The sequence below is a fragment of the Beta vulgaris genome, chromosome 9 (genome assembly GCF_026745355.1).
Source record: "Beta vulgaris subsp. vulgaris cultivar EL10 chromosome 9, EL10.2, whole genome shotgun sequence".
NCBI classification, from domain to species: domain Eukaryota; kingdom Viridiplantae; phylum Streptophyta; class Magnoliopsida; order Caryophyllales; family Amaranthaceae; genus Beta; species Beta vulgaris.
In genome coordinates, this window is record NC_079210.1 from 27779952 (window position 1) to 27852040 (window position 72089).

At 40.2% G+C, this 72089-nt stretch overlaps 3 protein-coding genes and 1 long non-coding RNA gene across 4 annotated transcripts; 3 read left to right on the forward strand and 1 right to left on the reverse strand.

The window, feature by feature from the left end:
- Positions 1 to 9620: 9620 nt before the first annotated feature.
- Positions 9621 to 11795, reverse strand: LOC104903419 (transcription factor TCP4). Its single transcript, XM_010691445.4, has 2 exons — positions 10077 to 11795; positions 9621 to 9960 (listed from the first exon to the last, which is right to left on the reverse strand). Exon 1 carries the CDS (start codon positions 11167 to 11169, stop codon positions 10081 to 10083), a length of 1089 nt encoding a protein of 362 aa, XP_010689747.2. The 5' UTR covers positions 11170 to 11795; the 3' UTR covers positions 9621 to 9960; positions 10077 to 10080.
- A 7690-nt stretch (positions 11796 to 19485) lies between these two features.
- On the forward strand, positions 19486 to 19806 carry LOC125493219 (uncharacterized). Its single transcript, XR_008967795.1, has 2 exons — positions 19486 to 19604; positions 19688 to 19806. It is a non-coding gene; the product is annotated as an uncharacterized LOC125493219 (long non-coding RNA).
- Positions 19807 to 20472: 666 nt separating this feature from the next.
- On the forward strand, positions 20473 to 22092 carry LOC125493324 (uncharacterized). The gene is made up of 3 exons (XM_048636556.2): positions 20473 to 20634; positions 20755 to 20954; positions 21051 to 22092. Exons 1-3 carry the CDS (start codon positions 20598 to 20600, stop codon positions 21657 to 21659), a joined length of 846 nt encoding a protein of 281 aa, XP_048492513.2. The 5' UTR covers positions 20473 to 20597; the 3' UTR covers positions 21660 to 22092.
- A 26970-nt stretch (positions 22093 to 49062) lies between these two features.
- LOC125493558 (uncharacterized) lies at positions 49063 to 50743 on the forward strand. Its single transcript, XM_048637021.1, has 2 exons — positions 49063 to 49707; positions 50552 to 50743. The coding sequence occupies exons 1-2, from the start codon at positions 49063 to 49065 to the stop codon at positions 50741 to 50743; spliced, it is 837 nt and encodes a 278-aa protein (XP_048492978.1).
- The last annotated feature ends 21346 nt before the right edge of the window (positions 50744 to 72089 follow it).

Consider the following 72089-nt stretch of genomic DNA (forward strand, 5'->3'; position numbering starts at 1 on the left):
CGTGAGGGGGTTGGGGACCACTCGACTTTGAAGCATTTTAAGTATTAACTATTACAGACGTGGACAGCAGGTAATTAATTACTAAAATTTCCAAGATCTAGCTGTCACAAAACCATCCATATCAATTTTTATCTTTTTATGTATATGCGCCTTCTAATGAACCACTCGAGAAAAGCTGAAAGAAAAAGAAATCACACTATTGTCAATTGTCATGCAGAAGAAGATAATCGGGCTAAATCACCCTCTAAAATTTTCTATTTCCTCCGTTTCTTTTTAGATGTTACACTTTTCAAATCACAGATTCCTAGATAAATTTTAAAGAGGAGAGAAATAGAGAGAATGAAAAACAAAAGGGTCACATGTGAACATATGATAGGAGAGAAATAGAGAGAAGTTATTACTCAAAATAAAAGTGTAACATCTAATTTAAAACTTCCTAAAATAGAAAATGTAACATCTAAAAAAACGGAGGAAGAATTAATGTTCTAAATTTTTCCCTTCCATCTTCACTTTCCCTCCCCGTCTTCTTCCACATCACTACTGAACACCGCCACCCCCGTCGCTGCAGCACCACCATTGACCATTATCATACCCCACCCTTCTTCTCTTGTCTATTTACTTCGTTTTAAAAAAAAAATCAAAGAGGTGTCCACCATGGACACCTCCACCATTGATGGAGCGTCCATGGTGGACGCCTCTTTGATTTTTTTTTTAAAGGATGTGTCCATGACAGGTGCTCCATTGAATTTGTAGGAATCCATGGTCGCAGCTCTTCAATCCATGGAGATGGTAAAAGAAGAAAAAAAAAAAAAAAGAACACACATGGAAGGTACTACTTATTTCAACTCCATTATGACAGACATTTGTTGTCGGTGACGAATTGAAGGGAAGGAAGGTAAAAGGCTCTACAAAATAAAATTCCTCGTAATTGATTTCGTTGTTGTTTTTCCTGTTAAAATTGCAAATTTGAGGTGCGGTTGACTGGTGGCGGTGTCGCCGGCAGTTGCAGAGGCGCTAGTGGCGGCAAATTTGGTGGTGGAAGAAGGGGAAGGAAGGTGGAGGGAGAAGAAAGAGAAGGTATAAAATACTGCATAATTAAATGTATTTAGAACGTTAGTAGGAAATTTAAGAACGTTGAATAGCAAATCCCAAAAACTAAAACAAACTAAATATCCATATAAGAAAAACACAATGAGGAAAGTTTAGAAATGAAGGAAATTCCAAGCTCCAACAATGAAGCTAAGCCTGCTATGGTCTTAATCAAAGTTCCAAAAATAACAAATACAAACATGAAGACATGATAATGAAATGGAAATATGGTATCTTAAACATTTGCATATTGATGGCTATCTCGTGTATTTTTTTATACTATACCACATTGTAATAAATTTGATAAAAGAAAAATAGGTACGTGCAACCAATAAAGAGGATGAGAGTTCGGTCCATATACAATCTCAAATGATATTCCGTACTAAAACCAACTGGCAATAATAGGGGTAGCTCCTCCAACTTATATTATGTACTTTCTTTCATATTTCTCCAATGTCGAAATTCCAAGCCCCAACAATGAAGCTAAGCCTGCTATATGGTCTTAATCAAAGTTCCAAAAATAACAAATACAAACATGAAGACATGATAATGAAATGGAAATATGGTATCTTAAACATTTGCATACTGATGGCTATCTCGTGTATTTTTTTTAGGGTTATTCCCGGTGGTATACTTGGGAGTTTGCATATTCCAAGTAGTATACCCCAATTTTTAAAAATCCATTAAACATGTTTAGGTTGGTGATGTAATCTAGTTGCTAAGTTAAGTGGGGTTTTCCGGCTAACAAGCACCACTAATCTAACCATAGTTAGCTTTTTGTAAGGTTTTAATTTTAAAACAGAAAAGGAAAAAAACAAAGACATTTAATTGACCACACCAAACCATCAGTTACACCTACGTATTTCCATCTCTCTCAACACTGTTCATCTTCTCAACTTCCTCTGCTACATCGATCATCAGTCCTTCAATGCGCGTCATTTTTCAGGCGTTTTTCTGGAAATTCTTGGCGAAAGTTTCTTCCTTTGCTTGAATTGTAAGTGTTTTCTTACTAATTTTTTGTTATTTTGGGTTTTTGATGCTGCGTAGAGGGATTGTGTTTGCTGTTGCGAAGTAGAATTGTTGTTGTGATCATATATTCTAGGTGTTTTGGTTGATGGTTTTTAAAGTTTCAATGTCGAATTTAGGGGTTAATGATGTGTTTTGCGGTTTATGCATGATGTGGGGTTCACTTGATGCGTAAAAATGTTCAGATTGAAAGTGTCATTTGTGGAAGTTTGTTTGATTTGCGAATTATGTAGTAAGTTGTGTTCTTCAAATTTTGCCAAGTTGTTTTGTGAATTAGGGTTAGAGAATGGGATTTTTTTTCAAGAATTGGTTGTTAAGTGTTCATGTTATACGTGCTTATTATGTCCTTTTTACATGTTTGAATTTAGGATAAAGCTGAAATGGGTGACAACATTGTTCTGAGGTTTCAGTTTAAGGGGAAGGATACAGATGTTGTTGTGAATGATGTGGACACGGTCAATTTGCTTGACTTGGTTGGTGAGTATTGGGAAGTAGCTGACAAGGAGGAAACCCCTGTTCCCAAGTACCCAAAGTTCATGTATTTACACAAAATGAAACACCAACCACTAAGCACTGATTTGGAGTTGATGAAGATGTTTAATGACTTGAATAGGAGGGAGTTGATTCACATTTGGGTAAATGAGGGCACAAAACCAACATCAGTTGTGAGGGCAGCCATAGAGTTGAGGAAAAGTAAATGTACAACCGCTTTGCCACACACAGAGCCACTGCATGAGCCCCCTACTGAACCTTCCTTTGAACCAATTCCTGAACCAGTTAGTAAAGAAACCATTGAAATGAGAACACCAAGAAGTCAAAGAAAACAGTCAACACCATTGAACATTGCTAGCCCAAGGAGGAGTCCTAGGTTGATCCCTGATGTTGTTCTAGTTGATGCTAATGGTACTCCCATCTCTGTTCACTCTTCTGCTCCCAAATTTTTGTCATGTGATGTTGGTGGTAGTACCCTCCTTTGTCACCTAATGCAATAATGAATGACATGGTTGTTCAAAACATGGAGTATTGGAAGGATATTGAGATTGACCCCTTTGAACCTTACATTGAAAAAGAACATGTGAGTGGTGTTGGTAGAGGTAAAAGGAAGTCAAGGAGAGGGAGGGGTTCAGGGAGAAGCAAGGGGTCAGGGAGAGGTAGGGGGTCAGGGAGAGGCAAAGTAACACATGCGCCAACTGATCCAACAAGGATTTCTGAGAATTTTAGTGGTCCTACAGATCAAAGTGACTTTGGTCTTGAAGCTACTCAGTCCTCAAACCTCCAGCCTTATTCACCACTGTTTAAAAAGAGAGTTCCTAGGAGCACAGCAAAGAGGAAGGGTACTTGGTGTCCAACTGGTTTGAGGGGTGGTAAGAAGAGAAAGACTGTTGTCACAGACCTAGTTGATGAGTTGAACAGCTGTGTTGACTTGAGTGATGACGATGTTATATATGAACCTAGCCAAGAAGAAGAGACTGAAGATGATACCAACTGCACACTTGAAGAAGAGTGCATGACTGACATGATGGGGGGGATGGGTGACATCCATGATCATGAAGATGGTTCCAATGATATAGTGTCAGTTATACATGACGACTTTGATGCATTTGAAGGCCCTGTTTGGGATGATGAGTGTGACGACTTTGACAACTACCTTGACAGGTTGTATAATAATGGAGAGTTTTACAAAGACCAAGGGTTTGGGAACATTGTGTTGAAGCCTTGGCTGCTGTTTAGTGAGAAGCAAGAATTGAGAGATGTAATAAGAGATTACTGCATTCAAAACGGCTTTGCAGTGGTGGTTGAGAGAGCAGGCAACATGCAATACACAGTGAGGTGTAGTGATGAGAACTGTGAGTGGAGGTTGCATGCCTCAAGGTTAGTGGATGGTGTCACCTGGGCTATTAAGTCCATTTACCCAATGGAACACACTTGCATGGGCATTGCAAGTGAGAACTCAATGGTCAATGCTAATTGGGCTTCTAAGGCTTTGTTAGAGGACATAAGGGCAAACAATGAGATTCCTGGTGGTGCACTTAATGACTTGTTGTGGGAGAGGTACAAAATCCAAATGAAAAAAAGCACTTTATACAGAGCAAAACAACTAGCTCTCTATGCTATTCATGGAGGGTATGATGTTTCATACTCATACTTGCCTGCCTACTGTGACATCATCAAAGAAACAAACCCAAACTCAACTACTCAATGTCTTTGGTTGCCTGAAACTCATCCTGAGAAACCACTTGCCTTCACTTCCATTTTCATATGCTTCAAAGCTTGTTTGGATGGGGTGGTTGCTGGCTGCAGGGGTGTTATTGGTGTTGATGGGACTTTCCTAAAGGGAAATTTTGGGGGCGTTTTGCTCAGTGCTATTGCCTTGGATGGGAACAATGAAATGTTCCCACTGGCGTGGGCAGTAGTATCTTGTGAAGATGAGCAAACTTGGGGTTTCTTTGTACATCATCTGAAAAATGTTCTACAACAAACTGAGAGAGGAAATAACTGGTGCATAATCTCTGACAGGCATAGGGTAAGTGCATACTTGTATTTGTAATTGTTTTGTATATGTTCACATGCGAAAATGCAATCTAACTTTGTGTATTTCTGTGGAAATGCAAGGCAATTGACAAGGCATGCAATAACATATGGCCTGAGGTTGGGAGGAGGTTTTGTGCTAAACACTTGAGTGTCAATTGGAAGAAGGTTTTCAGTGGCCCAAGAATGTGGCAGTTATTTTGGCTGGCAGCTGGTGCATACTCTGAGTTCACATTTAGGAAAGCCATAGAGCAAATTCAGAAGCACAAAGAGGCTGCAAGAGTATGGCTGGCCAATTTGGGTGACCAAGAAAGGTGGACTAAGCATAAATTCGACCCATCTCTGAAGTGTGATGTGAACAAGACAAACTTCGTGGAGAGTTTCAATGCAAGTCTTGGAACAGATAGAAGCAGGCCCATATTGACATTCCTTGAAAGTAAGTGAGGACTGTGCACATCTTTAACATGTCAAGAACTAACCTGACTTCTAAACTACTTGCACTTCCTTACTTGTGTTGCAGGTTTGAGAAGGGTAACCATGGTAAGGCTGGCCACAAGGAGGGAGTTATGCGAGGGTTGGGATAGGTCTGACATTTGTCCCAACATCATAAAAAGAGTGCAAGTACTATGCAATGAGGCAAGGTTTTGTAGAGCCTATCCATCTGGCAAGGGGGAATATGAGATTGGAGATGGGAAGTCACACTTGGCTGTGAGCCTCAACACACATACATGTCAATGCAATCAATGGCAACTGACAGGAATCCCTTGTAGGCATGGGATGAGAGCCATTTTGCATGCTTGTATGGACCCTATGAGATTTGTCCATGAGTGGTACTCAGTTAGGAGGTACAAAATGGCCTATGGTTCAGGCATTAAAGCCATACCTGACAAGGAACAATGGCCATCAACTGAGTACCCAAAGATTGAACCCCCCGTGCTCAAAAGGAGGGTGGGCAGACCAGTGAAAAATAGAAAAAGAGGGGAGGAGGAACAGAAAAAGGGAAAGAGGAGCAAGACATATAAGTGTGGGAAGTGTGGTGCATTTGGCCACAACCAGACCAAGTGTCAACCTCCATCAACCACAAACAACAAAGGCAGCACTACCAACAAACACGGATCCACAAAGACAGCAGCATCCAGAAAGGGGAAAAAGAGAGCCTTTTGAAAACTTCAGTGATGGTTTTTTTTGGGGTTATTATTGTTAAGCATTTTGCTAATATTGTAAAGGTCTATTAAAGATGTTGGCTAACTGTAGAAGTAAAAGTCCTCTTTTTTGCTACCTAAGGATGTAAACATTGTTGGCCAAGTATGGTTTATGAAATCTGGACTTCAATATTACCCATGTTGTTTTATTCTTGTATGATGCTTCCAACAATTACAGCTTAGAAATCACTCCAACAAACAATCCAAAATTCAATCCAAAAATGCAACAAAATATAAAGGAAATTAAACAAGTTCTTCTATTAATTGTTAAGCAAAATACGACCATCACTCCTCCATCAAACCATTCAAAACCATCCAATTACATAAACTAATCTAAAATCATGCTACCTGACACCCCAAAAGTAGAAAAACAGAACACTGACTCTACTTAAACATTACACATATCACTAAAACTAAGTACATTAAACCAGCAATTTTCACCAAAAAAGCAGCAGATCTTGCCATTGATTCGACCCGCTCCTTCACGCAATTAAGCTCAGCATCAACTTTAGTATATGTTGCTTCCTCTTCATCGACACCATCAACCTTCATCATATCTTGTTCATAAACCCAATCAAATTCACCACAACTGAAGCACTTGTAGAATGGTCTTCCAGGATTGTTCCTCGAACCCGAAACTTTAATGTCGAAGTACTTCGTTGGTTCACAATTGCATTTCTTAAATTTGACCCAATAACCATTGAGTTGAGGCCTGTGCATTACCCCGGCTGAAGATGAAGACCCACGACTAACACGAGACATGGATGTGAAATTGAAGATGAAGAGAAGAAGGATAGAGAGAGAGAGATAACGTTTGAGAGTGAAGAGAATAAGGGAGAAACGTTACAGAGTAAATGAGAGAGATAGGGTTTTAAAAGGTTTAACCTTGATTTTAACCTTGGTTAAGAAATCAAACTTCAACTGTTAGATTAGTGGTGGTTGTTAGTCGGAAAACCCCACTTAACTTAGCAACTAGATTACATCACCAACCTAAACATGTTTAATGGATTTTTAAAAATTGGGGTATACTACTTGGAATATGCAAACTCCCAAGTATACCACCGGGAATAACCCTTTTTTTTATACTATACCACATTGTAATAAATTTGATAAAAGAAAAATAGGTATGTGCAACCAATAAAGAGGATGAGAGTTCGGTCCATATACAATCTCAAATGATATTCCGTACTAAAACCAACTGGCAATAATAGGGGTAGCTCCTCCAACTTATATTATGTACTTTCTTTCATATTTCTCCAATGTGGGACAACTCACATGTGCACAACATATATGGGGTTCAACACTCCCCTCACATGTGAGTGTTCTTAGAATTAGAGCATACTACTAAGGTATACATTATTAATCCTCATTGGGAATGAACGTCCAATAGAAGGTTCTTATCCAGTTGCTTGACAAATGCCTAGTATGAATGACACAACAACATGGGCTCGAACTTATATTATGGTATTTTCTTTCCTCATTCTCCAATGTGCGACAACTCACATGTGCATAGCATATATGAGGTTTAACACTCCCCTCACATGTAAGTTTTCTTAGAATTAGAGCACAGTGGTAAGGTATGCATTAATAATCCTCATTGGGAATGAACTTCTAATAGATGGTTCTTATCTAGTGGCTCGACAAATGCCTAGTATGAACGACACAACAACCTGGCATCTGATACCATGATAAATTTGATAGGCTAAAAATGGGCTTGGGCACCAATAAGGAGGATAAGAGTTTGGTCCACATACAAGCCCAAAGAAGGTTCTATACTAAAACCAATTGACAATAGAACGAGTAGTCAATTAAGCTTATATGTTAGTCATTCTCTTTCTTTTTCTTCAATATTGGACAAGTTCACATGTGGGTTAACGCCTTAACACTCCCCCTCACATGTGAGCTTATCTGAAATAACACCCTTACATGGATAAAGACTACTATTGGGCCAAGATAGTCTTGCTCCAATACCATGATAAATTTGATTGAAGTGAAAATGGGTTTGGGCAACCTAATAAGAGGAGGAGAGTTCAGTTTACATACAAGCCCAAATGAGGCTCCATACTAAAACCAATTGGCAATAGTAGGAGTAGCTTCTCTAGCTTATACTATTGTAATTTCTTTCCTATTTCTCTAGTATTGCACAACTCTTATGCGCACAACATATATGGGGATCAACATATTGAAGCAAAATAAAGAAAGAATGACTAACATATAGTTTGGTGGATTACTTCATTTATGATCAATTAGGTTTAGAATGGAATCCTACTAACTTTATATGTGATGAAATTCTCCTCAAGTGTTGGCTTAGTAAAGGCTGCCTTTTTCTGGCAATTTGTTTTGCATATGGACTTTCTAAGTCATTTAGATTTTGCTTCCATATCAATTCTTATGAGCAAAAGAAATTATTTGCGATTTTATTTTCTCTTTTATTTCATTTGAGCTTTTCCATGAGCCTTTTGATACACAAAATCTAACAATAAGATTAATTGTATTCGATGTGCCCCACGAGAATCCATTAAAAGAAAAAAAAAATAAGACATGTGATTTTGAGTTTCCAATACATCATTTAAGTGTATTAGATGTGTTTTGGACATGTTGGCAGTATAATACAAGCCGAGTATAGGATAACTAGCGTCTACCCATAAAAAGTTGTTCATGTATTATGCATATCCTATATTCCTATAAATCATACCAAGCAAAGCTTGGCCTAATAGTAAGACAAGAATCTTCAGTCTCAAGGTTGGGAGTTTGATCCGCACTAGGAATACTTTGGAAGAGGGTTTCACCTTACGATTTCACCCAATTTCAATGTATAGTGAAAGGTGCCGGTCTGACAGGGTCATTCATCTTATTATTGGGTCTACAGCAAAAAAAAAAAAAAAAAAAAAAAAAAAAAAAAAAACTATAAATTATAATTCTACATAAAGCACATTAAAATATGTCCTTGCCATAATAATACGAACTATTGCCGCCCACAGCATATTGGACATTACTTTTGATGTCGGCAGCAAATCTCGCTTAAGCTATCTATATGGATTTTAGCAAATTGCCTACAAGAAACAGCCAACAACAGCGATACTAGCTTATTCTAAACTAAAGGGTAGTTCCATGATATAACTCAATTGGGCTTTATTTTTATACCAATATGCAGAAAAAATTGCGGCTGCAGTGAATATTTAAACTTGTTACTTTCATTCGGTCTGCTGCCTTCTTTCATGGGGTTAGATTAAAAATTAAATAAAAGATAAAATTGGAGAAGAGGGTAAGAGAGAGAAAATTAAATATGAAAAAAAGGGTAATTGAAAACACTAAAGAAAGCCACCAATAGCTTTTGGTTATGGTATCTTGAGACACGCCCAATATAATGGAGACAATAGGTTAACGATTAAAATATCTTATCCAACTCAAATTCACAATTCATTAAAAAAGGAGTTAGCTTAAATATTTAATAAACTTACCAAAATTTAAAACCCTTCTGTTACCTTTTTTAGCACATGACAGCAGACTACTTTGTGCAGCCTGTTGCTCATACCACATGAACTCATCAAACTGTTTCTGAATCAAAGTTTGCATCAAAGTAAAGAATGAGAAAGTATTTTGCTAAATTTTAGTTAGCTAGGTAAGACATATTTTAAGATTGTGGGTCCATACAAAATGAATTTATGGAAATTCCTCTTTAAACTCAAGTTTTTTTAAAAAATTTAGCTAGCCAATTTAGCGAAATAGCTTTACTCATAGAATAATACCGCTGGGTCGAATAGGGACTGAGGAAGTACTAACTTATAAATAACATTGGAAATGAGACGGTTAATTTTGATTTTGATTCTAATCAGAATCAAACCGATTGTTAAACAATAAAGCACTGAAACTAGTTGAAATTGCAAAGAAAAACATAGTAACATATTGAAAAATAGAAAAGACGGAAAGCTGAGCTAGTAGATATACCCACGCACTCATAAAAGAGCACCAAATTGCACAAATATTAGGAGAATCGAATCTGATTTAAAGTGGGTATTTCTTGCATGATTGCATCAGAAATGGATATTCTCTTCCCATGCCAAGGCATTTGACCTGTTTGGAATCTTTTTTTTTTGGCATCCAATGTCGACATCTGTTAAAACAAAGAGACATTTGAGAAAGTCTTGAAATTATATTACCAAAGTGTTTATGTTAGCACAATAATGTTCATTAGGTGATAATATATCATTATTGATTTTATGGTCTTACCTAATCAATGTTGGCTTGAATCAGGAGACATGGATGAAGAAGATGCCCTATTAGTAGACATAGAATTAGCTCCACCATGCAATTCACCATGGATTTGTGATGGGATACAAAAACCCATGAAGCCATCGGATCCATGTCCGATACCTGAAATCTCTTGATGGTGATTGTGATGGTGGTGGTGATCCTCCACTACGCGTGCGAGTGGAGAGAAATTGGACTGAAGGGGACCCCTCTGAGAAAAAGTTGATGTTGTTATTGGGCCTTGTTGATGGCCCAATAACAACCCTTGTGGTTGGAAAAGGGAGGAGTTGAATAAAATTCCACCCCTCCCTTCTGCTGTACCACTACCACCACTACTACCACCACTGCCAGCTCCACCACCGCTAGGCCAACTCAACATTCGAGTGAACCGACCTAAGTCGTGTGGCTGTTGTGATTCGGTCCACCCACCGTTCCCACCATCGAACCCCAACGATGACCCGGACCCTTGAAAGAGGGCCGAGTGATGATGACTTGAAGTCGTGTGATGATGACCACTACTACTACCACCGGGATCTTGAAGAGTATGAAGAGACAAACAAAGATCTTGATTTTGAGAAGCACCTCTTGAAATCAAGTCATGTGGGTAGTTCTGAAAACTGATGGAATTTTCTTCAGAAGCATTATTAGTAGGGAAAAAGGACTTCATACTATCACCTAAAGACTGTGAATCCACACATTGTGGAACATAAAATGATGATGATCCAGAGTGATCACCCACACCAAATTCAGTAGTAGGCCCTGCATTTACATCAACAGCATTGGAAGCACTAGCAGTTGGATCCCAAGGTGGTAATTCAGCCAACTTATCAATAGATGCTTTCGCCTTCTTGATCAGCCAATCAACCGCCTTGCTTGGACGGTCATACCCTAGCCTATCTTGGACATCATAGAATTGGATGGCCGTGTGAGCCGAGAGACGGACTCTACGGTCCCTCGGACCCTTGGCGGTGAACACCTTGCTGTGCCTATCCTTACGCCCCGTGGCCCGGATGATATGCCCTCCTTGAACTTGTACTATCTCACCTCCTGCTGCTGTACTCTTTAACCCCATTTTCCCCCTTTGCTTTGTAGTGTAGGGTATGTTTGCCAAGATATTTTGTTGTTCAATTACATGATTTATTTCGTCTTCTTTTTCTTGCTGCCTTTTCTGCTCTCTAAAGCCTTGGAAATCCAGATTAGAGGATTTTCAAGATTTCCCTCTAAATCCCTTAATTTTTTATGCCCTCTAAGTAATCAGTTGATCTTGAGTTTTGACACACAAGTTCAAACATTGGCACTTTTACAACCCAAGAAATTAAAATATTAAAAATCAATTTTATTTTTTTGTAGCTTAGAAGAGCCAAAACTGTGAAAAAAAACCTGGTTTCTGCTACTGCTGCTGTTGTTGATGCTGATCCCAATGAAGAAAAGACATTAAACTCTTTCAGGATTACACTGCCCAAATCAAGAGAATTTCAAAAAATCCAACCCATAATTGTACAAATCAGAATAAACAAACAAATTCAATGTAAAAATTAAATTTGTGTATCTGAGCTTGTTTGGACAGTAGGGTGATTTGGTTCTTTTAGATGGGGTTTCAGCTAAGGCACAAGGAAAGATAGAGTAGGGGCAGCAAAAAGAGGGTGGTAGTGGAAGGGTTTTTGGAAAGAGGGGTCTGAGGAAATATTGTTAAAAGGGTTTTAAAGGAGGGAGGGGGGGGGGAAGGTAGTAGAAAGTGGGGATTGGGGGTTAAGGAAAATTAATTAGTGGATACTAATTTTGATTATCTCTATTATATAAGGGAAGGGGGGAGTTATGGTGTCCTCTTTTGAACTGACTATTTTGCCCCCCTTCCCTTACTAAATTACAAAAGGAGTCTCAAAATTAAAATATGGACTCAAAAAAACTACCGAAAATTAATTTACAACACTCACTCACAAATCACTTAAAAGAAGAAACTTTACAAATCACTCATACAATTAAGAAAATCATATTATAAAAATCACACAAGTCACTCAAATAATCAGAAAACTTTATTAAAACTTAAAATTAACATACAAAGTAAAACTAATAACCTAGAACGTCAATACATACAAAAATATTTACTACAAAAATTTACTTACTAATCACTATTCTCAAGAACCATTCACAATTACATACTCACAAAAGTTACCTACAAACACAAATTTGAGACATAAGATTTTGACGGCGATATCACACATTCATCCATCGGCAATTTGCGAACTTTGAAAAAGGTACATAATTCTTTTAACCTTCAAAATTATTTCACATTAGTTGAAATAAATAATAGCAAATTAGACAGTTATGTAGTTAAAAAAAATGGAGATGACAACAATGAGTTCAAAAGGGCTTTTATACAATCAGACTTAAATTTAATTCATTTTCATATAAAACAAAATTAGTTTTTTTTAAAAAAATGCCAATATTTAAATTTTTGCCCATAACTTTTGCAAAAAGTCCATGTTCAGAAATAAATTTTGAAAAACAAAACAATATCAAACTTTTTGCGAACAATTTTTGCAAAAATCCATTTTTAGAAAAAAAAAACTAAGTTAATTTGCGAAAAGTAACGATATTTGTTTTTCTAAAAAAAAATCCAATATCAAATTTATGAAAAAAAAAATCAAAACTTCATTTCAAATATAATTGAAGCACAAAGTGTTAAAATTTAGAAAAGGACAAAAATTGAAATAAGGAAAATTTTTAAAAATAAATGTGCAAACATAATTTAGAAGTTAGACAAGGAAAAAAAACTGAGGTGTATTTGTAGTAAAATCATAATTTAGAAGTTAGACAAGGAAAAAAAATTATTTACTTTTTCATAGTGTTTCCTATATATAATGAAACTTTTACATATATTTGGACATATCTCTTTCTATTATATAACAGCGATTAATTATCAAGGTAAAAAGGTTTATGTGAAATATCATTTAAGAATTAATGTACAACATATCTCTATTATATAAGGGAAAGGAGGGGGGCTATGGTGTCTCCGAATGAAGATACTATTTTACCCCTTTTTCTATCTAAATTACAAATCCAATTACAAACCAAAGGGAGATTCAAATAAAAATACTGGAAATAAGATTATAACAATCACTCACAAGTCAACTTAAATCATAGAATTGCATAATTTACATTATACAAAACACTCAAATGATGAAACTTTACAAAAACCAAAAAATTAACTTACAAACTAAACCAATACACTACAACGTCACTACATACTCACAAAAATTTGACTTGAAATCCAAGTGTCCACTTTCTTCACAATATATGAAGTAGTGTACAAATTATAATATTAGAAATCATAGATAAACTCAATAAAATTTCTATTTTGTTCATAGAATTTTGACCTTGAAAAGAAAAAAAAAAAAAAAAAACAGACTGGTGAGAGACTTAAGTGACAGATACTAAACCAATTAAATTTTGCAACTAAAAATAAATATACTTTGTATGTCTAATGTTCAAATTTTGAGTTTTATATAAGTCGGAAAAAAATCGAGTTTCCGTCTTGAAAAGAATTCAAGCACGCATCGCGTGCAAAAAATGCTAGTTTGTAATAATGGAAGTTTAGGACAACAACGATAACTAGTTATACTCCGAGGAACGATACATCACTAACGGACAGTGGACAATCCACTATACTCCTTTCGTTTCATTTTAATGGTTACATTTTGATATTTTACACTATTTACATATTTCACTTTAACCATCATTTGTGATTTATACGCGGATGAAAATATAGTCATGTGGGATCTTGTTCGATTCATCATAACATGTATTTTATTAATATGTATTTTTTATAATTTTTACAAATACAAAACTAAGGATATATGTCCTCAAAGTTTTGTATTGACATGCGTGAAAAGTGTAAGTGTGTAGATTAAAATAAAACGGAACACTTGTTATTGATAAACCAACCCATGGCTATGTGTTTCAAACACTTGTTATTTCCACAACAACCCTTGTTGGTGTAAAGTAAATGTAACTTTTCGTCAAAAAGTAACTCTGTGATTTCTGACAAAAAGTAGAAGTTATCTCGATTTGCGTGTTTTTGCCAGCTTTCTCCCCCCCCCCAAAAAAAAAGTACAACTTAATATTTATAAAAATCCATATTGTGTGTTTAAAACACTTATTTTTGATAAATCAACCCCTGTTTATGTCTTTGAAACACTTGTTCTATACAAAACAACCCTTGTTGGCGTGAATTAAATGTAACTTTTTGTCAAAAAATAAGACTATGATTTTTGATAAAAAGTACTATAATATTTCAACTTTTCATTTTTCCCTTAAGAAATTATAGTTTTGTCATGGATAATGAATTATCAATCTACTATCCGTTAGTGATTATTATCCCTCGTTATACTCCTCCCACTCTTTAATAATTGTTTTTTTTTTCCAAAGCTTGAATAATTGTATTACTATGTCTTATACTTCCTCCGTTCTGTTTTAAATGAAACGTTTGCTTTTTCACGCAACCCGACGCGCTTCTTTAATCATGAATCTCTTTAGTTGTGCACACGTAAAAATATAAAAAAGTTATAATTTGATAATATGCATGGAGACGAATCTAACAAGATCCCACTTAAAATATTACGGATGAAGTATTTAGTTTTAGATATCCAAGAACAATAAACGGGTTTCTAATTTAGTAAGTTAATATTCCTCCGCTCCCATTTAATTGCAAAACTTTCTGGTTTGGCACTATTTACAGTCACTCATATGACTAGCTTTTGTGTTTCATATGTATGAAAAAGATGTAGTCATGTATATCTTATTGGATTCGTCTCAATGTGTACTTTACTAATATCTATTTTCTACCAAAATAAAACTAAAGATATTAATTGTGTAAATTGTGCATTTATAAGCGTGAAACTGGAAGTATTGCAATTAAATGAGAGAAGAGGAAGTATGTGTTTGTTCGTTATTTTTTTTTTTCGATTTTTAAGTCTCTTTTAAAAACTAAACAACTAAATATGATAACTAAAAAAAAGTAGTTTTCAATACTCAATTGTTTCTTTTTAACATATCATTGTAATTGGAACAAATATGACTGGTTTTGAATTTTTATGGTGTAACTTATATGGTATTCCAATCACTTCAAAAGTTTCAAACCAAAAATTAAACTAATAATAATACCAAATGGACCCTAGGTTTTTCGGTCAAAGCTCTGATTAAGACTATTTGTGGCTTGGTATATATGTGCAATCATAATTACAAAACAATCATCATATATTGTTTCTCGTTTATCACTTATAAATCCCAATTAGACGGGCAGGGTCTATCAGATGCTTGCTCCTGAGACATAAGTATGCAAATTAGAGGTACAAATAATCAAATATAATCATGTCTTTTAGAGGTACAAATAATCAAATATAATCATGTCTTTTTAATTACTTCACTTTTATAAGAAACGATATAACTGGTTTATGAGTAATATAAATGTAATGTGTACGTGTGCCTTGATTTCTTGGTGAAAAAGAAAAAGAGAGAGATACTTGAAGTAGTATGTGCGTCGCATAGACAAAATGTGCTCCTCTTTCCCCAGTAGCTCGGGCGGGTGCAGCCCGATTCTCACATTCTGCCTCCAAGACATAATCTCTTGGAAAAACCTACACCGGGCGGGCCGGCTGTTCAGTCGGCCCTGTTTTCCGTTTTTCGCGTTTTAATCTAGGTTTTTTTTCCCGGATTTTCTTGTTTTGAGTCATTTTGTAAACTTACGTAGGTCATATATAATAGATCATGAAGTCATTTAGAACCCTAAAATTCAAATTAGCCACAAATATAACTCTTTCTCTCTCTCTCTCTCTCTCTCTCTCTCTCTCTCTCTCTCTCCTCCTCTCTCTTATTCTCCATTGTAATTCCTTCATTAGAGAGGCTAAAGAAACTCCAAGGTTTTTGCTTGTGGATATAGGCCAAGTTTGACCGAACCACGCTAAATCTTTGTCTCTCTTTATTTTTTACTTTCTCATTTAAAGTTTACAATTATGTATTTATTGTTGAACTTGAAGTTAACTAGCAAACCCTAGGTTCTAAAAATTGCATGTATAATAATAAACATAAATAGTGTTCACATAATGGTAATTGCTTACATAATATACGATTGTTTTAGATCTATTGATAAGTATATGTTTCGTATGAGATTATTAAATGTTGGAAAAAACAAGAAACAATATTTGTCACGTATTACTTACAATCGTCCATTATAAGCCTCCCCTCTCCTCTTCTCTCTCTAAAACCCTAGCCTCCCTTACCCCTTCTTCATCAATTAAGGGGCTGCCATGGATGTTTTCATCCATGGTAAGCCCCTTTTTCCCTTTTATTTTCAGTTTTTAGTTCATTTTCTTGTTTTGTTCAATAAATTAGTATCTCTTTATGAGATTTTCTCAAAGCCTTTTATGGGGTTTTTAGTTTCTGTTTTGGAAATCTCCTTCTCCCCTATGGGAGTTGTGAGTATGGTTCTTTTGTTTTTGGGTATGAGAAATTATTCTCATTGGTTGAAGTTCGAGATTCAACCTGAAGAATTAGGGTTTCACAACTTCTGTAAAATTATGGAAGACTATTGGAGTACGTTCATCCCAAAATTTCCGCATCTGCAGATCGTATGCCGAACCAGAGCGAACTCACAGATTGCATTGCTTCAGATGAAGATTTTTATTAAGGCAAAATTAAGTCAAATCTGCGATGTTTACATTTCTTGGGTGATATGTATTTCTATTAGAATTTTATGTTTTTCAGAAATGACTTGTAAGTGCCGTTTGGCGAAATATTAATGAAATCCCTTTTCTTTCTTTCGAAAAAAAAAATATTTGTCACGTATTGTTTGATATAAGACTTGAGAGATGGGGTAATATATAGTTTCTGCTTCATAAGGGTGATTATTTCCACCTTGTCATGCCCTCTTCAACACTATAGTAACACATTGCCTTACTATTGAGATATATTAGGCAACAAGATCATTTTGATGTATTTTCTTATTATGAGAGTCCTAGTTGTAAAGACTTGATGTAATATTTTCTCTGTAAAATCAATGAAAGAGGCAATACAACTAAAACTTAACCCTAAACCTTCTTGACATGGTATCAAGCTTGTAGTCGCATACACTAATCTACTCTCATCGTCGACGATGATCAGCCGCCTAAAGACACTACTCCGCTGCCACCCACCATCCCTCCCACTTCCCCTTTTCTTCTCAGTCCCCGGACAAACCTGGTGACTTCTGTTATGTAGTGTAAAACTAGCAATTTATATCACAACTCCCAAAGATGGGTTCTTAGAACTGGAGACTTGTGCAACAATGATTGGTCCAAATCCCGAAGCAAACTCCTGACCAGCAACCTGCACAAAAGGGACCCACCCTGGAGGTTTGGGTGGTATTTCCCCCTCCGAAGCTTAAGTCAGATGTCAGGGATGTAAAGGAACTTTTAGAGAGAGAAAGTAGAGAGAGAGAGAGAAGAATTTATGACAGAGTAACAGTACTATGCTCTAAAAACGTACCTTTCACCCTGAAATCAAGGACTATTTATACTGTTTGAAATGACTGCTGTGCCTTGATGTCACCCTAATTTGGAGCATCTGATTGGCTAATCAAAGTTTTGGGACACGTGGCAGCTGTTAACTGGTCAGTACACCTCTTTCATATAAAGGTGTAAATCAGACTTACTGGGCCTAAGTACAGTTTTTGGGGCCAGAAGAAGGTCTTTTTTACTTTTAGAGAAACGTACTTTTAGGCCTGTCACCTTCAGGCCCTTTTGTACTTTTATTCCCTGCATATATGCCACATGTAGGGCTCAGATGAGGCCACGTGTCAGTACCAGAGCCGTTGATTTTTTAGGCTACAACATTTGCCCCTTAAAAGAGGGAGTTATTATCTTTTGGGCGCCAAGACGGTTAATCTTCCTCTTTTAACCGACCTGGAACTGCTCTTCTCTTTTTCAAAAAAGAGGCGCCATTTTGCCGGTCTCCACAGGTCAACTCCTATGAACAACGGTTACTTTTACCGGATGAGGGGGTCATTTTCACCCTCTATAAATATGTGCCTTAGTCGCTCCTGGAATCATTTTAACTTTGCTGAGAAATTTTCTAGAGAGAGAGACTCTGCAAATTTTTACTGAACTTTTTAGAGAGAAGAACAACTCCCGTCCAAGCTCTTGCAATTGTTGTTTTGCTCGTCCGAGATTTCAAGTCATCTTCAACATTCGTCCGAACTTTCTCTACAGGTATATTCTCAACTCTTTTCCTTGATTGCACACATATTTTAAGAAAATGGATTCGTCCTCTTCCTCGAACAATCTGGCCGCTCAAGGGTTGGTGCTAACCCTAGAACAGAGGGCCTAACTTCCTCGGCATCTTCTAGAGTTGGTCCTATCTTGGCCGGGCATGCATTCTTTATCTTTAGCCATGGACGGCAAAGTCAGACGACCCAGTCTTTACCTGTGCAGGGTAATCTGGCGCGCGTCAAGCAAACGGCTCGCATCAGAAGAGGGGTAACCATGCCGGCCTCTAGCTCTGAAAGGGAGGAATCCACTGGGCGAATTCCAGCCGAAGGAGAACGAGAGACCCAAAGCGCTCGTCCTGCCTACCAAATCTTTTCCTGAACATGCCGAGGAGGAACCAGAAATCAGGGGCTCCCCAGAGGTCAGCCCGTCCATACATAGGACGATCTCAGATGAGCCGAGGACGGCTAGCTCTTCTGACCCTGCTAGTGGCTCAGAGGAGCCATCAACCACTTCGTCTGAAATAAGACGGCGGTAGGTCCCCTTTCTGACCCTAGGTTCATCCTGGCCGATAACTCATGGCTGGGACGATTAGGCTCGGACCTTAGACCTTTTTCAGTGGTTATGCCCATGCCTGGCTACCACTTTGTCCTTCCCGGCCGAGAGGACACTATTTTCAGTGCTCCTCCCGGCCATTTTGCAGTTTATCGGCTGGCATTAGATGCCGGCCTGCGCTTTCCCCTTCACCCTTTCATCAGCCAACTTCTTCAGTATTACGGCATAGGACATAATCAGCTTGCCCCTAACTCTTGGCAAAACATCCTTACCTTTCTGGCCGTCTGCAATTAAAGGGAAAGGACCCTTCTCTGGCCGCTTTCACCCATATTCACTACGTTGCCAAGGTCCCTAGGACCATTGAAGGAAGCTGGCTGAGCGTGTGCAACCGTCAAGGATTCTTGACGTCTTGGGATAAGACTTCCAAGATGCACTCATGGAAGGGCGAGTTCCTCTTTGTCCAGGCGCCCAATAAAGCGGTGGCAAACCGTCTTCGGTATTTTAGCCGGACAACCACAATACTGGACGGATGGCCTCATACCTGGAACTGGAGAGTAACTCTGCCGAAGAGATGGTGGAGTACTTCCGGTTTCGGAGTATACTATGGAAGATGTTTCTTTCAAGGGTCCGTCCAATTGGATTCCTTTTAAGGAAATGTTTTACCATGACAACTTCCTAGTCGCTGCCGGCTTACGGCAGGACGAGGACAGAGGTATATCAACTAAGAATCTTCCAAGTAAAAATTTCTATACTTGCTTATCATTCATCCAACACTTGTTTTATTCCCTTTTGCAGATTCAGCCAGGAGCAAACTAAGGAAGTCTTGGATTGGAGACATGAGCTCGTCCAGATTTGCGGATACTCTATGGAAGGAGTACAGTAAGTCAGGTGCCGAAAAGAGGGCCGACACTCTGGTAAGCTATTGTATATGTATACACATTATTTTTTTTTTTTTTTTTTTTGCCTGGACGACTTGTCTACCCATGGGGCAATTCGTCCAGAGAACACAGGACGAGCTAACTTCTCAAGAAGCAACTCGTCTAGATTGATTTCTTGACGGCTTGCCTCTTAGGGGAACAGTCCGTCTGGAGTAGCATAGGACGAGTTACTCATTGGAATAACAACCGTCCTGGTTGATATCTTGACGGTTTGCCTCTTCGGGGGGCAGTCCGTCTAGAATAGCTTTGGACGAGTTACTCATTTGAGGAGTAATTCGTCCTGGTTGACACCTGGACGGTTTGCCTCTTCGTGGGGCAGTCCGTCTAGAATATTGTTGGACGAGTTGCTTATTTGAGGAGCAATCCGTCCTGGTCGATATCTTGACGTGCATTCTAATCTTTTCCTTTTTCAGAAAAAGCCCCAACTTCTAAAGCTTTGGCCGAGAAAGCCGCCGCAAAGAAACGGCCGGCCGGCACCAGTGAGGCTCCTCCCTCAAAAAAGGCCAAGGGCTTTACTGCTAAGAAGAGGAAGACCACACGGCCGGTTCCCAAGGTCGTCATCGAGCTACCGGCCAAGGAGGAGGCCAAAGAAGAGCCGGCTGAAGCCGACTCCCGGGCCCTCGTGCTATACTGGTCCGGCTGAGCAGCCCACACCTTCACAACCTGACGAGGTTGTCATATTGGAGGATGCTGGACAATCTTCTCAGCCGGACACGGCTGTGGACGGTTCCGCCTTTTCTGGGCCTGTGGCCCAACTCGTAGGCCAGATGCCGGCTGCGTATAGGACGGCTTCCCGTTCCTCTGGTGAGTCTTACTATTCCAACGTAGTTAGAACACTACGGGTTGGCGGGCGTCCGATGAGTCCGTCCAACAAACAGACCGTGGTTATTCCCATCAGGTGTACTGACGAGTCTAACCTTTCAGATAAAGGGAAGGGTCCAGCTGTTGACGGCTCCCCTAGCCTCTCTGACGATGAATCTTCTCCAGCTTTTGGAAAGATGTCTTCGTCCGATCGTGAGAAGCTCAAGACGGAGCTGTTTAAGTGCTTTCCCGAACCTTATATCAAGGGGTTAAGGGGAGCATCGTCTGGGCATGTAGGTTACATGTCTCAGCTTGCTGCCGAGGTACGTCTTTCTTTTTCTAGACGCTTATGTTTTATACTTGACATTTATTTTTTTTTTTCATCCGTCCTGACATGCCTTATCCTTTCATGTGTTCAGCTTTTTGCTCGCAGCATGATAACAGAGGACTGGGCAAAGGAGCTCAGAAAAGAGAATAAGAAGCTCGTCCACGATGTGACGGCGGCTGCTGATCATGCCCAGTTTGCTATGGCCCAGCAAGAGGTGCTGCATCAGCAGACCAAGGTTGCATTGGAAAAACGGTCTGCCGAGCTAGAGTCTCAGATCAAAGTCTACCTTCTTCGGTTGACGGAGATGCTGGACGAACGGGCTTCATTGGAACGTGTCCTGACGGACGAGAGGAACTCAGTCATGACGATGGCTGCTGATTTTTTCAAAGAGAACCTCGTCCTTAAGGTCAAGAACCAAGCCCTTCGTACTGAGGTGGCCGAGACCATTGCTGGCGCCAAAGAGGCTATGAACACCGTCATAGATACCTCAAAGGAATGGGCATTGCAAGCTTTTGGCATGATGGCCGAAGAAGAGGATATCCCCAGATATGCTCGTCGGCTGGCGTTCCAGGAGGCTTTGCATAAGGCGACTATATCCGGAGCCGACCCTCCCGTTTTTGAAGAATCTTCTGAAGATGAAGAGGGGGAGGACGATGCTGAGGCCCAGGATGAAGAGGACAATGATCCTCCTGCCGCTTAGTTCCTTTGTTGTATCCTGGCCGTGAGCCATTTGTAATTTTCCTCCTTTTGTACTTAGATGAATTTTAGGTTGTAATCATCTTTTTTACATTTATGAAAAGCTATCTTTTTCAATCTCTCTTGTTCTATGCTGTACTGTTTTTGACATATTACCTTACAACCTCATATCTATTACAAGTACAAAAACAATCCGTCATAATATTTGGCTGGTCTAACCAACTCTTTTGGCCGATCTCATCCATTACTATTATTAAGGCTAAGTATAAATGTATCTCGTCAATCATTCTGATCTGACCCAGTAGCTCTTTTCTGGACGTTCATAACCAGATGCTCAAGCATACTTGTAATTTTTAAATTTCCAAGTATAGAAGTTTGCTCGGCCAGAGCCCGGGTTCCGTTCGTCCTTGGACAAAGACTTAGTTAGTTTATAAATTATGCCCCTATATGCCCCCTTCTTGGACGAAGAGTTTTTATAACTTTTTCCTGTTCAAGAAGGAGTTGAGAAGATAATTTTTAAACAACTAGGACAAGTGGTTTTGCGAGAAGCAACTCGTCCAAGCTAATATTCTGACGGGCTGCTTCTTGGAGAGCAACTCGTCTGAATGATAGTTGGACGAACTGATTCTTTTGAAAACTCGTCCATCATGAAATAACTTGTTCCTTTACTAAGGTTGTTATTTCGAAGTTTTGTGGCTTTTGGACGGACAGTAAGATACCTTTACTAAGGCGTCTTATTTCCAGCCGACCTTGTTCAGGAGATGTTTAACTCTTTAAGTAAACAACCGGCCAAATCTGACATGCTTTATCCGTTTAAGAATGATAACATGTTCAGCCGAACTCCTAATGAAAGGTGCATTGTCTTTTTGCTTTGTAAAATTAGTTAGCTTTTGACGTTAGTATGTAACTTTAAGCAAACAATTAAAACAAAGTCATAGAGAAGTAGAATTGTATTATATGAAGTTTGCTTGACGGATAGTCAAGGTACATGTCTACATTCTACTTTTTCATTGTAATGCATTAGGAAAAGATTACAATTTAGCTGAGTGCTCTAAACAAAGTATTTCTTCAAAGTGTCAGAATTCCACGTCCTAGGAATAGGACGTCCGTCCAATCCTTCAAGACGAAAGGTACCATTCTGAACGACTTCATTATCTTATAAGGGCCTTCCCAGTTAGGAGTAAGCTTGCCTAACTCTTTGGCTCGGCCGACCGCTTCCATTTTTCTTAGGACGAGATCTCCCATCTTTAATGGACGTCTAGCAACTCTTTTGTTGAAGTCTCTTGCCATTCTTAACTTATATAGTTGCATCCTCAGCAGAGCATTGCCCCTGACTTCAGGAACTAAGTCCAAAGCCGTCCTAAGAGCTGCCCAGTTAGCATCTTCTGAGTACATCATTACTCTTAAGGTGGGTTCCTCAACTTCAATAGGAAGGACAGCCTCAGAGCCATAAACCATCATAAAGGGAGTCTCTCCTGTGGAATTCTTGGCCGTCGTCCTAATTGACCATAAGACCAGCTGCAATTCTTCTACCCAAAGCCCCTTTGCATTGTCTAACTTCTTTTTTATTCCGGCCGAAAGGATCTTGTTAAAGCCTCCACTTGCCCATTAGCCTGTGGATGAGCTACTGCTGCAAAGTGAGCTTTAATTGCTTGGTCGGCCAACCATTGACGAAGTTGGGTGTTTCAAATTGTGGCCCATTATCAAAGACGATCGACTGGGGCATGCCAAACCTTGTAATTAAGTTCTTCCAGATGAACCCTTTGACATCATTGGTGGTGATACTCTTAATGCTTCAGCCTCAACCCATTTTGTAAAGTAGTCTACAGCTACTATTACAAATTTCTTCTGGCCGGCAGCAATAGGAAAAGGCCCAAGAATATCCATCCCCCATTTAGCAAAGGGAAGAGGAAAGAGAATGGGCGTCAAGAAATTGGACGGCTTTTGAGGATATTACCATGCCTTTGGCAACTATCACACTTCTTGGCATAGAGGAGTGCATCTTCTTTTAAGGACGGCCAAAAGTAGCCCGTCCTGAGAGCCCTTTCTGCCAAAGCTCTTCCTCCAATGTGAGAAGCACAAGCTCCCTCATGCAACTCCTTCAAAACGTCCAGACCTTCCTTTCGGCTGATGCACTTGAGAAGAGGTCGATTATAGGATTTTTTGTATAAGGTCTCATTCCATAATTCAAACCACTTGTCCCTAGCTCTCACATACTTGGCCTTAATGGGATCAAGAGGCAGACGGCCGGTTTCTTGAACTCAATGATTGGACTCATCCACTCATCATCTCGGCTGAGAAACAGCACTTCTCCGGCCTCAATGCTCTTGGCCGCCTTCACCTCCCAAAAGACTGTTCTAGGAACGTCACCTTCGGCCGAGCTGGCCAGTTTAGAGAGGGCATCAGCTTGATGGTTTTCTGATCTGGGCACCTGATCTAGGACGAACCTCTTTAAAGACTTGATCTCGTCCTTGACCAAATTCATATACTTGCTCATGGACGCTTCCTTGCATTCAAACTCACCATTGACCTGACTGACAACCAGCAGAGAGTCAGTTTTAGCTTCGATTTCCAAGGCCCCAGCCGCTTTACACATTTTTATGCCGGCTAAGAGAGCTTCATACTCTGCTTCTTATTGGACGCCTGGAACTTGAATTTCATAGCATATTCAAACTTATCCCCTTCTGGAGATTGAAAAATGATTCCTGCCCCACATCCGTTGGCAGTTGAGGATCCGTCCACCATAAGGGTCCAATGACGCCTTCCTGCTGCTGGATCCTGGACGCTTTCTATCGTAGGCCGAGTAAGCTCTACGATGAAATCAGCCAAAGCTTGGCCCTTGATTGCCTTTCTAGGCTCAAATGTTAAATCAAACATATTCAGCTCAACAGCCCATTTTAACATTCGGCCAGAGGCATCCATCTTATGCAACACTTGTCTAAGTGGCTGATCTGTATATACAAGGATGCTGTGAGCTAAGAAGTAAGGTCTTAACTTCCGGCTAGCCATCAACAAGGCCAGGCCGAATTTCTCGATGGTGGAATATCTGTTCTCAGCTCTTTCAGCACATGGCTCACAAAATAGACGGGTATTTGCACCGCGTCTCTTTCAGCCAAGAGGACGCACTGACTGCGAAAGGTGATACGCCAGTATACATACAACTTTTCACCTTCGGCCGGACTGATCAACCTAGGCAGCTGCCGAAGATGGTCTTTGACTTGCTGAAGTGCCAACTCAGCTTCTTCCGACCACTCAAACTTGGCATTCTTTTTGATAGTAGCAAAGAAATGGTGACATTTGTCTCCTGATTTTGAGAGAAACCGTCCAAGAGCAGCCAAACAGCCCGTCAACCTCTGAACTTCTTTGACTTTGGACGGGAAGACATATTCATAATAGCCTGAATTTTGTCGGGATTTGCCTCAATCCCTCTCTGATCAACCAAAAATCCCAGAAATTTCCCAGCAACTACGCCGAACACACATTTTTGCGGATTAAGCTTCAACTTGAATTTTCTCAAGGTGAGGAAGGTTTCCCTCAGATCGTCCAGATGATCTTTCTCCTCTTTACTCTTGACGATCATGTCGTCTATATAAGCTTCCATATTTCGCCGAGCTGCGGCTGAAATACTGTATTAATGAGCCTCTGAAATGTAGCCGGAGCATTTCTTAGGCCGAAAGGCATCCTGAGCCATCCATACAGCCCTTTCTCGTACGAAGGAAGTCTTATCTTGATCATCCGGCCACATAGGAATCTGATGGAAGCCAGAGTAGGCATCCATAAAGCTCAGCAGGGCATGGCCGGCCGTAGAATCAACCAGACGATCTATTTTTGGCAACGGGAAGCTGTCCTTAGGACAAGCCTTGTTCAAATCTGTATAATCAACACACATCCTCCAAGTGCCATTCGGCTTTGGAACCATCACAACATTTGCTACCCAATCTGGGTAGTATGTTTCCCGGATGAATTTAGATTTAAGCAGCTTTTGAACTTCCTCATCAACGGCCTTATTTCTGGCCGGCCCCAGATGCCTCTTCTTCTGCCGAATAGGCTTTTGCCCCGGCTCAATGTTGAGCTTATGGACGGCCACCTCAGGGTCTATCCCAGGCATCTCTTCTACAGCATAGGCAAACACATCTTCAAATTCTCGCAGCAACGCAACTAAGGCGTCCTGAATTTCCGATCTCAAAACTGATCCAATTTTCAATGTCCTTTCCGGACGCTCTGGATTCAAGCAAATCTCTACTGGACTTTCCACAGGCTCTGGACGTTCTAGTCCCAGACTCATTATAGCCATTATCTCAGATGAATGCTTTTCTTCCTTAATAGCCAAACACTTTCTCTTCTTGCTAGGCAAAAGCATGGACGGATTGCTTTCAGGAAGAGGCGACTCCTGAACCTTCTCAATTTCCTCCTTAAGCTCACCAATCTGGCCTTTAACTTTTTTGGCCGAATCATCTCCTTGTGCCCTTGGACACTCTGCTTTTTCCTTCCAAGATGATGGTTTGAGTGTGGTGAGATAGCATTCTCTGGCAGCTTGCTGGTCTCCATAAAGAGATCCAATCTTCCCACCATCACATTCAAACTTCATCAGCATTAAGTGGGTCACAATGACGGCCTTGATGTGATTTAAGGTAGGTCGCCCGAGAATGACGTTATAAGCTGTCAAGTCTCGTACTACCAAAAATTTCACAAAAAGCGTCCTGGCCGCATCTTTTTCTCCAACTCTGACGGGCAAGGTGACGGTTCCCATAGGGTGTATGACCCCGCCGCCAAAACCAATTATAGGATGATTGACCGGCATCAAATCGTTTTTGTCAAACTTTAAACGAGACAAACAATCAGCACTGATGATGTCAGTTGAGCTTCCAGTATCAATCAAAATTCGCCGAACCCTTAGATTGGCAATCTTCATTTCCACAACCAGCGGATCATCATGAGGCGTCCTAATATTCCCCCGGTCCAACTCGCTGACCACTATTTTTGGAAAAGGATCAGACTCGGCCTGGTTGGTGAGCATAACCTGGCTGAGTTCCCTCAAATATTTTTGTGGCCGCGATTTGTCGGACCTCCAGCTGCAAATCCTCCTGAGATGACCATCACCACATCATCATCCGTGCTATCTCCGTCCATCTTTCTTCCTTGACGGTTATCCCTTTTCTGAAACTTCCTTCCTGACGAGGGTAGGTAATTGTTCATCTTTCCTTTTCGAGCCAACTCTTCTAGTGCTCGCTTCAAATGCTTGCATTCATTGGTTTCATGTCCACAATCTTTGTGAAAGTGACAATACTTGCTCTTGTCCCTGTTACGGTAAGGCGTCTTCATCTCGGCCGGCGCCTTTAGTTCATGCTGATCTTTTATTTCCATCAAAATGGAATATTGATCTTTGTTGAACTCTATTGGTTCAACTGAGGCCGCCGGCTCTGACCGCCTACTTCTCTTGGACGAAGTGGTCATAGAAGTCATGGCCCAAGTCTCAGCCTTCTTGGGCGGATTCTTTTTTGGCTGAACAGCTTCTTCAACTTTCTTCACTTCTGGCTGTTTTGCTTCAGCACAGACCTCTGTGGCATGAATGAATGCTTCAGCCTCCCTCAGTGCTTCCGTCAAAGTAGTGATTTTCTTCTTCACCAAATCAAACTTAAAACTTCCTGGTCTTAGACCTCTGATGAAGGCGTCAAACGCCACACCCGCATTCAGATCTTGGATCTGCAACGCCTCCAGATTAAACCTCTTCACATAACCTCTCAAGGCTTCCTTAGGACCTTGGATGACTTTACCCAGGTGCATGCTTGTTTTCTGTTCTTGCCGATTAGCCACAAAGTGACTGGTGAATAGAATACTAAGTTCAGTAAAATTATTCACTGAATTAGGCGGCAAGTTGTTGAACCATTTTTGCGCTACTCCTTTCAAAGTAGCTGGGAAATTCTTACACCAAGTAGCATCGTCCACCCCTTGGACATACATCTGATGCTTGTAAGCTGATAGGTGATCGTCCGGATCAGTAGTTCCGTCAAAAGGATCAATGGTTGGGAGCTTAACCTTTGGGAAAGGAGGGGACTCCATGATCCTGACCGAGAAAGGAGTGGGCCAATTGATCTGGAGTGCCGCCACCTGCCCCTCGATGGGTATGTGCTCCTGACGGTACTCTTTTAAAACCGGATTAGATGAGGTGTTAGCTAAGGCTGGACGCCTGTACACCATAGGCTGCAAAACTGTCTTCTCTTGCCTGGGCTGGAAAGCGGAACCACGGCTTCGCACCACTGTTCTGGACGGGAGCCTTAAGGACGGATCCTTCATATATGGCGTGGAGCCAGAGGCTGAACGCTGCTGGCTGCCGCCCTCTTGGCCTCCAAGTACTCCCAGCATCAGTCTCCATCATGTGACCAGTAGGAGGGATATTATCTGCTGGACGGACCACCAGCTTCCAGTCCATCTTCCTCCTAGAATCACTGACTGCCGGCTGCTTTCCTTTGGAAGGCGGCTTAGTCAATTCTGGCCGAGGTGGCCGACTAGGTCCTGGACGACCCTCTTGGGATCGCCCTTTAAGTGGCGCAGCTGCCTCTTCTCTCGGACTCATCTGAAAAAATAGCATGTTGTTCTTAATCTGCTCTTCCATAACAGCGGCCATCCTGGCCTGGAAGTCATTTAACACATTTTCCAAATGACCAGCAGTCACTGGACGGTCAAGATTTTCTGGATGACTGGAGTTACAGTCCTACCCTCGAGGTGAACGGCAGCATGGCCCTGATCCCTGCCTCGAGGTGGCCTCTCGTCATCAACGGTATCATCCACCTGAACTCTAAAACTTCTGTTCCTTGCCACATTCGAAGAGTGACAGTCCGTCATTGTTGCGTCTCCCCACAGACGGCGCCAAATGTTATGTAGTGTAAAACTAGCAATTTATATCACAACTCCCAAAGATGGGTTCTTAGAACTGGAGACTTGTGCAACAATGATTGGTCCAAATCCCGAAGCAAACTCCTGACCAGCAACCTGCACAAAAGGGACCCACCCTGGAGGTTTGGGTGGTATTTCCCCCTCCGAAGCTTAAGTCAGATGTCAGGGATGTAAAGGAACTTTTAGAGAGAGAAAGTAGAGAGAGAGAGAGAAGAATTTATGACAGAGTAACAGTACTATGCTCTGAAAACGTACCTTTCACCCTGAAATCAAGGACTATTTATACTGTTTGAAATGACTGCTGTGCCTTGATGTCACCCTAATTTGGAAGCATCTGATTGGCTAATCAAAGTTTTGGGACACGTGGCAGCTGTTAACTGGTCAGTACACCTCTCTTTCATATAAAGGTGTAAATCAGACTTACTGGGCCTAAGTACAGTTTTTGGGGCCAGAAGAAGGTCTTTTTAGTACGTTTTCAGAGAAACGTACTTTTAGGCCTGTCACCTTCAGGCCCTTTTGTACTTTTATTCCCCTGCATATATGCCACATGTAGGGCTCAGATGAGGCCACGTGTCAGTACCAGAGCCGTTGATTTTTTAGGCTACAACAACTTCATCACGCCAACAAGACCCATGACAGACAACTATGATGCTTGGGCGTCGGATATGCAGATGGAATTAGAAGCCAGACACAAAGTTCGCTTTCTTGGACGACACAATACCATCTCCTACTCCTCCGCGCACTTCATCGGATTGGAGCCCAATACCATATCCCCGGATATTAAAGGTACACTCTCGAAATACCGTGATGCAAAACATTTATGTGACTCTTTAAAATCACGATTTTCCGTGGCTAATGGCCCTCGCATATGAGCAATCTAAATCAATGACCGTATCAACTTACTATGGTAAATTAACTGCGTTGTGGGAGGAATTAAATGCTCATGAACCTATAGTTAATTGTGGTTGTTGTTCATCTTGTTCCGCGGGACAATTACATGAGGATCGTCGTGCTCAACGTAAACTTCATGAATTTTTTATGGCACATGATTCAGATTATTATAGTAATGTTCACACTAATATTTTCTCCCTAGATCCTTTACCTACTCTTAATAGGGTTATCAATTGGTGGTCCAAGCGAAACGCGTTTGCCTAGCCAAAACCATGACCGGTAAATCCCATAATGTGGCCAGTTTTGCTTTACGCACTGCTCCTTATGGCAGCACTGCTTCTGCATCTCAAACTCGGCCTAAGGTGCGTGAGGATAAGTCCCACCTCACTTGTACACATTGCAAAAAATCTGGGCATGAAGTCTCTTCATGTTTCGAGCTTGTTGGCTACCCTACGTGATAGGAGGAGCGCCAACAAGCGACTAGTAGACGCGGTGCTGGTGGTCGCTCGTCTGCTCCCGCGAATTTCGTGTGTGGTTAAGGCCAGGTGTGTGCTAATGCCACCACTACACCAGTGGCTGTTGTGATAGGGGTTGCTGCCACTGCCCCGCCTTCTTCCCTCTTCACCGCCGAACAGTGGAAGGCCTTGGCTGGGCTTTTCGGTAACACTAAACCTCATAATGATCGTCTGCACGGTATGTTTACTACAACTGAATGGATAGTTGATAATGGTGCTTCTAATCATATGACTAGTGATCTCTCTTGATTGTTTGATGTGATTTGTAATACTGATTGCCCCGTTGGGCTTCCTAATGGCGTTGTTGTTATGGCTAAGGAAGATGGATCCATTTGCTCTCCGATACTCTTACTCTTAGTCATGTTCTTTTTGTGCCTCACTTGCATTGCAATTTACTTTCTGTTTCATAGTTTACTACGACTATGAATTATATTGTTTAATTCAATTATGATGTTTGTGCTATACAGAACCCGTCGTGGAATCTAATTGGAACGACTGTTAGGAGGGATGGACTCTACTACTTTGGAGGTGGATTTCTGTGTGTCATGTTTCTGTTGGCAAGGCATCTTCTTCCTTGGCTCTTTGGCATCATCGCATGGGCCACCTTCTGAGAAGATAGTGAAATTACTCCCCCAGTTCTTCATTTATAGGGTAGCTTGAATAAAGGTTGTGAGGTGTGTTTTCGTGCTTAAAATCCTCGTACTAAGTTTCTTATTAGTGATCATAAAGCAAGTAGAATTTTTGAAAAAGTGCATTTTGATTTGTGCGGTCCATATAAACATGTACCCTCTTGTGGTGCTCGCTATTTTTTGACTTTGGTGGATGATTATTCTAGAGTTGTTTGGGTGTACTTATTGGTTGACAAAACTGAGGTTTTAAAGATGTTTATGGACTTTATTGCTATGATTGACCGTGAATTTTCTCAAACCATTAAAACTGTGCAAAGTGATAATGACACTGAGTTTAATTGCCTTCATGATTATTACTGCTACTGGCATCCTCTTTCAAACATCTTGCGTTAGCACTCCTAGGAGGGTTGAGCGTAAACATCAACATATTATGAATGTGGGTAGAGCTCTTCGTTTTCATGCTAATCATCCTGTTTTCTTTTGGGGTGAGAGTATCTTTACAACAACTCATCTTAATTATTAATTGTACCCCTACACCTTTGCTAGACAATAAAACACCTTATGAATGTTTGTTTGGTCATCCCCTCCCCCCCCCCCTCTTATGATGCCAACAAAGTCTTTGGCTCCTTGTGTTTCGTTAGTAGGGTATGAAATTATCATATTAACGTAGGCTTTTTTTTTTCAATACAAGGAAAATTTAATAAATATCTTTCTCGGCAATTTTCTAATCTCTCTAAATAAAGCAACTATGTAATTTTAGTATAAATTACTAAATTAGTAGGCTAATTTCATATATTTTATTTTCTTCCGTGTGTTAAGAGTTATAAACGACAACAAATTAGACTAAACACGATTATTCGAACATTATATATATATATATGTTTTATATATATATATATATATATTTATATTATATATATATATATATAATTATTAATATATATATATATATATATATATATATATATATATAATCGAGTTCATATGAGAATGCATACTTACATGAGAAATGAGAATAAAATTTACACGCTATAACTCTTATGAATAAGTGATGTAACTCCAAAAAAAAAGAATATTAGAAAAAAAAACTAAAAAAATAATTTTTTTTGGGGTTCAAAATTTTTTACGGGGGTATAACTCTAATGAGCAAGGGCCTGTTCTCCCCGACTAATTTTCAGTTCAGTTCAGTTCAGTTCAATTCAGTTCAGTTCAATTCAGTTCAGTTCAGTTCAGACCAGTTCATTTCAGTTCAGCTCTTGACAATACTTTTACTCTCACATATCACTATTCATTTCAGTTCAGTTCAGTTCAGTTAAGATCTGTTCAGTTCAATTCAGTTCAGTTCAGTTCAGTTCAATTCAGTTCAGTTCAGTTCAGTTCAATTCAGTTCAGTTCAGTTCAGTTCAGCTGTTTTATGCCGAAGAGAACTGGCCCCAAGTGTTGTAACTCTAATCCAATTGTGTAGTTGAGATTCATTCTTATTTCTTACGTAAAGAGCATTCTCATGTGATCTTGCCCCTATATATATATATATATATATATATATATATATATATATATATATATATATATTACACTTGGTGTGTTGTGTAATACTCCCTCTGTTTTTTTTATCTTTCTCACTTTCCATTTACACGTCTTCCAATGGACATTTTTGAACTTATATATCTTTCATCATATATTAGTAAAAATTATAACGATTGAATATTAATAATGTACTAATTAAGACGAATCAAACAAGATCCCACATGACTATATTTTTTCTTATAAATTGAAAAAAATTGAGAAGATTCTCTCTAAGTATGAATAGTGTCAAGATTCTAAGTGAGAACGATAAAAAAACTAGAGGGAGTATGAATTAAGAAGATTTAATTGAAATTTTTTAGAGTTTAATTAGGTTCTTCCGCACCGAGATATTCAAAACTTAGAGACAAAAACTTTGGTGCTCCCATATAAACAAAAACTTACCAAATAAGTTAGCAAATTAGGAATTAACTCATACTCCGTATGCTTCATTTATTTATTAACTTATTCTTTTAATTAGTTTTTAGGAGATGTTCCTTTAAAAAAAATTAGTGTAATTGACTCCTTAAGCATTAAATGAGGTGGAAGAAGGTAAAAAAGTAATACTTTTGAGTGGAAAAAGAGAGAAACAAATATATTAGCATTACTTCTTAGTAGAAAAAGAGATAAACAAATATAATAATATTATTTTTTTGGTGCGCCAAGTCTTCTAATAAGGAAAGTTGATACAATGTAGCAGAAAGAAGTACGCATAGAAAAATATTGGTTAAAAAAGACGCCTCATCTCCCCCATTTTTCTCTCTCCTCTTCCACAAAACCCTAATTTTCAATCTAAGGGGGCTAGCGCCACCCTTTTGGGTGGTGGTAAGCCTCTTTTCTCCTTTTGTTACTAGTTTTTATGTTAATGTTTCTAATAAACTTCAGTTTCTCTCTAACGGAAAGTTTTTCTACCCATATATTGGGTTATATCTATCCATATTTTTTCTCCATGAGAGATTTTTTTTTTCTTTTTTTTTTTTGGTTAAAACCATGAGAGAGTTTGGAGACTTTGTTTTTGGGTTTTTATGTAATTTAAGAGGTTGATTTGTTGATCGAAATTTGTGCGGGGTTGCAACAGATATCAATATTTCTTTTAGAATCACTTGAATTCAATCGAATTCTACTTCAAAACTATATAAGATCGACAAACCTACTTGTAAAAGGATGCATCAGACATCGATGTGAAAGAGAAGGGTTTTCAGAAGTGTTAGATCTACTTAACAATCTTGATTTTGTCATATTAGAATTGTAGTTATTTCATTTTGATATGTATTTGTTTAATTGTGACTTCTATTGTAGATGACATATAACTTTGAATCAATGTATTAATTTCAATTTCAAAAACAAATATAGCAAATAAAAAATTAAATCATTTAAATAACATGTAGCAAGTAAAAAAGCGAGGTAGTAATATGATATCTATGCAAGTTTGTTCTCCTTCTAAAAAAAAAAAAAAATGATATCTATGCAAAAGCAGAGAATATCGGTGTGATGTACATATAAGATGGACCTTTTCCTTTCACACAACTCCTGCATTTTGCAGCCTGCAGACTTTGATAATGATCTCTAACAGCCTTTTGAGCCTTCTTTCATCTCAGTCCTAAAGTAGTAGTGTTGTTCCCTTGAAAGATTTTAACTAAACGGTAAGGGGCGTTTGGTTCATATTATGGTATGGGTTTGGAATCAGGAATGAAACCAAGGTGGTATGGGTTTGGAACTTGATACTTAATACCTTGTGTTTGGTTTCATTTAGGAATGAAAAATCTTCTTTTATTTGATACCTAGAGGTAAGGTATGAGCCATACCCACCTCCCCCCTGGGTTTCTAAACCCCATACCTTATGGGTTTGAGGTATGGGTTTAAAATTTAGAAATAAGTTAAACAAACATTAGGTATGGGTTTTGTTCATTCCAAACCCATACCTTATACCTAAAACTAGTGAACCAAACACCCCCTTTATGGTTTGTTACCACTTATCAAATACTCCATCCGTTTTTTTAGATGTAACATTGGACTTTTCATATTTAATAAGGCACAATTTTGACTGATAATATCTCCAATTGTATAAAAGTAAAAATTATAAAAAATATATATTTGGAAAGTATATACCGTGACGAATCAAACAAGATTCCACATGATTATATTTTTTCTTATGTATGAATAACAATTATTGGTCAAAATGTATTGGATGAATAGTGCCCAAAGTTAATATGTTACATCTAAAAAAAACGGAGGGAGTAAGTTGGATGGGTCCAAAAGTAAGAGAGAAAGAGAAAAAATTAGTTGGGATGATTTTTTTTGTTGTTCATGGTTAAGACTTAAGAGGATATGTGGGTAAAGATTGTGAGATGTTATTTTTTAGAGAGAGAAAGTTAGAAAGAGAGTGGGATGATCTTTGTTTAAGATCATGAATAATGGTGCTCTAAGGGTGAGTTTATCCCTCAGACCCAAACCCAAACCCAACCTTCAGACTGTGCCACATCAGCTTTCCACTAATTTTTATCTACTTTTTATTTTTCAAACTCATTCCAGTTTTAACACTTTATCCCTCAGACTCACTCCAAACTCTCTACCAAAAGTTGAACATATTATTTTAGATAACATTTATTCTACCAAGAACCCACAACCAAGTCTGAGATTGAGTCTGGGAAACCAAAACTCATTCCCAGACTCATCATTCCATTTAGTCCAAATATCGTAGTCTGGAGCCAGACTCACCAAAGTCTGCATTGAGACTCGGTGCTCCAGACTACCGATATTCTTGCTCTAAATATAGAGAAACTCTTGACGTCTTATCCAATAATTTGCAAGTATCAAAGTCAGAGTATTCTACCAAAAAAGTATTAGTGATACCAAAGTTCAAAGTTAATACCAAAGTAAGTATAATTGATGCCAAATTAAAGTAAGTATAATTGGAATTAAAACTCAAAGTTGATATCAAAGTTAATCACTAGGTACCAATATAAGAGTTATTTTCGTATTGGTACCAATTTATTGAACTTTTTTAAAAGATGGTACCAAAGTTCAGCGTCTGCTTTTTGTCTTTTTGCGTGAAATGTCAAAAATGTCCATGTGAAATTTCATTTTAAGCTATCACGATAAGACACCTATCCAAGATCCTAGAGATAAGATACACATTGCGCCTCACATAAGTGAAAATACTTAAAATATTTTCCATTTTAACATTTGCAAACAAACAGATTGTCATTAAGTCATTTTTCTTGTGAATAACCAGTAAATCTCTATTAAGATCATATATTATTGAGAGTCTCACTATATAAATTATAGTATATGTTTCCCTAGTTTCTATTTGTTGATCTAACTTCTCTTGAAACGGATGTGAGAAGTTCTAAAAAAAAGAGAGATGGTCTTGTTTGTTAAAGATAGATTTGGGGAAAAAAATTAAAGGTTCGATCTCATATAAGATGATTTGACAAGTCAAACCTCTAATTTGAGCGTTTGGTAAAAAGTGGTCTCAATTAATGTATTGAGCCCAAAAAGCTCTTTTTGATAAAGTTAGGGATGAACTTTTTGACATTAGAGGTTTGAAAATGAGTGGGCCAATTACATTTATGTTCTAAAGATGTTCAAAATTACATTAATAAATGATAAACGGTACAACAAATAATTATGCACATGTCATTATTGGTCATTTTACATAATAATGTAGCAATCAACTATCAGCTACTTACCAAACAAACACCTTTATGCAAACAACTAGAGGTGGGTATGGGCCGGGCCGGGCCTGTTCATGGGCTCGGCCCACGGGCTTGAGTAAATGGCGAGCCGAACCGGGCTTGAAATTCCAAAAATTTGTCCACGGCTAGGCCCACGGGCCCGCGGGCCGGGCTCGTGCTTCCCGCGGCTTGGCCCATGTTTTATGTTATTTTTTGTAATTTTGACAGTTTTAGGGTAAAAAACAAAGGAAAGGAGCGTTCGGCCTGAGAGCCGGCCCATGTAGGTTCGTGCCGGTGCGGGCCGGAAATAAAATTGCTTGACCGTGACAGACCCGCGGCCCATGTAGCAGACAACGGGCCGGGTCTTGCGCGGGCTTGTGCTGGGTCGGGCCCAAATCGTGCCGGCCCGACGCATGCCCACCTCTACAAACAACTAATACATCAACTAGTCAAATCTGCTCGCTAATACAATCAGAACATATAATACGATCAGCTAACAACTAATATAATTAGCAAACAATTATCATCTATCCGCTAATTGCCAAACTGGTTGGCAATTAGAGTTTTGGGGTAAAAAATAGAGTTTGCATGACTTTTAGAGTTTTTGATTAGTCAAAAACTCTATGGGGGTGTTTCATCAAGCAAGTTTCAAGAGAGAGTTGTGGGGTGAAAACTCTCAAAATGAAAAGCTCCTCTTTGAAGCTTTTTCTTTAGGGAATTAGGTGAGAGAATGTGTGAATGACTTTTTTTTCCCCATAATTATAATACTAATAAAATATTAGTTAATATGTCCATAAGTGTCATTTTATACAAACAAAGGGTGATAAGCTTTTAGCGATCAGCTAAGTTTTATCAAACACATTTATATGAAAAGTTAATCAAATTTGCAGTTAAATCTGCTGAACAAAAACGTAAAACTCTAAACTCTAAACTATAAATTCTAAACTATAAACTTTATGTGCCAAACAGGATTAGTATTTGTAATAGATATATGTTTGTTTGATTTTGTACTCACTTCAATAAATATCAAGGAACAAATGACACTAGTAGAATAAATGCTTATTGATGTGGTCAAAAAGTGGCCTATTATTGCTGTTATGGACGCGCAACAATTAAGGGGGCAGCAATAGGTAATAATTATATTGCTACGGTTTTAAACCGCAGCAATATATGCAGATATTGTTGCGGTTTCTAAGTAAAACCGCAACAATATTTTTTTTTTTAATAAAAAAAATTTAGATCCTATTGTTGCGGTTTCTACCAAAAACCGCAGCAATATGTACCATAGTTCAATTTTTTTTTTTTTCGATATTCTTTTTTTTTATAATTTTCGTAGATTTCATTCAAAATTTATCAAAAGAAACTCACAGTCCCCAAAAGTATGTGGAAGAGATAGAAACAAACAACATTTAGAATGTATAAAAAAATCTGCTTTTAAAAAAACACAAATATATTATATAGCCTAAAAAAAATTGACTAACGGTCGACCCATGTCTGGCGGCGATTGAACCGACGAACGAACGGTCGACACACATCTGGCGAACGAATCGTGGTTGAAGACGAACGGTCGAAGGTCGTGCGTGGTTGAAGATGAACGGTCGAAGGTCGTGCGTGGTTGAAGACGAACGGTCGACGACCATGGTTGAGTACGAAAGGTCGACGGTCGTGGTTGAGTACGAACGGTTGACGACCGTGGTTGAAGACGGACGAACACGAGAGGATGAGAGAGAGGGACGAACGCGAGAGGATGAGAGGGTTAGAGGAGGAGAGAGAGAGGGGGGAAGAGAGGAGGAGAGAGAGAGGAAGAGGAAGAGTGGCGTGGGTTAGAGCTGAGAGGAGAGAGAGGGGGTAAGAGAGGCGTGCTTGAGAGGAGAGAGAGGAAGAGAGGAGTCTTAAAATCCTAGGTAAATATGTTATTATTAATTTTAAAAGTCTATTGCTGCGGGTTTTTATAGGAACCGCAACAATATGTTCAAATAATAATTTTTTATATTATTTTAATATATTGCTGCGGTTTCTGGCAAAACACCGCAGCAATATGTTTAGTCAAATAGTCAAAAATTTTCAAAAAAAAGTTCGTCCAAACCATATTGCTGCGATTTTCGACCAAAACCACAGTAATATAGTTATTTTATATTTTTTCTTTTCCTTATACGTTGTATATTGCTGCGTATGGGTAAAACCACAACAATATCACCGCAACAATAAACAATTATTCTACTAGTGTGAGTTTTAGTAGTTGATTTGAACTCCAAAAGTATGTATTTTAGTAATAGAAACTCATACACTTTCTCCATTTTGTAATGCTTGCATAATTTCTGATTGGCAAAAGATTTAAATGAGAAATTAGGAAAGAGATTTGTTGTCCTAACAATTTTTTTTAAATTGGTAAGAAGAATTCCTCTTACTGTCCTCGCACAGGGCCCCCACCCAGAGGCCCATTACAAGCCAGACACCCCAACCCCTTCCCCCCCTTAAATCCCAAGCAAATGCTTGGGCTAGGAAATGAACCCTAAATCTTGTTAGGAAAGATGGGAAAGCTCACCCCTTAAACCAACCCCAATTTCTTTATTGTCCTAACAATTGATTTCTTAAATAAACAATTAAAATGGATACATCATTTTAAATTACATTAATGTTTCACTAAGCACGCACGTAGTCAAAAGTTGAAAGTATAGAATTTACCCATGTAAGAAAATGAAGCAAATACCTCTTCGTTCATTTTTAATCCATACTACTATTTTGTTTGTAGAATACTACCTCCGTTTTGTTTTAATGAAACATTGGGTAAAATGATCCTATTTATATGATTAATTTTGATTCCAATTTATCGCCATTATATAAAGAAAAACATAGTCAAGTGGGATCTTGTTAGATTCATCTCGATACATACTATAAAATTATAACTTTTTTATATTTTTTTACGTATGCACAAATAAAAATATTAATGATTAAAAAAACACTTTGGATTGCGTGAAAAAGCACACGTTTCATTTAAAACATAACAGAGGAAGTATTTCTTTTTAATCTATACTATTTTTGAATACCAATTTTTTATGTGGACCCCACACCGTTTGTCATATATATCAAACACTCATGTAATGTACTTTTTCCTTAGTTTTTATTCTCTCTCATACTTTCTCTCCCTATTTTTTTTTTTTTTTTTTTGATACGGAAAAGAAACTTAGACTTGACCCCTAATCTGGAGGCCAGCCTAAAACATCCTTACGGATGATAAGGGAGAAATCAATACAATAGGGAGGAAACCGATACAAAAGGGAAGGATAGTCGTGCGCCTTCCTAGCCATAAAGTCCGCTGCGCAATTAGCTTCGCGAAAACAATGAATGAACCTCCACTCAAGAAACCGAGACACATCAGTACTAGCATCTGAAACAATGTTAGAAATTTCCCACGGGATTTGCCAAGACTTTTTCATAGAATTAATGACTCCTAGATTATCTCCTTCAATGATAAGATTAGAGATATCCAGGGAGAGAGCAGCCTTAACCCCTTCCCTAAGAGCCCAAGCCTCGGCCTGAATTATAGACACATGAGAGCCTAAAGCTTTGCCACCAGCAAGAAGCACATCGCCCACACTATTTCGAATGACAAAACCAAGGGAAGCATTACCATTGCTAACCTTAGACCCATCAAAATTCAGTTTCAAAAAACTAGGGGGAGGAGGAGACCAAAGAAGGTTCCTACCAGACCTAGGAGCTTTAGGGGCAATGTTCTTAGAAACGAGAGAAAGGGAGGGATGCTCAAAGTCTTCGCAATTTGTATCAATCCAGCTACAAAAAAACTTATTAATTTGAAAACTAGCTCGACGGGGAGTAATGCCTTCTTCATTAAAAATGACTCTATTTCTAAAAAACCAAATAAACCACCAGACAAAAGAGAATTTGCTAATATCATCAGATGAAGAAACGGACTTACAGGCGTTAAGCCAAACACGAAAAGAGGCTAAATTAGAAAAATCAAAGTCGGAAGGAAGAAGAGGCCAATCTCCACTAGCATGGAGACAGGTAAAAGTGTCTAACGTAAAAGGACACTCAAAACACAAATGATTCAAAGATTCTGGGGCATTACTACAAAGAACACACTGTTGTGGGAGAAAAATCTTGCACTTTTCAAGTCTATCCTTAGTGGGAAGCCCATCATGACAAGCTTTCCACAAAAAGTTTTTAATCTTAGGAGGGACACTAAGCTTCCAAATCCAATCAAAATCCACCTTTGCAAAATTAGGATTTAGCAACCCTTGTGCTAACAAGTAGCCAGATTTCACAGAATATTCTCCATTAGTTGTTAACCCCCAAATTAAGGTATCAGACTGCGGGTTAGACGGAAGGAAAGACAGAGAAATAGCAGAGACAATATGAGGAGGGAGAAGGGAATTTAATTTAGCCTTATCCCAATTGCCATGACTATCAATAACCTCACTAACTTTAAAGTTCTCACAAAAAAGAGGAGGTTGGACGATACTTCTAAGGGGATATTGGAAGATCCAATTATCATCCCAAAAAAGAATATCCTTTCCATTACCTACTAGCCACCTGAGACCTTTCTTAAAAAGCGGGCGCAAACTCATAAGTTTTCTCCACTGCCAAGATGCCACCGAAGAAACCTTATGAGTCATTATGGATTGATTTTTGCTATATTTTTTTTTAACCAAATTAACCCATAGGTTAGAAGAATTATGAATAATCTTCCAAAGAAGCTTCATCTGGAGAGCTATATTATTGATATCTGCTTTACGAATGCCAAGACCACCATATTGTTTTGGAAGACAAATTTTATCCCAACCTATAAGGTTAGCAGACTTATTTGAAACATCTTTGTTCCAAAAAAAATTTCTATAAGTTTTATCCAAAGAGGTCAAAATCTTTTTAGGAAGATAGAAGCTCTGCATTTGAAAATTCGCTTTAGTAGCTAGGTTGGATTGGATTAAAACCGTTCGTCCAGCTTGGGAAAGAGAATTAGCTTTCCACTTCGGAAGCCTGATTAATAGTCTTAGAAAGGACTTTCCTTTTAATTCATACTTTTCCTCTTTATCTCTCATACTTATCACTTTTTATTAGTTAAGGTGAAAAAAAATTGTAGATTATATAGAAAAATAGGTCAAAATATGTACTTTGTTCAACTAACCAAATTGGTAAAAACAATATAGCGGTTGATGACAATTTGGTAAAATGAATTGATTTTTGCGTAAATATAAACTGGTTTAGATTCCATTTTGATAAATCAAAATTGGTTCCTAGTCAAATACTTTCTCTATTTCTTTTTACTTACAATAATTTAATTTTTACACTATTGGTAAAAATAAAATAGAGGTTGATGACAATTTGGTAAAATGAATTGATTTTTGCGTAAATATAATATGGTTTGGATTCCATTTTGATAAATTAAAATTGGTTCCTAGTCAAATACTTTCTCTGTTTCTTTTTACTTACAATAATTTGATTTTTACGCTATTCACAAACTCTACTTAGTTTATCTTTGGTGAATTGTAGTGGAGGAAAAACATATTCATGTGTGGTCTTGTTAGATTCATCTCAATGTATATTTTCAAGATATCTACTTTTTAAATTTTTTTACTATAAGTAATTAAAGATACTTATTATTGAAGTTATGAATTGGCAAGCATGAAAGTCAAGTTGTCGCATGTAATAAGAAATAGAGGAAGTAGAAAAGAAAATGAGGTTTGTGGATAAACTAGCCAAAGATAATTTAGATGTTTCGGTAAGTTCCAAAAACACATATAAAATATGGGTTCTTTATATATACTCCCTCCGTTTCTTAAAGATCTTCCCTCATTCCGTTTAAGTGCGTTTCCAAAAGATCTTCCCTCTTTTACTTTATTCCTTATTTGAAATTTTTTTTCCCTTTTTACCCTCTCATGTCCCTGTCAGATGGTCCACCACTACATTATTAATTCAATTTTATTCCCTTTCTCTCTCCTACTTTAACCCCTTTTTATTTATTTATTTATCTCTTAACTCCTTTCTCTCTCCTACTTTACCCACCCCATACCCTACATAAATGGATCATCCTTGGTATCTGTAGGAACAGTAACAAGGAAGATTTTCAGGAAACGGGGGTAATATATATGTAAATCTAACTTTAGATTTATCTCTAAGATAGCATGAATTAGTTTTACTTCAAAAAAATAATTTACTTAATACACTTCGCTTTGTAAAACAACATTAAATTAATCAAAACTAAATGTTTTTTCATAGGGAATCTATAGCAACAATTTCATATATAATCAATAAATACTTAACATATTAACCTAACATTTATAAATAGAAAAAATAGGTAAAATTGGCCTCAACACCACAATTTATGGCGTCGCTGTACCCAACATCATGAACTTCAAGTAGTAGCCGAAACACCATCCAATATGGGCCTAAGTGCAATGCGTATCATAAATAATATAGGAGCTCCATTTTCTCGCCCGACATGGTGAATCCTCACTAATCTATTTATTTTTTGGGAAAACTATGACTTTGGTGCATTTAGCACCACAAACTTTGGCTTAGTAGTCTAAATATCATGAAATATTGGACTTGGTACAATATGTATCGTTTTTGATACAGGAGATAAGCTTTTGGTCTTTATTTGCTGCTTCAAGATCGTGTTTTTAGCTTTTAGTGTCATCCCTTCCATTTCAGCTCCATATTTTTCCTACAAACACCACTTCCAATTTCAACTTTGGATATCAGTCGACAAAAAACTTACCTGGTATTATTAATGATACGTGCTGCACCAAGTCCAATCGTTCGTGAAAATTTGACTACTAGCCAAAGTTTGGGGTGACGTGCACCCAAGTCATATTCTGAAGTGCTCAGGCCAAGAAAATGGGAGAAAGTGGGACAATAGTAAACTAATGACGATTCACTGTCTCCGACGAGAAAATGGAGGTCATACGCCATTTATGATACACGTTGCACCTAGTCCCATAGTTGGTGGTATTTCGGCTACTAATTAAAGTTCGTGGTATTGGGTGAACTAACGTCGTACTTTGTGGTGTTGAGGCAATTTTTGACAAAAAATATAGATCTTTAATAACAAGCAAAATTGATGTATAAAATTCTATTAATGATAGATTAATCTGATGTAAGGATCAAATTGACTATTAATTAGCTTACTAAGTCATTTACTGTAAGATGCGGAATTTTTTTGGCCGAAGTGACCACATTAAGGTAAAAAGACCCTTTTATGGTAACAATTTAGGTGCATTTACACAAGTTTAACCATAAATTTCGTAGTCGATTTATGAAATTTAACTAAAAAACTAAAAATATTGAGTTGTTTTGATGGCAAATGTAATATTTTGTTCTATTTAATCCCAAACCTATTATTTATTTTTATACTCCCTTCGTTCATGTTTGTTCTTCCTACTTAGAATCTTTTGAAAGAGAAAAAAGTCAAAATAACAGAACAAATAGGAATGAAGCGAGTAAATTGGAATGCGAACCTTTTCATAATCAACGTAATTCATATATAATTTTATTTACCAAGACATTACAGATTTTATTAACCAAATTAATACAACCCATAATTTTTTTTCCAAGTTCATCATTTAGCCATATAATTTTCATTTTATCAAAATTTAGTCATCCCTGCCTCGACACGGGTTAGCATCTCCGAAAAATACGGAGGATTTCATTCATTGACTCCGTGATCATAGTGGTTGGGAAGGTCATAGTAGCAAAAGCCATTGGAAAATTTATTTTATACATTGGAAAAATCCGTTTTGTTATTAATAGACCGGGAAAAAAGAATAACTCAAAGAAATAAAATCAATTAGTTATTCATCAAAGTTTCATTTATTCAATGACTAGAGTTAAACGAGGATATATAGCTCGAAGACGAAGAAAAAAAATTCGTTTATTTGGATCAAGCTTTCGAGGGGCCCATTCAAGACTTACTCGAACTATTGCTCAACAGAAAATAAGAGCTTTGGTTTCGGCTCATCGGGATAGAGATAGGCAAAAGAGAGATTTTCGTCGTTTGTGGATCACTCGGATAAACGCAGTAATTCGCGAAAAGGGGGTATACTATAATTATAGCAAATTTATACACGATCTGTACAAGAGACAGTTGCTTCTTAATCGTAAAATACTTGCACAAATCGCTATATTAAATCCGAATTGTATTTATATGATTTACAATGAGATCATAAAAAAAGAAGATTGCAACAAATATCTCGAAATGATTTAAATCAAGTTTCCCGGAGTTTATTCTCCGGGAGTATAGAGTAGAAATTTGTCTGATAAAATACGATAAATAAAAAAAAATCAACAAATCCATTCAAAAAAAAATTCCCAATTTTTATATTATCTTACGACGTGACAATCAAATTTAGATTCAATTCAATTATCAACTAAATAAAGAATAAGTCTATTATTTTATTTATTTTTGGTTCTAAAACTCGCAGTTCTAGTAGTCGACTCGGTTCTTTCAAATTGTTTCTCATTATTAAGAAAAGGTAACAAAGATAAAATACGAGCTTGTTTTATAGCAATAGTAATTAATCGTTGTTGTTTCAAGGTCAATCTATTTACTCGCCTAGATAAAATTTTTCCTTGTTCACTAATAAATCGACTAATTAAACTCATGTTTCTATAATCAATTCGATCCCCCGATTGAATCGGGGGCAAACGCCGACGAAAAGATCGCTTGGATTTAATAAAGGATCGCTTGGATTTATCCATAGTTTGTTTAGTTTATTCCTTATACCGAAAATCCGATTTCTTAATTCTAATTTTTTTTTAGGTCCAGTCGAAATAGGATTTTATTTGTTTCCCTCTAAACGATCAAAATAAGGTAAATGATCTATACATAGGTAGTTTTCATGTACCCATATAGAAAAAGGAAGTATACATGTACATATATGTATAAATGTGTATATTTAATGTTAGAATAAAAGTATTTGAAAATTATCTGAAAACCCAATTTAGTAGATTGGTTGAATTTAGCCAAGCTTACTTGGTGGACGTGGTAGGGAACTCAACTTGTGACTTTGAGGTCACAAGTTCGAACCCTACTACCTATTTGTGCTTGAGAGTAGGGTTCCTTTATACCCTATACTTTTAAGCGTTGACCTGTGTAGTTAGGCTGGTTGACTGGCGAGAGGTGTTGGTTCAGTAAGATCCTTCTTCTTACCAAGGAGTCCCTGATGAGAAAAAAGGTTGAAGTTGAGAAATATAAATGGTGACATAGCTTATGCCGCACTATTATGTGGTAGTAGTTTGGCTTAAATTTAATTGTATTTTATAGATGAATTTAGATCTGTGAAACGTGTTAAAGTGAGTTGAACAATCTTAAAACATTAGCTTATCCTTTCAAAAAAAAAAATACATTAGATTAGAAGCGAAAGAAGATAATCGGCAAATATATAATAAAATAACAAACGATACTACTTTTTTTCATTATAAGTGAGAATATGGTCAAAGCTATGCGATTCAGAGGTATACGCTAGGTGAAAAAATAATGGAACAAATGGAGTATTTTTGTTAAGTCATATCCATAATTTTTGCAAACTATTGTATGAGGTGAACTTACAATTACATATTTTTTGGGATCTTAATACTTTTGCATTTTAGCAATAGGTCAAATCTTATTAAGTAAGATCTGTTGATTTCAAGAAAACATTATGCTTCCTTCATTCTTCTTTTATTTGCTACATGTAGGCTTTTGCACATACATTAAGGAATGATGAAATGTGATGGAAACGGGATTGCATGATGTCCATGTGATCATTAGGAAGGAAGAGAGAAAAAGCTCATACACAAATTGGAAAATATGGCCAAAAGTTTGCTAAGTGGGAAGTGTAACAATATTCGTACGCGAGGCTAGTTCTTACTTTTCTCTCTCCCCTCTCTCCTCTCTACTTTCAAAAACCCTAGCCTCCATTGTTGATTTTTAAAGAGGATTCCATCGGTTTTTACCGTTCGAAAGCCCCCACCTTTGTTTTTTTATTTGTTTTTAGGTTTCCAATAACGATTTCTCCCTTGAAAGAAAGGGTTTTCGATCTCCTTCGTAAGAAAAGGTTTTTTCGATCTCCTTCGAAAGACAAGGTTTTTCGACCTCCTTCGAAAGACAGGGTTTTTCTCCTCTTTTAGAGGGGGAATTTCTATAGGTTACAATCTGGGATACTAGATCTAATGGATTGCCGTGAAATTATTTTGCTGGTGAAGAATTATGCGGGATCACAAAGGTTATCAATTTTTCGAATACGGTCAGATGAATCCGACGGAAATCATCCTCACGACTACAAGGGATCGTTAGATTGTCTCTCCAACAAGGCTGTATTTTCCAGCGATATAAGCGGGAGATGTTCCACATTGCAAGAATTGTTTGACGATTGTAGTTTTTATGAAGGAAATTTTTGTTTGATTCAACTTATGTATTTGTTTGATTCGATTGCTTATGTAGATGTCGTATGACTTTTTATTAATGAATTAATTTTACTATTCAAAAAAAAAAAAATATTCGTACGCGAGGCTTCTATATAAAGAAATTGTAACAATTAATAAACAGAACCAAAGGAAAAAAAATTCTAATACGGATCCGCATGAGATTGGACGATGATACAATTGTCATCTCTATCCTGGTTCACCACCCTTAATTCCTCTACCAATTGGAGTTTGTTAAAGGTGATCTTTATCAAAATTGCTTGACTAACATCCTCATCTAGACTCCCTTAGGTTGGTTCAATAGTAAATAAATTCCACTGCCAAATAATTTTGAAGGGAAATACATTTTTGAACTAATTATCGTTTTAAGAGAACTGAGAGGGAAAAAAAGTTCAAAACAGAAAGAACTAGATCGATGAGGGAGAAATAAAAAGAAATGGAAGTAGTTATATGAATTATGAAGGATAATAAGACATTCTGTTTTTTTTTTAAAGGAAAATATTTTCTATCTATAAAGAATTGTTTGTTCACCCTTGAGAAAATTATTTTCGTCTAACCAAACAAAAAGCATAAAAAATATTAGGAAATCTTTTTCCATATCCAACCAAAACCCTCTTTAATAATGACATATAAAAATCTGGCGAAGTGTTGGGTGATGAATTATGATTAGGGAAACATGGTTGATGAATAGTATAGAAAAGGGAATATTTATGTGATGTATATATAACATGGACCTTTTCCTTTCAACCAACTCAGACCCACACTACATTTGCAGGCTTTGATAATGATCTCTAACAGCCTTTCTGAGCCTTCTTTACTATCTGTACTAGTGTTGTTTCCTTTGAAAGGAAGATAAATTAATTGAATTCCAAAATAATTTTTTTTTTTTGGGTGGGGGAGCTGGAGAAACGACAAACTTCGTTTTAAAGATACACTTAACACTTGCTCTACATGCTTTTCAAGGTCCTTCGTACTGTAATATCCAACACTTTAGCTTGTGATGTAGCAAAATTCTGAAGAACCCCTTATCCCTCCATTTGGGATGATTATCACTAAAGTCAACCAAATTCAAATTAATTTAGAATCACATATTTTGACAACTTACCCATCCCTTTTTTTTTCTTTTCTTTCGTTAAAATTAGTTATATTTTTGGTAATTACTTAAAATAATTTTGTAAATTTCTAAAAAAATAACCTAAAATCTAATATTCCATATTATGGGTTTTTTTTTTTTTTTTAATTCTCTCTCCCCCTCTGCTTCAAACCCCAATTTCTCATCTCTGGCACCCTTTTTCACCTGTGTTCGCCTACCACTTGTAGTTGTTGTTGTTGTTCTGCCGGAGCTTAGCACATGTTTGGGCCCATTCACCTCCGAGCCCAAGAAGGATTTAAGGCCAGATGACATAACACATGGCAAGTAATGGATCATACCTCGTGTGACCTAGCTAAAAGCTTTCTGGGATCCCTTACAGGGCCAGTGAAGGTCAAAAGATGAAAAGACAGCATGACTAATCCCAAGGAGGCCCATCTAGTAAAAAAAGTCTCCTCCTAGAGATTCTAACTGCTATAAATACCCCTTGTCCCATAAATGGAAAGGTATTGAGTTCTCACATAACTAACTAGAACTTCTAACTCTAGATTATCTCTCTACCTCTATCATAAACTAACTTGAGCATCAGAGGGGCGATCCCGGAACAATCTCCAGGGTAGTCTAACGTGTTTTGCAGGATTCCGTAAAACAAACACCCAGCTCAGAAACCACATCCTTGGATTACATACTACTCAGCACAGATCACTAATCTTAATTTCTCGACAGAAATTGTTTGGCGCTGTCTGTGGGGATAGTGCAAGAAGTTACTTCGCCACCACTCAGCAAAATTCACTCATAACAAAAACTTGACCTCATTGTTGCTAAGCAATGGCCCCGACCAAAAACACTCGTAACAAACAACCTTCTACCCAGACCCAGAGGTCCGAAAGGGAACTCTCGCCTTCGCATAACAGGAGATTTTTCCCCATCTCGGCAAATACAACATGCTGACCCTCAGCCTTTATTCATGATAGACATAACCCTCATAGCAGCTCAGCTACAACAGACTTTGCAACAAAGTTTCAGGGATATGCTGACCACCTTATAGCAGGGACAAATTCAGACCCACCTCGGCAACCCTCCTGAGCCAAGGGCACGCTTTGGTGCGCTCATAAAGAGAGGAACACGACCCTCGCTCCCCTCGCGGCCAGCCTAGCCGGCAAAGGTACGAGGCTAGAGAGCCCAGTCAAACCCCTCGATAGAGAGAAGTCCGAGCAGGACGAACGCCACCCACCGAAGGAGAGGTCCGCTAGACACGAGTCGGCTCACCGAGGAAAAGAGACCCATGTCTCTAAGTCGCCGAGGGGAGATCCCAGGCGCAAACCAGAAGATGCCAGGCACTTTCTTAACTAGAAGTGCCTCAACCAGGGGTACGATGCTCGTCAGCTCCTGAACAAGAAAGTAGCTCAGCGGGAGGGGCAGGGCGACTCCGCACATTCCAAACCCCCTTGATTAAGTAGTGGCGGCCTCAAATTCATGGTCCCGTTCAGCCGGGAGATCTTGGAAACCCCTACTCCAGGAAAAATCAAAACACCCCTCATCGAATAGTTCGCGAGCCTAACAGACCCGGATGACCGCATGGCCACTTACAAGGCCGAAATGAGCGTGCTAACCAGCTGCGAGGCACGTGGTGCCGCTTCTTCCCTACCATGCTGAAGGGCCTCGCCTTAAATTGGTTCCAAGAGCACTTGCTGGAATCATCACCGATTTTGCTACACTCGAAGACATGTTTATCCATCTGTACGTGGCGGGGAAAAGGCAAAAGAAAACAAGCCTTCACCTCATGGGGGTCAGGCAAGAAAAGAACGAAAGTCTAGCCGACTACATTAAAAAATTCAACGAGGAATCACTGAAGGTGTCTGATCTACAGGATGCGGTAGCCTTCGCCACTCTGATGTCCGGGCTTCAGCCTTGCCGGCTTAAATGGTCCTTGTCAGAAAGTGAAGTCAAAACCTTCTCCGAGGCCATGACAAAGGCTCACGGGTTCTTCCCAGCGATAGACATATGCCGCCATTTGGATGATGGGAGTAAGAAGAGAAAAGGAGAAGGCAATCACAAGGACCATCCCAGACAACAAAAAACAGGGGACTGGTCGGACCGTTTCAGCGACCACGGCCACGACCCCCGATTCAGCAAGAACCGAAGGGAGATCTATCTAGACATCAAAGACAAGTCCATGCTTCCCCTCCCAACCCCCATCAGGACATCAGCATATCGGCGGGATAAAAACCACTGGTGTGAGTATCACAGGGAGTGTGACCACACAACCAAAGACTGTCGGGAACTGAAAAAAGGGTTAGACAATCTGGCTGATCAAGGCAAGCTAAACCGCTACCTTAAGCACACCAACGAGGAAAAGGACCAGCAGAAGGTCGGTCAGTAAAACAGCGGAGATACCGAAGGCTTCATCGGCGTCATCGCAGGTGGCTTTGCCTCAGGAGGCCTGTCCGGCCGAGCCCGCAAAGCATCAAGTGCTTGACTTCAACAGCCCCGACCGGATTGCCTCATCATGACCTTCGGGGAGTCCAGTTGGTTTTTGAGCACACCTCACGATGACCCCTTGGTCATCGAGCTCAAAGTGGCCAACACTAGGGTAAAGCGGGTGTTAGTCGATAGTGGATTGTCGGCAGAGATCATCACATTGGAATGCCTGCAGAAGTTGAAGTATAGCGAGAAGGATGTCACCCCCCTCGATTAGGCAGTCATACGCTTCAGGGGAAACTCCGTACATCCGGTCGGATCCATAAAGCTACCCACTCAGATGAGTGGAAAAGGTAAAGGGAGAAGCATACCGATTGACTTCCTGGTGGTCGACATCCCCTTACCCTACAACATAATAATGGGGCGACCCACTCTAAACAAAGCAAAAGCTGCCATCTCTACCCACTAACTTCTCTTGCAGTTCGAAACAAATGAGGGTAAGGTAGGAAAGATCCGGGGGGATCAACAAATAGGAAGAGAATCCTATGTAAATGGTTTGAAGAATAAAGCCGATATCGACGTCCAAGAGGACTCGAAAAAAAAAAAGAGATGACTCATCAAGGGGCCTTGGGCTCTACATTGCAAAGAACCCCAAGCAATACGAACGACCTCAGCCAGCTGAGGAAAATGAAGAAATAGCGATCGACAATGAGCCCGGTCGGACAGTGAGGGTGGGAAAAGCTATGGACCCGCAGACAAAAGCGGAAATTGTTCAAGTGCTTAATGAATTCCAGGTTGTGTTTGCTTATGAGGCTTCAGAAATGCCCGGACTTGATCCCAAGATCATGTGGCACGAGCTGAACATTAAAGAAGGGTTTAAGCGGGTTAAACAAAAGCTGAGGCATCAAGGTCCTGAAAGAAGTGCAACCGCGGCAGTAGAAGTCAAGCTACTTGAAGCAGGATTCATAAAAGAATTCCAGTACTGAGAATGACTGGCCAACGTTGTGCTGGTCAAGAAACCGAGTGGAGCATGGCACATGTGTGTGGATTTTACAGACCTGAACAAGGCTTGTCCTAAAGACAATCACCCTCTGCCCAAAATCGATAGGCTAGTCGATTCCACAGCTGGTCATGCCCTCTTAAGATTTATGGACGCAAATGTCGGGTATCACCAAATACTGATGGCCGAACACGACAAAGTCTACATATCAGTGGGCTGTTAATAAAATCTTCAGTGATCAGTTGGGTTGGAAAATTGAGGTGTACGTTGACGACATGATAGTCAAAAGTAAGGCCCACTCTGATCACCCCTCGGACCTTAGGGAAACTCTGAGCACATTGAGGAAATACCGCATCATGCTGAACCCGAAGAAATGTGTGTTCGGAGTTAAGGGAGGAAAGTGCCTCGGTTTTCTGGTAGATGAAAGAGGCATTGAGGTTAACCCAGACAAGATCAAGGCAGTACTGGAAATGAAATCCCCCCGAAATGTTCGGGAAGTGCAGCGCCTAACCGGCTGTCTAGCCACACTCGGGCGCTTCCTATCGCGGTCGGCCGACAAGAGCTTGTTTTTCTTTATAGCTCTCAAAAGGAAAGAATTCACCTAGGCCGAAGAAGCCGAGCAGGCCTTCGCTTCCGGGGGAAACGCTGTTTATCTACCTGGCGGTCTCGGATTACGCGCTCAGTGCAGTACTCGTGACCGAGAAGAAAAGAAAGCAACACCCGATCTATTTCATTAGTCATCTTTCCGAGGAGCAGAAGCGAATATAGCGAAGTGGAGAAGATTGTCTTCGCCCTTGTGATGGCTAGTCGAAAGCTTAAACCCTATTTTTAGGCACACCAGATCAAGGTCCTTACCGGACAACCCCTCAGAAAAGTAATAGAAAGCAGAAATCACTCCAGTCGAATGACAGACTGGGCCGACCAACTTGCTGACTTTGGTTTGGAATATGAACCCAGAAGGGCAATAAAGGCCCAGGCTTTGGCAGATTTTATAACTGAATGCACAACTCGGCCTCCGGTCGGTCAAAAAATGGAATGGGAACTGCTGGTGGACGACTCCTCCACCAAATCAGGATGTGGAGCTAGACTGGTACTCAAACCTCCGGTCGGACATAAGATGGAATACACCATCAAGTTTGAGTTCTTGGGATCCAACAACGAAGCCGAATGCGAGCCCTCATTTTGGGGCTTCAACTCTGTATTTTGGCAGGGGCAACAACAGTTAACGCCAAGTCTGATTCACAACTTATAGTGGGTCAAAGTCTCGGGCAAGGACGAGGCTAAAGAAGATAAGATGAGGATGTACTTGGCCAAAATCCAAGAAATCATCAAAAAGCTATCCCACTTCCACATCAGCGATATACCCTAGTCGGAAAACCAGCAAGCTAACGCCTTGGCTCGTATAGCCACTTCGGCAGAAGGGTATGCTCCTCGATCGATAATGTGGGAAGTGCTCTGCCAACCCATCATAAATGCAAAAGAACAGCTATCTCTGAACCGAACTTCCACTTGGATGGAAGAGGTGGTCAGATATTTAAGAGATAGATGGAGTGCTTCCAGAGAATCCCAAGGAAGCCGAGAGAGTCAAACACAAGTCAGGGTGGTTCATATGGCACAAGGGACACATCTACAAAAAATCCTATACTCATCCACTCCTGAAGTGTGTAACTCCCGAAGAGGGGGGATTACATCTTAAGGGAAATCCATCAAGGGGCCTGTAGTAGCCACCAAGGTGAAAGAACCATCGCAGGCAAAGCTGACACCAAGAGTTGGTGAAGAAATGTCCCTCTTGTCAGATCCATTCGGACATCCCAAAGGCCCCGCAACTCCCCTCACAAGCATACAAGCAGTTCTTCCATTCGACAAATGGGGAATGGACCTGCTCGGACCATTTCCCCCCGGCTTCTAGCCAGCGTAAATTCTTGATAGTGGCCATTGATTACTTCACCAAGTGGGACAGAAGCGGAGCCACTAGCCGTAATAACTAACAAACAAGTACAAGCGTTCATATGGAAGAATATCATCACCAGATTCGAGGTATCCAAAGCCTTAGTATCCGACAACGGCAGACAATTCAATAATGACCCTACCCGAGAATACTGTGCGCGCTTTGGCATACAGACTAAATTCTCGGCTGTCTCCCGACCACAAACCAATGGTCAAGCAGAGTCGGCTAACAAGATAGTGTTAAAGGGGATCAAGAAATCTTTAGAAGCTGCAAAAGGGGCCTGGGTCGATGATCTAGCGGGGGTACTCTGGTCGGCTCGAACAACCACAAAAGAAGCTACTGGCAGCTCCCCGTTCGGCCTTGTATGCGGCAGTGAGGCAGTGCTCCCATTAGAGGTCGGCATACCCTCACCTCGTATAAACTTCTATGACTCTGAAGAAAACGGAAAAGAGAAGCTCATTAACTTGGACTTACTACCTGAAACGCGAGGCAACGCTTTGTTACAATCAATGCGTAACAAGCAAAGAGTCACTCGACAATTCAACCATCGAGTGAAAGTTAGGCCAATTCAACTTGGTGACTGGGTAGTAAGGAAGGTCGAAGCGACATGACTTTCACACCTCAAAGGAAAACTCAGATCAAATTGGGATGACCCCTACAAGGTCTTGAAGTCATCAAGCCCACCACATTCCGACTAGAGAACCCTGAAGGAACTCCACTGACTCGGCCATGGAATGTAGATAACCTCAAAAAGTTCTATATGTAATTTTCGTCAATTGCAATTGGGGCATGTAAACAGTTTAATGTAGCACTAGCTAGGAATCTGGCATATAACTGCTCGGACCGTATTCAGGTCAATCTATATGAATGACTTCACCAGTCGATATGATGACTTAACCAGTCATAAACAATTTCGTTTATTTTCAAGGAAACATGACTTAACCAGTCGAGAGAAGAAAAGATCTAATCAAGCAAACATGAAAACAAACTCGAACAACTCAACAAGTTGGACGGAATAAGCAAACTCGGTTAAATAAAGCAACAAAGAATACTAGAGAAGATTGCAAATGACAAACAGTAAAATTTTGCTAAACAATTCAACTATGTTTCATGATAAGTAGCTACAAAATAGGGCTTGGTACTACCAAAAGCAAGAAATACATCTAAGTACAATGAGCCTAGAGGCCAAGCTAAAGACCTAAGAAGGAGGAGGGTCGGTCTGGTCATTGGTGCTCCAAGAAAGCTCTTCGGAGCGACCCACCTCAGTTGGGTTGGCTCCCTCTTCAGCATTTTCAGACTCGTCCTCGGAGAGACCTATGCCCAGCTCACCAAGGATAGCAGCATCCTCAACATCAGCCAGCGCCTTGTACTTGGCCATGACATCCTCCCAAGAAAGGCCAGGCTGAGCCTCGGTCAAGGCCTTCTTCATCCGTCCAAGAGCATCATCCACCCCCATCCTTTGGGCCTTAAAACTGACCTCGTTGGCAAACACCTCGCACGCCTTGGACTACCTCCAGGAGGTGAACAACTCTTCCTCAATACAGGCAAGTTTCTCCACCTCGGTTAGGCGGGCCAGGCGCTCACCGACTGGCTTCAAGGCCTCAGCTGTTTTCACCTCAGCCGCCAGCTTTGCAACCACAACCTCATCCTTTGCAGCAATGAGACCAGTCCTCTCTCGCCCAAGTATCCCGCTCGGCCTTGAAGTCCTCCTGGTTCCGTTTGATGCAGCGTTCGATGTTAACTAAATTGGCCTCGGCAATTCTCTGGCCCTCCTTGGCTGCATGAAGCTCATCATAATGTTTCTTCCTCTTCTAATTCAAGTCTTCGACTTCCTCAGCCAGATGTATCATGTTTTTGGCCACATTGGCCAGCCGAGCAGGAAACTGAAAAGGAACTGTTATGGCTGAATTTTTTCACAGGATGACATTGACGCGACGACATAATGACGCAATGACATGATGCCATTTGACATGGTGACGTAGTGATTATGACTCGAAGACGCAGCAGAGAACGCAAGGTTGGAACTAAGTATTAAGCAGTAACGATTTTGCTAAATAAGTAAGGAGCATAATGTGGCATAAAATCAGCCGTTGAGGAGCGTGGATTGTGACGTTGGAGCATAAATGAGAAAGATCTCCTATGATTGAAGGACCAAAGTTAATGTAACAATTAGGGAATTTATTATGTATTCGTTGAGAAAAAGCCAGGAGGAAAAAGAGGCATACAAAAGAGTGAGGAGGATCATTAGTCGAGGACCACGTACTATTGTTGTAAGAAAATTAAAGAAAAAGATACTTCTGTAACGATTGTCGCTCGCTAAGAGAGGCAGTGAACCATAGTAGATTGGTGGATCTCACTCCACCCGCGGTTTTTACCCATATTCATTGGGGTTTTCCGCGTCACCATCTTTGTGTGTTCATCCCCTTTGATCCCTATTGCATTCGTTCATTGCATTGTCTTAAATCGTCCCAAACTTTAATTTCGTCGTAAGTGATAAATTTTAGCATAAACAATTTGGCGCCCACCGTGGGGCATAACCAGACCATCTACTGTTCAAAATCCATCAAATGGGAGAAACACCTAACCTCGAGGAAATGCAGAGACAATATGAACAAAGAGAGCAGAAATGCTCGAAATGAAGCAAGCCAATGAGCGGCTAGCTACCGACTTCACGACACGCAGAGAGATCCAGAAATTACAAAGAGTTAGCATCGTCCAAAGCTTCGAAGGTCCGACGTCGGCTAATGAACGACATCCCTTTCATGGGGAACCTTTCTGAGTCGAAATGAGGAGCCTGAAAATGACGAAGAGCCCGAGGATGAAGAGCCTTAAACAATGAAGAGAACACAAGGAGAAGGAGAAGTGAATCTTATGGCAAAGCGCATGGTCCAGATCGAAAATCAGAATAAGCGCTTAATGAAGCTCATGTCCCAGCTCCCCGGGGCTCCGACGCCAAGCATCGTGGAGCATCCAGACGGTTATGCAGAGTCACCATTCGTCGAAAGGATCGCGAGGGTTGTGCTTCCCAAAAAGCTCAATCTGCCTACCCTCGCTGCTAATTATGATGGTTCAACCGATCCAGGCGAGCATGTCGCCCAATACAAGCAGCAGATGTGGCAAGCGTCAATTCCTTGGCATTTGGTAGACGCCTGCATGTGCAAGTCTTTTGGAGCCACGCTCACCGGTCCCTCTCAAATGGCTCGGATCCCTCAGGCCAGGGAGCATTGGCAATTTTTCCACCCTAGTCAATAAGTTCTATGAGAAGTTTGAAGGCAGTCGTAGCCTGGAAAAGCAGACGAGCGACCTATATGGCGTCGTTCAAGGGCTAAAGAATCTGTTCGCGATTATTATAATCGCTTTAATAAAAATGATTAGCATTAAAGATCTTGATACTAAGACTGCTATTGAATGTTTAAGGAAAGGATTAATCTTGCGATCAAAGCTATACAACCGTCTGACAAAGTATCCGTGCCAGACGTTCGAGGAAGTCAAGTCGCGAGCACTAGCGCAGATGAGACTGGAGGAGGATGATGCCATCCTTAACACCATATCAACCCGACGTGCACCAGAGACCCCTGCTGACCGGAAGGCTTTCGTCCCCAAGAAGAATAATTGGCGAAGCCACCCATATGGTTGCTCAAATCAGGTAAACAATGTTACTGACGTTGTCGAGAATGCAGGTAACGACGCAAGGCCAGAGTCGTCGACCTTCCGAGATCTAGATTCTTACGGATTTTCCATCGATGTCTGAGGCGTCGAAAATGCCTTTCAAAATCGGAGCACCCGCCGTTGGCCAAAGAAGAGCGACCGACCGGAAGGCAAAAAGATCAAACAAGGTGGTGTCAGTTCCATCATGACCATGGCCAAAGACGGAAGAATGCATTGCGTTGCGACGAGAGGTCGCGTTCATGCTTAATAGGGGCACCTTAAAGACCTCTTAAGCGAAAAGGTAAAGCGTCCTTCGGAGAGAATACCGCGCAGTCCGACCCTCCTTCGTCCCCCACGCACGTAAAGGTAATCAATGTTATTTCTGGTGGGTCTGATGTATGTGGACTAACGTATTTCGCAGCCAAAAGGCTAGCAAGAGAGGGTACTCCCTCGTCCGCCGTTTTTAAATCTTGCAGGTCAGCGGAAGAACGCAAGCTCGAAGCAATGGTAATAACCTTTGATGACGAAGACGTCTGCGATGTAGAACATCACGATGGACTAGTCATATCCCTGACTGTCAGTAATTGCTTGTTGAAGCGGGTGTTAGTCGATGGGGGCAGCTCAGCCAACATTATATTCAAAAGCGCCCTCGAAGGTATGGGTTTGTGCGATAAAGATATTACTAAAAAATCTACTGTTTTGGTAGGATTCAGTGGAGAGGCCCAACATACTGTCGGAGAAGTCACATTGCCAACGTTAGCCAAAGGCGTCAACCTGCCGACCAAATTCAACGTTGTGGATTGCCCGTCGCGTATAACATCATTCTCGGCACTCCATGGATACACAAGATGAAGGCCGTCCCCTCAACTTATCATCAGTCGCTCAAGTTTCCAACTAAGTGGGGCGTCCAAGAAATAAAGGGCGAGCAGAAATCTGCAAGAGAATGCTATAGTTCGTCGCTCAAGCCCCCAAAGGTGTCCATCAAGCAATTAAAGGATAGGTCAGTGCCCGACGCCCCCAGTGAGCAGGACGTGGATGAAGTGATGCTCGATCCATCCATCCCTGATCATGTCGTTCGAATCGGAGCGACGCTGTCGCAAGAAATACGAGGTCAGTTAGTCGATTTTTTGAAAGCTAACCAAGATTGTTTTGCTTGGTCCCATGAGGATATGACAGGAATCAGTCCTGACGTCATCACGCATAACCTCAACGTCGACCCCGGTCATAAGCTCGTAAAGCAAAAAAGAGGCAAATTCGCACCTGAAAGGAATCAAGTCATCAGTGACGAGGTTCAAAAGCTGATCGACACCGGAAAGATCTGTGAGGTAAAGTATCCAGATTGGCTAATGTCGTGGTGGTCAGCAAAAAGAACGGGAAGTGGAGACTCTGCATCGACTTCACAGACTTGAATAAAGCATGTCCTAAGGATCCGTTCCCCCTCCCTCATATAGATGCAATGGTCGACGCGACGGCAGGCCACAAGCTTTTAACGTTCATGGACGCATATTCCGGGTACAACCAAATATTGATGCATCCGGACGATTAGGAAAAGACAGCGTTTGTCACTGATAAAGTTATATATTGTTATAAGGTTATGCCTTTTGGTTTGAAAAATGCAGGTGCCACCTATCAACGATTGGTCAACCAAATGTTTAAACACCAACTGGGTGACACCATGGAAGTATATATAGATGATATGCTCGTCAAATCCAAACAAGTAGGCGATCATATCCAGCATTTGTCGGAGGCTTTCGATGTCCTGCGAAGGTATGGCATGAAATTAAATCCCACTAAATGCACATTTGGAGTGTCTGCAGGAAAGTTCTTAGGGTATGTCGCTACGCAACAAGGAATCGAAGCTAGCCTGGATCAAATAAAAGCTATCATTAATATCCAATCTCCACGGAGCGTCAAGGAGGTACAAAAGTTGACCGGTCGTGTAGCCGCGCTGAATCGCTTCATATCTCGGTCGTCTGAAAAATGCCATCTATTTTATGACGTCCTAAGGAAGAATAAGGGCTTCGACTAGTCGCAGCAACATGAAGACGCACTGCAGAAGCTCAAAAGCTACTTTGCGTCCGTTAGTGCTGTCCTGACACAGGAAGGAGAAAGCCAGCAACTACCAATCTACTATGTCAGTAAGTCTCTGCTAGACGCAGAGACCAGGTATTCAACATTAGAGAAACTCATTTTAGCCATAGTCGTAGCTGTTAAGAAGCTTAGGAACTATTTTGAAGCACATACTATTATCGTTATGACTAACTATCCTGTCAAGTCTGTCTTGCGACACCCCGAATTAACAGGACGCATGAGCAAGTGGGCAATAGCGCTCAGCGCGTACAACATCCAGTTTCGTCCAAGTACAACTATTAAGTCACAAGCTTTGGCAGATTTTGTGGCAGACTTTAGCCAGAGTTAGAAAAGCTTGCAGATGATGAAGTTGCAAAGATTAATCAAGTAAACGATGATTCTTGGATATTATTTGTTGACGGGTCTTCTAATTTCCGTGGTACAGGTCTTGGCATTGTACGAGCCGTTTGCTGTGAATTTAGAGCAACGAATAACGAAGCCGAATACGAGGCGCTCATAGCAGGAATGGCGTTAGCAGAAGACATGGGAGCAAAAGCATTGAAAGTCTTCAATGATTCATTGCTGATAGTCAGCCAAGTCAAGGGAGAATTCGCGGCAAGAGACTCTAAAATGGCCATGTACTTAGAAATAGCTCAGTGTAAAAGTAAAGTATTTAATTCGTTTGACATTTTGCAGATACCAAGGGACTAGAATACGCAGGCGGATGCATTGGCCAATCTCGGATCTTCTTTAAGGGACATCTCGTTTACGTCCGTCCCTATAGTTCATCTGGCAAATCCTGCTGTCGCTAGGAATGTTGGGGATGCTGTCACGACAACGGCCGAACGGCTTCAAGACAACCATTAGGTCGTTAGTAACATCGGTAACCTCGCAACTGCGACCGACCCTGACGTCGAGGAGGTAAGTGTCAGTTGGACAAAACTGCTTTATGATTTTCTTGCCAACGATGTACTTCCAACAGATAAGGCAGAGGCGCGCAGAATTCGGTTTAAAGCGTCGCGGTACATACTCATTCAAGGAGTATTGTTCAAAAAATCTGCCGCAGGCCCCTACATGCGTTGTTTGGAAAAGGATCAGTGGGGGCAAGTCCTGAAGGACATGCATTGAGACATTTGTGGAGATTATTCAGGAGGACGCAGCTTATCCAATAGAGTGTTACGCATGGGATACTATTGGCCCACAATGAAGAAAGACACAATAAGGTATGTCGCCAAATGCGATAGTTGTCAACGACATGCAGGTATGACGCATAAGCCTTGTGAGGTTCTGCATCCTACTCTAACACCTTGGCCTTTTATGAAATGGGGCATGGACATAGTTGGCAAGTTACCTCCAGCCCCAGGCCAGAAGGTCTTTATGTTGGCACTAACTGACTACTTTCTAAGTGGATTGAATCAGGTTCTTTTCAACAGGTACGCGATAAGGAAGTGATTTCTTTTATATATACTAACATTATTTGCAGGTTTGGTGTCCCGTCCGAGATAGTATACGACAATGGGGTCGCAATTCAATAGCAATGAGACAAGACGTTTCTTCTACGAATGGAGCATAACGTTGTTAACATCAACACCAAGATATCCATAAGCCAATGGACAAGCCGAGTCTAGTGATAAGACGATCATTGACACATTGGAGAAACGACTCGCAGCCAAGAAGGGTAAATGGGCAGAGGCGTTGCCTTCTATCTCATGGGCTAATCGCACGACACCGCGCACCGCGACTGGACAAACACCGTTCTCACTTGTATATGGTTGCGAGGTTGTCCTGCCTCCAGAAGTGAACGTCCCGACTGCGAGATGTAGTCTAGCGACAGGGCGACAGAACTGTGATGAACTTGTGAACGACCTAGATACCATTGAAGAGTTGCGCGACACAGCATTGGTACGCATGGGGGCTCAGCTGCAAATAGTCGCAAGCAGTTTCAATAAAAATGTCCAAGCCAAGTGCTTCGTCGAAGGTGATTGGGTCCTAAGAAAAGTATTTCAGAACACACAAGAGGCTAACACTGGTAAGCTAGGACCGAAATGGAAAGGAACATACCAAATTAGTAAGGTGGTAGGCAATGGAGCCTACCAATTGGTCCGACGTGACGTAAGCTCCGTGCCACGTAAGCTAAGGAAGTCGCCCCCGTCCATCTTAAATAACGTAGCGACGATTTTTGCAAGACAACAGGCAGACTTGCATCTTACAACCATATAAAGTCTTTTGGTCCTCTATTACCCCAGCTGACGCTACAACAGGGACACAATCATTTTAAAGCCATAAGTGCTTACGACATTTCATCTATTTATCCGACAAACACACGTAAGTATCTGTGTATTTCCTATGTGTATTCTAAAGTCATTTAATCCAAACGTTACGTCTGAACGACCAAATATGGCTTTTACTAAGTCCAAACGTTATGTTTGAACGACCAAAGATGGCTTACTAAGCGCCTGGCCATCCTCTAGAAACGTCAGAATAACGACTGAGACACATGCATATGACACAAAGTAAGGACATAAGATTAACTTTGTTAAAAATTCAAAAGCATCAAAGTAATGGTCACCCCCATAGGTGACCCAAAAGTTCAAACGATAAAAGTTATGATCACCCCCGTAGGTGACCGAAAAGTACAACACAAAGAGTCACTCCCTTGAGTGACCTAGAACAAAGTTTGATTAAAGTTCAAGTGAAAGGGGCGTAATATAATATGATTAAAAGTTAAACGCCAGGGGCCTCCTCAGCTTCCTTCTCCTTTGACGCTACAGCTGGTAAGGCAGTGGCTGGAACTTCCTTTTCAGTTTCAGGGTCAGGTGGCACATTTGACGCTATGAACCCGGCACAGGACGGGGTGTTTTCATCAACTTTTGATGAAGAATCCGCCGTCGCAGCCAAGGATTCCTCGTCCATCAGATCCTTCATTGACCCCATGTACTAGAGGAACAGGTCAATGTCCTTTTGTGGCTCGCCATCTTTTTCATTAGGAACTGGTACATTAGCTTAGCCCTGACCCTGGTTGTCACTTCAGCCTCAAGAAGTTCCAGCTCATTCTTCTTTGCATCAACGCTCGGCTGGAGAGTCTCGATCTCCCGACGCAAAGATTCTTCCAGCTTAGTTGCCTTTTGCCTAATCTCTTCGAGCTCCTTTCCAATCTTCTTCAGCGTTTCCCCCATATCCTCCATAGCCGTCTTGCAAGACTCCACTTCAGCGCCTTTGGACTTCGCGTCCAATTCAGTCTTCTCCATTCCCTGCTTTATGGTCAGATGACCCTTCAGCAGAGATGAGATCTCCCTCTTAGCCATTAGGAGATGTTGAGAAGACTGCATAGAAAAGACAGGATGCGTGTCATTTGAAAGTTATAAGTCATTGTCATAGTAGCATAGTGTCTCAAAAGTAAAGCGAGTGTCTCTACCTGGAATAGGAGCTCTAGTCCATCCGACATCATGCGAGGAAGAGTATGGTCCTTGATCCTTTACATAGCGCTGGGAAAAAGGAACCTATCAGCCTCAGGCCATATGGACCTCTCTAACGACATGAAGTCGTTAGGGACGGTCACAGTATAAGATGGCCCGCTCTTGTCCGGAGGGGCCAAGAAATGAGTTCAACGCGTCTTAGACGTGACGTCATGCTCATCGTCCAAATGGACGACGATAGCTGTGTCCTTCTTTGTCGACGCTGTCGACAGGGACGCAACAACAACAGAGGCCTCCCTCTTGCGTTTGCGTAGCATCTCAGCTAATGCTTGGCCGTCCAGACTCCCCCTAGGGTGCGATTGTTGATGAACCTGTGCAATAGTGTTTGAGTCAATAACGTGAAACCTTTCCTGGTAAAGTCCTACCAAAAAATAAAATAAAAACAGAGGGAATGGATAGACTAACCAGATGCCTTAGATGAACAACTGTCTTGAGAAGCAAATAGAATTCTTCTGAACTGCCTGTCTTTTTCTGGTACTTTCAAAAATTTTTCGCAAAGACTCTGAGACTCGTCGCGATGCGACAGTAGTTTAGGATTAAGACCTGCAGTAGAAACGATGTAAGTAAGAGTAGTGTTAACAACGTGACGTGAATGTAAAAAGGCTGGAAATAAGCACACCTTCGGTATTCCAGCCGCTAACCAAAGACGTCCCAGCTTCCCCTAGCGACGACCTCTTCACAAATACAAATCTGTTTTTCCAACCTCTGTCATTCGACTGGATTCCCCAGACCAGAGGTTCTAACCTCGCCTTTGCATGTAGGGCTATTCTATTTTTTTGCCTTGACCCTAATTTCATAATGTAACAGTAGGTCGTGGAGGGTGAAGGCTTCTTCCCATGATGCCGTCACCCTGTCGATGACGCTCAGATTCCGCCAGACTTGGGGCATAATTTGCCCAGGGCTGATCTGGTAAATTTGTATCAGGTCCCTTGCTAGGGGGGTGAAGGGAAGTCTCAGGCCTATTTTGAAAGGGTACTCGTAGAGCACCTTCCATTTCGGGGGACATGACTCAACATTCCTAACGACAGTACTTTCGGGACAAAATTCCTTAAATCTAAAAACCTAAACATGTCCTCCTCTGACATAGTAGACAATTCATTTTCATTTTCACTTCTCTGTTCCACAACCTTCTCTTTTCCTTTCGATTTTTCTTGTTTTTTTACAAAATTCCTAATGCTACGTGTGCAAGGCGCCATAAGAGTAGTAGGAGAAGAAAGGAAAATAGCACGAATTAAAGGAAATAACAAACGGAAAGTGTGAAATTACCTGGTATTAGTGATCGATTTTCCAGCGGAGAGAATAATGGAAGTTAAGGAAACTATCTTACTTAAGGAGAGAGAAAGATTTGATGAAGTTGGAAAAAAAGTTAGAATCCTTAACTGCCAAAGTTATTTATGTCATCAAGAGCAATCATGACATTGTGCCAACGGTTAGAATTAAAACGGCTATTTAAAAAAGATAACTACCTTTTATGTTCTGAGACCATTGGGCTACCTAGTATAACCGCCTAAAAGGATTTTCCTTCCTTCCTTGTGTTTCTTTGGAGAATTTTTTTTCGATCTCTAATTGACAAAAGCGAGATTCTTATTGTCATTTTTTATATCTTGGTAACTTAGAAGGAATTTCATTTGATTTATTGATTTCTTTTAACAATTGTTTCATGGATTTTTTGTTACCCCGATTCAACAATTGGGGGCAAACTGTTATGGCTGAATTTTTTCACAGGATGACATTGACGCGACCACATAATGACGCAATGACATGATGCCATTTGACATGGTGCCGTAGTGACTATGACTCGAAGAGCCAGCAGAGAACGCAAGGTTGGAACTAAGTATTAAGCAGTAACAGTTTTGTTAAATAAGGAAGGAGCATAATGAGGCATAAAATCAGCCGTTGAGGAGCGTGGATTGTGATGTTTGAGCATAAATGAGAAAGATCTCCCATGATTGAAGGACCAAAGTTAATGTAATAATTAGGGAATTTATTATGTATTCGTTGAGAAAAAGCCAGGAGGAAAAAGAGGCATACAAAAGAGTGAGGAGGATCATTAGTCGAGGACCATGTAATATTGTTGCAAGAAAACTAAAGAGAAAGATACTTCTGTAACGATTGTCGCTCGCTAAGAGAGGCAGTGAACCATAGTAGATTGGTGGATCTTCATCCACTTGCGATTTTTACCCATCTTCATTGGGGTTTTCCGCGTCACCATTTTTGTGTGTTCATCCCCTTTGATCCCTATTGCATTCGTTCATTGCATTGTCTTAAACGTAATCTGGTTAAATCGTCCCAAACTTTAATTTCGTCGTAAGCGATAAATTTTAGCATAAACAGGAACCAAGGAGATCAGTTAGGCAACAACCAGGACAAAAAGAATCAAAGACCAACCAAAACTCACCTCAACCGAAGAGCGGAATAGATTGGCGGTCTCGTTACCCCCGCTCGTACTGTTGATATACTCCTGGTCGGCGGGCCGTAGAGGTAGTCGATGGCATTGGTCTAGCGAGTGTCCAATCTATGACGATCTAGCTCATTAAAAGGCCTCGCTAAACCAAACTCACTGCCTCCGGATCGTTAGTCGGTCGGTGAGGAGGAGACATTAGAGTGTATTAAGGACTCCCCACCGGTTTGAAGTCAGAAGAGTGGACAGAGATGTCTTTCGCCTCAGCCAACTTGGCAGGCGCCCCATCCTGAGCTGAGGGGCTGTTTACTTTAACAGACTCCGTCTTCTTAGCTCGCTCCACCTCGACTTTGACGACTGGCTTATCGGTCTGAGCGACCTTCTCAACAGCCCTCTCTTTCCTTTTCTTTGAAGCCTTGGGCTTTGAAGGATCCTAAAATTCACCAAGCAAGAAGTCAGTCGGGCACAAAAAGAAATTATCAGTGTAAGCAAGTAAAAAGCTAACCTTGGGGGGGAGGCGGGACCCCTAGATATTTTTCAATCCCGCCCTCAGTCGAGTAGCCCTCATAGTGACATTGCTTAGCTTGTCTGCCATCTCTGGATCGGAGTCGAGTAGAAAAGCTAGGGAAGAAGCTGTGAAAAAGAAAGAATCAATATTGCAAAAAACAACAAAGTACTAAACAAACAACCCCCTCGGCCAACTACCCTTGGGGAACATTCGACTCAGTCCCATGGCAGATAGTAGGTGTTCATTCTTAAACAGGCGGCAGCCAGTTACTAGCCACGTATATTCTCCCCCTGGAATAGCTTGGACTCGGTCTACATACAACAAGCAGCAACCTCTTCCTCCTTGAAAAGCTCAGGGACTCTAAAGTTGAGCTCAAAGTTTGGCTCCACGCCCGGTCACACGGTCGGGATCCCCCAATCACATCCAAAAAAATACAAAAGCGAACCCCCTCGTGAATCCCTTTTGAGACGATGGCAGGCCGAGCACCGATTTATAACCTTGCCAGATATGGAAATACCACCAGCCTGGACCATTTTCTCCAGCCATCATCTCGACCACCTTGAACACATGTCTCCACAAAGTAATCGTTGGTCGGACGCTGAGCATTGCACAAATCACCTGAACTACTATGATCCCTCCCCAGAAGTTAGCAGAGATCTAACTTATGGTCAAATTGTAAGCGTTGAGCAGCTCTTTAATTTCACGAACTGGGTTAAGGGGAAGCGGAGCCCTATCTCCATCGACTTGTAGTAAACCGCAGTGCAACCCGGCGGAGGTGTTAGAACAGTATAGTAAGCCTCCGGTCAGACCAGGTGTAACAGCCCAGATTTCCCCGACCAGCTTACAGAGGATTAAGCACAGCGAAAGAGACTCTGGTTGAGATAACCCGAACTATTACCATCACACTCACCGAACTACATCGGAGGGTGTGGGACTCGATTCCCAATTCTATTCAAATTGATTAACTATTGCAACTACGCTCTGATTCTCAGACTTTATTCCCATAAATTTCTACAGAAAATCCGACAGAGTTTCCTTTGAAAATAAGACAACGCTAAAGCGAGAAATAATATGAACCTGTTTGCAAATTCAATTTATAAGATTTTTCCAAATCCCAAAGCTCAACAACCTCAACGCTTTCGCGGAGCAACAACCAACAGAGAATCAAGAGCACTAGCTAACGGTTCTTAAATGAAGAACAGGACAAAGAAGAGAGAGAAAGAAGACACAGGCGTGGTGACCGCGCAAGGTCGCACGACAGAGGAGAGAGAAAACTCCGGCGGTAAAGCGGGAGGAGGTCCGGCGAGCTGCAAGGGGGTGGGGGAAATTCCGGTGAACTGAAACAGGGGAGATGCGCGAGAGAGAGAAATGATTGATTGGGGTTTTGGGTTTCACGGGTTGGGGTTTCAATTTTGGGGGTTTTGGGTTTTGAAATTTTTGGAACCCACGAGATAGTAGATGAAAATTGGAAATGGTTTTGGTTTTTAGTTTTATTTGTTATTGAGGTTAAGGATTGTTAGGAGTTCAAGAAAGTTGATGGAGTTGTGAAATTCTCAAAGTCTTTTTATGTTGAAGCTACATAATGGATCACGTTTCAGGTAACTTTTATGTTCAGTAAAATCATTTACTCATGCCCATGTGTGTTTGGATCTCTATTCTGTTTTTAATACTTAAGTTCGTACTATGGCCATAAATATGAATGTGATGATGAATGTCATTGATTGATTATAAACACGCAACTGTTTTGCTGGCTTAGTTTATGAACTGAAAATAGAAAGTGGGCAAGGTATGGGTGGAGGATGGTTACTTTTTGACCTGATACGGTCGGCTACGCTCCATAACGTACCTTGGGGGTAGTATTGCTGGGGTCCATAACGAACCTTGGAGGCAGCGTTTGTCCTTTGTCCAAAGCCTGTACTTGCCACTGAATTGTTTAAGAGAGTGAGCTATGCCAGCGGTGTAACGAGATGAAAATAATTTGAAAAATAAAATGTTTATAACGGGCTGAAGTAAAGGTTACGAGTTTTCCACTCATTTTGGAATTGTGTTTGTTTTGTATTTTTCTTCTCTGAATTTGCAGGTTTGGTATCAAGAGCTCCAGAATGGAAGTGAAGCAAGATTATGGTGTCGTCCTAGATTTAGGATTGAGTTTGTATATAGATAGCTGATTTGAAAATAGTTATTTATGTTTCGTTGTATATGATATTTGAGAATATTATTGGAGATATTGGTGTATTTAAGGATATTTTTCCGCTGCGAAGTAATTTATTTGAGAGTTAATTCTTGTTTATGGATCTTAAGTGTGTTTAGTTAGCAGCTCGGAAGAGCAGGCTGTTACACCAGGAGATAGGGATTTCTTATTTGAAACCTGATCGCCTGTCCCCGAGTATCATCGTGGAAAGCCTTCAACAAAGAGGGCAATGGAAATTTCGAGCCAGGACCCCCCTTCGGATCAAGATCCGGGTACTCCGCTCGGCCGGAAGTAGACGTCTCTTCTTTGTCGCCCTCACTACACCATCATAAAGATATTTGTCTAAGTAACTCTTAGAGGAAGGAAAAGCAAGGGACACATCCCAAGGGAAAGGAATAGTGCCCTCGGCCTCCTCCTCCATTGACGATGATGGGCTTGAAAGTGGAACCACGTCGAGAATGGCCGAGGGGTCAGGACAACTTATTAAGGTCGACACCAACGTTATTCCCATCCCCTTCACCTCCTCGTACAATCAATAGGGAGAGGAGGCCGAGAGTGTCATTGACTCAGACGAATCAACCATTATTTATACATAAGGGAGTCGACCGAGGTTATTGAAAGAAAAAGTAAAAGCTAAAAGAAGAGAAAGAGCGTACCTCGTCGGACGATTGAAACCAGAAAAATGCTCGGAGATGTAGAGAGAAGTTGGAGCTTTATAGAGAGAAAAAGAAAACAAGAATTGAGAAAATAAGCAAATCAAACATTTCTCTCTCCTGTACGAAATATATATGCACGCCGCGGGACGCGTCCCTTTTTGGGCTTATCAAACAACCCAAATGATGCTGTTTCTATCTTGAAACGACGGCCCAAGGAAGTCGAAATGTCAAAATTTCTCTACAAACACCAGTTAGCTCAACTCCTCCGCTTGCATGTTTGCCATGTGGCAACAGTGGCGGCGCATCCCGCTCGGTCAAGATATCTCCTCCCAAAACATCACTTAGAGCTGCACGTATGAATATTCAAATACACCTGCTCGGATAGCAGCAAATGTAATAACCCCGGCCCGAGCAGCGTCTTTACCAAGAGAAGACCCGCTCAGAATGATAGCGATTGTGTAGCTCCTCACTCAAGATCGTTCACTTGGCTGAGTGAGCCAAGTGCTAGGGACACCTGGTCGGCCAGTCTAGGGCTCATTAGCCTCTGTCCGAGCAGAGTCCAACATAGAGGTACCTGGTCGGTCACATTGGGGCTCATTAGCTCCTTGTTCGAACAGGTCTCCTTCATCGTCCTTCACTCAGCCAAGTAAGCTAAGTTCTAGGAGGAACCTGGTCGGCCAGTCTGGGGCTCATTAGCCTCTATCCGATCAGCGTTTAGTATAGGAGTACCTGGTCGGTCACCCTGGGGCTCATTAGCTCCTTGTCCGAACAGGTCTCCTTCATCGTCCTTCAATCAACGAAGTAAGCCAAGTGCTAGGAGACACCTGGTCGGCCAGTTTAGGGCTCATTAGCCTCTGTCCGAGCAATGTCCAACGTAGAAGTACCTGGTCGGTCACCCTGGGGCTCATTAGCTCCTTGTCTGAACAGGTCTCCTTCATCGTCCTTCACTCAGCCAAGTAAGCTACGTGCTAGGAGGCACCTGGTCAGCCATTTGGGGACCCATTTACCCCTGTCCGAGCAAGGTCCGTCTAAAGATGCACCTGGTCGGACACCTTGGAGCTAATTAGCCCCTTTGTCCAAGCAGGTCCCTATTTCGCATCGCTCGGGCAAAAAAACCTAAGGCCAAAAGGAACCCGGTCGGCCAACTAAAGGCAATTGTAAAGAAGATATTTCTACGCCACGAGCGGGCTTCACCCGGTCGGACGACCCTTCTACCCCTTCCTAGCGTGGGGGGTAATTGTTTGGGGCCATTCGCCCACGAGCCCAAGAAGGATTTAAGGCCAGATGGCATAGCACCTCGTGTGACCTAGCTAAAAGCTTTCTGCGATCCCTTACTGGGCCAGTGAAGGTCAAAAGATGAAAAGACAGCATGACTAATCCCAAGGAGGCCCATCTAGTCAAAATGGTCCCTTCCTAGGGATTCTAACTGCTATAAATACCACTTGTCCCATCAATGTAAAGGTATTGAATTCTCACCTAACACTAGTGGAAAAAACCTCATCTGTCACTTAGTAACAGATGCGGATTTTACAAAATCGCATCAGAAAATCAATTAAAAAAATGAGAAGGAAAGTTTGGAGAAAAATTTGATGCGCTCTTCTTGTGGACCGCATCAGATTAAAAAACGAATGCGGTTTTTTTTACAATCTGATGCGGTTTGGTGGACAGCATCAAATTATCTTATTTTTCCAATAAAAAAACGAAAGATGAAGTCCGGCCCATGTTCCTTATCTGCGTGCGTGGCCCATATTCCATTGATATAACTCCAGCACAACTCTCCTCTTCCCTCAACTCTCAAAATGAAGGCCCGGTGTCCTTTTATAACTCCTTACCATACCCGACCCCCCTCTCTCCTCCCTAAAAAAATATGAAACCCTAACTCCTTCCCCTCTCTCTTCTCTCTACTGCTCCCTAACCGTAGCATCTCACTCAGCCACCACTCCGTCTCTCAAACGCCCACTCTCAATTGCAATTGCACGTTTTCTTCGTCTTTTCTTCGATCTACGCAATTGCTCGTTGTTTTCTTCGATCTACGCAATTGCTCGTCGTTTTCTTCGATCTACGCAACTTGCTCGTCGTTTCTTCATCCCCTCTCTCTATTGCTCTTCGTTTCCGGCACGAACCACCACCAACCGCCACGAGCTGCGCAAGTGAAGCGAACTTTTCGGCTACACAACCAACATCCCCTCTATTTTCGTCGTTTCTGGCAAGTCTTTAGTAATTTACTTTTTTTTTGCAACTATAGATCTAGTTTTTTGTTTAAAGTTCTTCTTTTGTTTTTTTAGGTTTTTTCTTTCTTTTTTGCAATTATAGTTCATTTTTAAATTACGCTTTTCCATTCGTTTTTATTTCACAATCATAGTTCTAGTTTTTTTTGTTTTTGTAATTTTCGTTCATTTTCTGTAATTTACATTTTTAGTTAGATCTAGTTCGTTTTTTTTTTTTTGTAATTTTCCTTCAGTTTATGTAATTTTCTTTTTTTATAGTAAGATTCTGTTTTTCTATTTCGTTCATTTTCAAAATTGGTTTTGAAGTAATTGCGTAGATTCAATGTACTATACTAGTTTATTTTCAATATTGGTTCATTTTTAGTACTAAACTGAATTTTTTTGAAGCAAGACACCTGATAATTAGGTAACTTATCATGATTTCAGATTTTCATTTACTTTTTTTGTTGTTATATTTTTTCACTATAAAGAATTTTTCCTTGAACAAAACTACGTAGATAATTTTTATTATGAAATGTTACTATATATACATTCGCACGCATAACATGCATATAAGGCTAGTGAAATATACTACTTCCTCCGTCTTAAAATATAGTTCATATTTTTATTTTGGGTGTCCCAAGATATAGTTCTTGTTTTTATATTTAAGTCCACATTTTTCGTAATTTGCTTATTGAAATTAGTTTTTTTGCTTTGCTGATCCAACCCAAGTGTTATAATTAATGCTCTTTTACCAATTATTTGCCATTCTCTTTCCTAAAATCGTATTTCCCATACGACATTTTTTTAAAGAAACAAAAAATCTTTACTATTCTTCTTATATTCCATTTAACTTAATTTTTGTGAAAAAATAGATTCAAGATCTATATTTTAGGACAGAGGGAGTACTATATAATAATGATTCTTTGTCTTATTTATCATTGATGAATTTTATCATAAAGTGTGTTGAGTACATTAACATTGAGTTATTTCATACTTAATTACCACTACCAATGTTGTTGAGCGGTTTTTTATTTATACTTAGACTATCGAAAGCAGTAAGAATTTGGCTTTCATCATGTAAAATGTTATTTTGACCTACATGAGAAACATTGATAATCATTTGAGAAAAAAAGTATATCTTCTGGCACAAAGTATATTTTGTGAAGATGAGAAACTAAAACAGTAGACATTATGGGTTGCATTTCTAGTTATTGTGCTATTTACTATTCTACATATACTGATGTAGATTGTGTGTAGGTTGCAATAGATTTAAAAAATATCTAGTACAAATATAGTAAGTCATGCAATTAATTTAGACAAACAGACTACCAAGGATGTCTTGGCCTAGTGGTTAAGATTGAGGTGCTGTGAACGATAGGTCACAGGTTCTAATTCCCCTTCCCCTTCCCCTTCTTTGTACTTTGTACCGCTTTCGTGGCTCATATGGATAAAAAAAAAATTTAGACAAACAGACTAATGTAACCATTTGATACCATTTGAATTGAAAGATAACGAAATACATTTTTTTTCACATTAGAAAAACTTGCATTAATGAAAAGTCGAATTACAACCTAGAGAGCATACTAACCATACATAAGTAAATCTTCATGAACAAGATTAGCTACTAAAACAGGGGGGTCGGGGCATAACATTTCTTCTTACAAGGATAGCAGACGTCCTCAGTAAAGCAGGATGGACTTCTCTTGGATCCAATACACACCCTGCAAAACAAAGGGTTAGAGAAAGAGGGTGCAAACGAGAGGAGATTTCCATCTTGCTGGTAGAATGATTGTTGACCCGTAAAGTAGACTTCGCTGGCGATCAAAATGAGGTGCTTGGAGGTACTAACAAAGAGATGCAAGACGACTTTTGAGAATCCATACTTGTAGCCTCAACTCCGGGGCCTAAATTTGGAGCTTGTTTACACTGCTCATACTATTTAACATGGGAGTGTATCATCTCCATGGGCGTATGGTAATCAATAGTTATGCTGTAATCCATCCTTTGTACACTTTCTTTTTAGGTAAGAGTTGATGCATCCTTCATTTTCGTTGTTATTTTGAATTGGACAAAAACGATTTTATCGTGTATATTCTAGTATACACTTTCCTTTTCATCTTGCAATATGTGCAACTTGTTTATTAACTCCACTAATATTTAAGAACCTTATTTGATAAGGTATATTGCGTAAACAGTAGTCTTCTAAAAATCTAAGGTAACAAAT

Bases quoted from the DNA above. Each gene is read 5' to 3' on its own strand.
- LOC104903419 (XM_010691445.4), bottom strand. From the start codon at position 11,169: ATGGGGTTAAAGAGTACAGCAGCAGGAGGTGAGATAGTACAAGTTCAA.
- LOC125493324 (XM_048636556.2), top strand. From the start codon at position 20,598: ATGCCGGCTGCGTATAGGACGGCTTCCCGTTCCTCTG. The intron at 20,635-20,754 runs GTGAGTCTTACT...CTAACCTTTCAG, and splicing joins GACGGCTTCCCGTTCCTCTG to ATAAAGGGAAGGGTCCAGCT. The intron at 20,955-21,050 runs GTACGTCTTTCT...TCATGTGTTCAG, and splicing joins TGTCTCAGCTTGCTGCCGAG to CTTTTTGCTCGCAGCATGAT.
- LOC125493558 (XM_048637021.1), top strand. From the start codon at position 49,063: ATGTTTATCCATCTGTACGTGGCGGGGAAAAGGCAAAAGAAAACAAGC. The intron at 49,708-50,551 runs GTCGGTCAGTAA...AATGAATTCCAG, and splicing joins AGGAAAAGGACCAGCAGAAG to GTTGTGTTTGCTTATGAGGC.